Consider the following 72089-nt stretch of genomic DNA (forward strand, 5'->3'; position numbering starts at 1 on the left):
CCCCACCCCGTACATTACAGTGGCTGCAGTAGGTGAACTGAAGGAAGTAGTATTTCACCCAATTAATTTCACAGCATGAATATACGAAAGTGGGTCATGGTAGCTGAATAGTAATTCCGCATTCTCTTGATTTATTTTAATGAAAAAATAACATGAATTGAAATAGTTCAGCACTTCACAGTATGACCAGCATCCAAACATATTTTACAGGTCTTCTTTTATTAAAAATATGGATTAATCGCTCAAAAAGTAGCATTATCTTTCTGATATATGACAGTCCCACTTTGGAAAGACTGTGTGTGATGACTAATTATATTTTGATAAGCCATGTAACAAGTTGCTGTTTAAATAGTAAAAAAAAAAAAATATATCAGTAAAGATATTAAATTGATTCTTCTTGCTACTGTAACTGCTACAGAACATTTTTTCTGACACTACATCCGAACCTACATTATGATGCCTGTAGGCAAAGTCAGGACCCACTAAGGAGGAGGCAAGCTCCTTACAGTGGTGGGAAAATCAGACACAACAGACACAGACTGAAAGAAAAGAGGTCTGGACTGGATATAGGAAAAAAACTTTTCCCCCATGAGGACAGCCAAGCATTGAAGAAGGCTGCGCAGACAGGTTGTGCAAACTCAGTCTTTGGAGATTTCCAAGAAATGACTGGATACAGACACGAAAAGCCTGGTCTGACCTGGTGACGGACCCCGTTTTGAACAGGGGGCTGCACTAGTGACCTCCCAAGGCTGTTCCAACCTGAACTATTCTACAGTCCTGTAACTGTCCACATCGTCTATAACCTGCTTATATCATCAGGCTCCCATCTAGAGAATAATCTTGGTCTCCTTGCAAAAAACAACCCAGCTCTTGGGCACCCAGGAGGGCTGGCACACATGCACATACACACAACACACACCCTCCACTTTAACGGTACCTGACGCAACCATCATTTCCTCAAAAACATACATTGGACACCATGTTCTGGTTTATGTTACATATGTATTGAAGTACGTAGAACTGAACGTGGGCGGAAATACTTCCTATAAATGTCTTGTCATTTTATTGTGTTTTGATTCTTCTGGGGGGGAAGTGTGAATATTAAGATAAGATGAATAATGCATTAATTTATTTTGGAAGGAGAATTTCCTTTCATATGGTGACTTCACACTGATTCAGCAGACTGAAAGAATATGAGGATAAGACTTTTAAGCTGTATGATGGATAACACAAATATGACAATTCGCCCCCACCTTGAACCGACGTAGTTGGATAGCTTAGTCTACAGACTGGGATCAGCTATTCAACTGTGAGAAATGTGTCAGGATAGTATTAAGAGGAATCATAACAGAACACATTCAGAATTTTCAGATTGGCAATAAAATATATTTTTAAAACAACCACATAGATTACATATCCGTGAAAATTTTAGAAATAGGTATATAAAAGTAATTGATGGTATGGTCTCACATTTTTCACGCATCTCCTTTCCATATCCAAGTCTTTCCTGCTTTTAACTTAAGTGATCAATATCACTTCGTTACTACCTAGCACTTCACTGCTACCTTCTCTCTCAATCAATTTTTTAATACCCTTCCACTGTACTGTTCCACAGTGGGCAAGTGTCCAGACAAAAGGCATTTCTTTATTCTTTCCTGCCTTTTCCTTATCCCTCGCTGCATTTACAAGGAAGCAAGGATAAAGACCACTTTCTCCACTGATACATGCAATTACACCTGGCAGCTCCCAAATCCTGAAATAATTTCATTCTACTCCTGCATTCTGTAAGAACAAAAAGCACTCATCCCATAGTTCTGTACCTTTTACAGTGAACTCTTTTCTGAATTTCGCTTGTGGTTTCAAAGTCTATCAGGATATTTTGACTTATATAATAGTGACTTCTATGATAAGCTCGAGAAACTGTGTTTGCAAACTTGACCTCACAACAGTGTCCCGCTGAGTCATGCTGTAAAACCCTGAGCTCTCTTGGAAATCAACCTTGATATAATCTCTAAGAAACTTAGCTGGGGGAAATGGAACCTCACATTTAGCGAGGGTCTCCATTGCAGACAGCATATTTCAACATGCCTGACGCTGCATACAGAGTTGTACTCATGCTCGATTCTTATTTTACTCATGTTCTGACCCACAAGTCTTCCTCATTGCTGACTTGGTTCCTTCAAAAATATAGCATATGAAGTCTAGGAAAAATTTTATTTGTTACATAGGATAGATTAAAAGAGGTTAGCTTGTTTATGAACTCCCAACACTTATTTACCACACTGCTGACTTTCAGAAGATTAACCCACCATGAAATCATTTTAATTCCAACATAATTTAACCTCTAGATGTGGAAAATCCTGGAAGACATCTATGACCCTGTATACTAGTGATTCTTTCAGTGATCTGAGAAAAGTGGATCTCTTTTAGCGATCTGCAAACACAATAATCAGAACAGTGATCTTGTGCATCTCTGACCAGTGTACTGGATCAATTCAATTTGTATTATTTCTGAGACCTGCATAAAGAAATTATGTACACTTTTCTCTGATCTCTGTCAAAAGTGATTTTTTGTTGTTAAAACAAGGCGATTTTTTATATAGTCAACGGGAGTTTTGTGTAATGCCTACACCTTGTGTTATATTTTTCAAATACAAGTTAATCTAAGCAACGAGCTCTTCAAAGAACAGAAAATGTATAAACCAGAGAAACTGAATATAAAAGGTTGCATCATTGCATGTGAAAAAGATCCATAAATTAAGAAGAAGCAGAAATTGTTCTTTTGGAGAAGATAATATAAAAGGTATCATTTTAAACTAGGATGGATGGGGCATTTCACATATTTGGGTACTCTTCTCCAATCAACATCTATCCTCCAAATGGAAAACCGCAAGCAGATGTTGTTTCATTGCCAATAAAAAATATGTGGTAATACATAGACTAGGTACTTTGACAATATTATCTGTTATATGTTCGTGTGCAGATACCACTTATCTTTCCTCTTAATCTGCCAAGAATCCTTGTTAAACTGCTTGTGAACTTCATGAAGAAAAGTAATTGTAGTTCAATATTATAAAAATTTGTTTCAAATTAAAATAAACTCCCTAAAATTCAAAATTTCAAGCAAAAGGAAATTTATTCTTTATCTTGTAGCATTCTAAATTAGAAGCACCCTAACGTATTCTCCTGCAAGGCTGCTATCAGACCGTTGTCTGTCTTTCTCTAGAATTTATTTGAAACTGCACTATACAGTCACCATAATTTGTCATTTCAACATGCCTGACGTTGCATACAGAGTTGTACTCATGCTCGATTCTTATTTTACTCATGTTCTGACCCACAAGTCTTCCTCATTGCTGACTTGGTTCCTTCAAAAATATAGCATATGAAGTCTAGGAAAATTTAAGATTTTTAAAAAAGGAAGTATTTTGAAATTATATCTGACTTTCTTGCAGCCAAGCAGTTTATCTATTTGTCCTAAGTAATAATCATTTGATAATGGGATGAGCTTCTCTATGCCAGACCCTGGTGCAAAATTCATAGGTCTTCTTTTACATAAAATATAGTAATATCCATAGAGCACCTTTTTTCTGCTTGAGCTGGCCTTATGTTACAGCTGTGTACATTCAACAAATATTAACCCCTAGTTCTTTATAATGTTTTTTAAAAAAACTTCTCTACTCCTCATCACAACAATAATTAAGAAAGTACACAAATTATTATTCTGAAGTCACATGAATTCAGATCAACTCACTAATAAAATTGTTTTATGAGGAATCCCTTTAGAAGCACACTTTCTTGCACACTTACCTGAATGTACGTTATTGCCTGAGCTAACTTCAGAGTTGCCTGAGCTAGCTGACTTCAGAGACATCTGAGAGAGACTCGCTGGCTCTCTGACATGTTTAAATTGCACTATGAGCACTAAAAAGTCTGCCTGAGTGGCACCTGGGAGGTTCATTCATGTCACCAGACATGTCACCCCACTGAGCTGAACCCTTTAGTTAATGTGCTTTTTCCTTTGTTTTTCTCTTAGAAAGTAAATGTATTATACCTGGGCCTCCTTTCTCCTTTTCTCTCGCCTTTGGGCTACAGCTCCAATTCTCATATTAGAGCTGCTCACTGGCCTCGAAATTGCCTCTTTAACAGCTAGTGTGTGCCACAAATGCTGCTGTGAGGATATAAGTTTTAGGACTTCCATCATTTATTCTCTCTCCCCTCTGTTATTGAATTTCTTTAATTAATTTCACAGATGTGTTTAGTAAATGCCTTTCAGCTATTTATCTACCAGTTCTCCCCTCCCCCAGCTAGCAATCCCCAAAATGCATGTATTGTGTGCTCTCTTTGCCCCTGCTAAATTCAGAGAGTAGGGCTTCACAGTATCAGTAATCTGCTCTTCCCTTCAATGTATGCTACATCAAAGATTTGGACACAGCTATTTCTAAGAACAGAAACCTCTTCTCTTTCAAAATCTACTCAGCCCATAATAAAAATTAAATATTACTTGATTGACTTTGTTTCTGTCTTATGCAGCGCCATTAAAAACAGCTTAGCAGAAGCAGTATTCAGTACCCCAAAACAAAAACTCAAACTCCAAAATCATTACAGAAAAATAACAATGCAGATAAAAATGGCAGGTTGACTGTAATTAAAACTGTCCATCTCCTTTTCATTATCAGCATGTAAACTGGGATCATTGCTCCCTAATTTAAATAAGTTTAAACTTTGCTGACTCAGTTGTGCAATACAATTTTCAGAAATCATTAAGTAATTTGGCACTTCTTATCCGTAGGTATGGATACTCATCGCTACAGCAAACAACTACACTGAATTACAGCCCTAACATGGAGATTACATCTGAACCATGCTGGGGCAATGACACCTGTATATGCAAATTAAAGATGCTTTTAATAATAGAGAAATGAAATCATTCATGCAGAAGTCTGCGTAATAAACAGTACCAAAACTAGAACAATAATAAAATGTATATTCTTACTCTGCTTGCAGCATTGAGTGATAAATACATCTATAACTCACAAAGTATGTAAAAATGCAGGAGCAATAAAACACTAACATCAACATGTTGAGTCATTAATCAGAAGATAAGATCAATTTATGACTAGCAATTAATTGTAAAGGATTGTGACCACTCTTGGTCCCACGGTAATTGCAGGGGTAAGTCCCTGAATATTTTTTAGACTCCAAAGGATACCAAATACCTATAAAAACAAGTATGGAAAATATCAGATTTCTAAATTCTATTTCACTTCAGTAAGCCACTCTGGATTTTTCAAATATCACATTTGATATTTCATGTGATAAATCAAGAGCAATTTAAAGAAGATCTAAACATCTTCAAGTCTGGTTGGGAGTGTAGGAGAAAATTTTAAAAAGCATGGCATCATTAAGCAATGCTGTTGGAGTAAAATACCTATACATAAAATTATGCACATGCTATCTGCATGTCCTATAAATTAGGGAATTGGGATATGCTTACGAAGTTGAATATGAAGGTTTACTTTCATGTTTATGAACTAACATTTGAATTTCAAGCAGCATGCAAAACTAGGTAATTCCTGTGTATTCTTTCTCAATTTAAATTTAAATTGGTTCAATTAAACAGTTTTAAAGCAGTTGTTACTTCTAATTATTGTAAACCTCATTTTTTCATACCTGTTTTTGAAGTCCTTCCCTGAAGCAGCAGTTTTGATATAACCAAGCACACGCAAACCTATATTTACGCATATTTTTTACAACCTTAACACACTACTGTGATTAAAAAAATCCTGCAGCACAAACCAGAATTTAAAATGTCACTTGAAAATGAAAGATTCTGATTATCTTTTCTAACCACCATATAGGAAAAAAAAAATTACCTTTGCTAATGCATATAGTCTAAAAGCAAAGGTTGGTTCTTCTGCAGTGTTCTGTTCCCCTGCCCTCTGCCAAGGATGCTCTAACAAGCTGTGTATTGCACATGCACCACATTAAAACAATTCCTTAAAACAACACTGATTCTGAGAGAAACTATCATCTCCTGCTCTCCAGTCTTAGTTATAAAGATGCAATCAGTTGCGCAGGTGCCCTGTAAACTATGCATATTACTGATTTGGTTTACTTTGCAACACCACAAATAGTTATGCACAACTGAAGTTCATGCAGAAGCAAGTATATGGGACAAAAAAATGTTACAATATATGGAACCATACCCTCAGGAAGAGCTTAATTGCTTTGGTAGAAGCAATCAAAGTATGCAAGCTTGACTTGAAGAAGGTTGACTTTTCATACACATTTTTGTTTTACTTATTTATTACTATATTATAGTATTTTGTAACAGAAAATGCCAAGCAACTTTCAAAATAGATGTTGATTTCAAGTTCAAGAATAATTGATTATTTTATTGGCTTTCTGCAAAAATAGGAAATTCTACATGAGTTTTTGGTGGGGTTCCTTTATTTGAAGAGCAAATCATAAAGTGAAACTCAACATTTGGGAAAGTTTACAGAAAACCTTAATTTCTTCCCATTCTTTTCTTCTATATATGTAATACTGTAAAGTTTATTCACACAGTAGAACACCTCTTTCCGTGCATGGGCTGAACATTGGTCACAATACCTAGCTGCAATATTTAATTTTGTCATCATCTTTAAAAGTGTGAACCAACATTTTGCTTATTATTCAAGGCAAAGCCTGGTAGTAAATTACTTCTTCTGATGGTTCCTATGTTGTTCCCTTAAACTACATCCTTAAGCAGTTATTTATTTATATGTATTTATTATTATTATTTTTAATCCCAAGAGGAGAAAAGTAATCACAAAAAGAAATAGTTTGCAATTTAATCAAACACTCTTTCATTACATACACATTCTGGGATAAAAATAGAGTAAGGCAATTCTGAATTGTCCTCAAAGCCTGACGGCTGAAGAAGCTCAGGGATCTGAGGAGTGTGAAAAAATTGCTATATCCATACTAGAGCAAGTGATGTCAAGGCTGCTTCACAATGTTGTTCTATTTCTCACATAGCATACATGCTTCCTGTCTCAATAGAAAATGAGAATACAGTTATTAGCCTGAAGAGTGGAGCTGCATTATTTGTTAAGAAGGCTTATAAGTATCTAGATGAGAAAAGAAAAAAAGAAGAAAAAAAGCAAGCCCTCAATACTTTTGATCCAATATCAGATCCTCACCAGGTATCATTATTGGTTCCTTCTTTAGTCACTGGAGAGGCACGGGTAGCCAAGGAGTCATTCGGCCCAGTTCAGCCTTGGCTGCAGCAGGGCCCAACCTCAGGTGTCTCCACTTAACATAAGCTGCAATGAATCCAGACCCTCGCAACTACACCCGAATTCATTTTCTTGGGCTTTACATGGTTGAGCTTTTATATTTCCTGAGACTGGTTAGCTTTCAGGCACCGTGCCTGAGGTTCAAGCTCTAGGCATAACTCTTTTTCCCCTCCTGAGACCTGAGATGCTCTGGCCCAGCTGCTGAAGCTTGTGACTCACACTTCAAGCTTTTGGGCAGGCTCACTCCGGAATCCCTTCCAAGCGCATGCAAGGATGCTGAAGACTTCATAAAGGCTTTCAAAATCCCTCATTTCTGACAGCACAATGTCCAGACAATGTCATGAAATATGTGTTCCCATAGCCTCGCTTACTTTTGAACATACTAAGGAATGCCTAATACTTCCCCTCTTCATGCTACAGCTACAAACCTTCTGCATCATTGGGAGCTGCTGTCAGAATAGGTTGGGAAAAGTACGTTTTCTATAATGTATCATCCTGAGGCCTCTCATCAGCTTGACAATGGAAAAAGTTTCACATTTAAAAACTGATGAAGACTTCTATGTTGCACGTAAATTTTTTTTAGTGGGTCTAGCAGTCCATTCTCAGCCTGTCCTGCACTTCAGGCAAGCACCAAGCACCTTTATCCTAGGCTTTGGTTTTCCTGGAAAGAAAACATGAACATGTGGACTACAAGGCAGCCACAGTACAGTTTGTCTTGATCCCTGATTTGGATAATTATAGGTGGGACAGGTGCAAGTTAAACAACAGCACATCCACCGTTTAGTCTAGAGGCAGCCCAGCTGTCAGAAGAGAATTAACAGACACAAAGATGGGATTTATCTGACCGAAAGCATATCCACACTTTTTAGTAAAGGGAGAGAACAGGGAACTACGGAGGACAACCCCCAAAATGCACCTAGGACACATCAACTATACTCTGAATTGCCTCTCTTTATTGAGTATAAAGTATGAGTGCCTAAGTGATCAGCTCAGATGTAAGTATCTACATCAGGTATAGGCATCGCTGATGCTAATTAGGTGGTAAAGAACAAAATGTCAGCACAGAGATGGAAAATCTGCCTATTTGATGAGTCCAGGCAACATGATGCAACCTTGCACAGTGCTATAAAACACAGTAAGAGAATATCTATATAAAGCAAACTAGGATTTCTTGTGTCAAGATGTTGTTAAAAATATTATTTATTTTGTTTGCAAATATTTGTGTATTTAAATTTGTTGATAAAAGTTACAGTGCTGTTAGGCTTCTGTTTCTGAACAGTTACATCCAGAGTTCTGCATACAGCAGTACTTAAACTTAATTATTGGTAAACCCCTATTGATTCTGCCCCCAAAATCCTGTAAACAAAACAAAACACACAAAGAAATCAAGCCTATGAATCAGTAGATATGCTAGAATATAAAAGAGTGTAAAAGAATTTTCAATTGTATTATCTTAACATCATCACAGTACACTATACTCTCAAAAGTATCTGAACTTCATACCTATAAAATATAATCTTCTCCATGTAAGGTAATATTTCTTCCACTATACAGATGGAAAGAACTGGGGACTACCATCTGCAATATCCAGAGTTTCCACCAATACTGTACAGATAAACTGAGACATGCTAAGTCTGATTTTTTAAGCATATTTTACACCTTAATGATCTTTTGTGGTGAAAAATGTGATTATGTTTAATTCTAACGGTGAATGCTTAGGCCTGCTGGAAGCCAAGTTAGACAACTCATGAAATGAGCTGTGGACTACTAATGTCCACCTGTTGGCAGCATGTTTGAAGACTCGTGCGCAACAGCACTGAAGAAACCTGTGGCAGATGCATGGAAGGACACCAGTTCTCTGTGGCTGCGCATTAAACGAGACAGGCAACATAAAACCAGCAGTTCTTTACAATACCACCCTGACCACAATTCAGAAGCGCTATGCGCTCAAGATGGGGGCTATTATAAAAAAAGATGTTGTTCCATAAGGGATAAATCTAACAAAGCACGGCCGCCTCTTCTCTTACATTCTCCTACCATGATAATCCCAGATCTTTATGACGTAACCTCTGAAATCCTTTCAGCAGTGGATTCATTTCTCCTCCAGTTCCTCTACACGCTTCTGCATTTCTTTTCCCTTTCTTCTTCCTTCTCTGCCCTCCATGCCCCCTGGTTATATACCCAAACCCCTACACGTACCGGGTTCATTCTGAGCCACACCATGTGCTGATGAGCAATAGATGCTTGCGGATACCAGACTGCATCTTTCTCTACATAGCCCAATTCTTGCAGGAATTTCACATCTCTCTGGATTCTCTTTTGTTACATCCCAAGAAACAGGTCAATGGATTCTAAGACTAGCGAAGGAAGGGGGATTAAAAAAAATGAAAGAGTGGCTGAAGTTAACATGCAGACATACACTACTATCAGATAAGCTAAATCACATTAAAAAGACAACAATACTACATGTGCAAGAGCAGTTCTAGTATACCACAGAATGTACAGAACACAGTAGCACATTTGCAACAATAGTTTTGACAGTATGGACATAGAGCTGCTAGCATGAAATGCCATCTCATGTTATACAAAATAGGTTGATAATATGAAGCAAACAGGCTATGAGCGTGGATGTCCTCAACTGACAGAAGAAAATATTCATTCATTTATCTTAAATACTGGTGATGAATTTTTGATAAAATAACAACTGAATTTTGTGGCTCTAATGTTCTCTTTTTATAATTCATTGTTTGGCATTTCTTTGGCTAACCCTCTTTCCACCCTTCATTGTGAGGAACTACACAGCCTCAGAATCACCGTATGCAGCCCAGGGGTGCTTCCCAATGCCCAAACAGCACCTGGTAGGTCCCCAGAGTCATCCCAGTATGAATGGCAACACAGCAACTCCTTCTTTTGAGGAGTTTCACTCTACATAACCTTGTAGTTGGAAGGAGGTCGAGAGAAAGATCTCCTCATATGATATAACAGAAAACCACAAGGCAGTGAAGGAAGAGACCCAGACTCCTCACATTTGTTTTCAGCTTCTTAGCACTGCTGCATCTACAGCAACAGTCATTCTGCACCACTGCCTCTCTGTTCTCCTTCCTCTTCTTATCCCACTCTGTTTTTCCACCTATCAGGTTAAATTCCACAGCATAATCTTTTTATTTTCCTAATTCCTTAATGCAAACATCCTCTGACTCTTTCCACACATTGTTTTCACCTCACTGGTTCTTCAGTTCGGTAGGTCTCTCCTGAAAAGTTATTTGGGACCACCCTAAGAGAACAAAGGATTTGGTAATCTTCCTCATCACTTTACCAAAGTCCAACTGCTATTCTTCAGGAGCAATGATCACAGGGAAAGTCTTCTTCATTCTTCCTAATGTAAGAACACTGAAAGATTGCTTTGCAAATTCCATCAATATGTCAAACAACATCAGACGCTGAATATGAGATTTCATGGGCTTATGCAACTGCAGCACATTTGAAGAAGAGCTGACAAAAAGATGTCAGGCAAGTCCTATTTCCAATATCAATTCTTTCTCCAAAATGTTAACTATATAACAATAAGAGCACAAGAGGGTCCTTTTATCTGATCTTTTCTTGAAAAAAAAAAACAAAAACCCAAAACACAAACCCACCATAAACTATTTCTCCTATATTACACAAACATATGAATTTGGTTCACCTGGAAAATCGCAATCCAAATTATTAAGCTAGTCAAAAGGTAGGTCCTAATAATGGGAACTATTAATCATATAGTCAATTTCTTTGCTTTATCACTACCGAAAATTGAAATAAGCTTTCCAAGTGATGGAGAGCTTTTCTATATGATTGGAACTGAACAGGAAAAAATGAAATTAAAAGATAATTGCAGAAGTATAAAAATTTCATGGTAGCCCTGCCTATTTTAGCTGCTTACATAAATAGGCTAAAAAAAAGTTAATCCTTCTGTACACAAAAGTAAGATTAAAGCAAACACAGAGAAACATCAATGAGGTAGGAATGAAGAATTCTGCAGAGAAAAGGGTGCAAACCAGTCGTCTACAGCTGGGGAATGAAACATTATGTACTTCTAGGAGACTGAATGAAGACAGATATTGAAGATTAAAATGGGAAGTAAGACAGTCTTCAACAGAAGATGACTCTGATCACTTAACTATTCACTTTGACAGAAGTCAATTCATTAACAAGTTTTAAGGTGACTGCAAGCATCCTGTGGCTTTTAAATGGAATTTGTTACTTCGGCACTGCGGTGTTACAATATTGCTTATGCTTTGTTATTTACGTGAATACCTACCTATGCCATCAACTATCAGGATAAGTTTTTTATACAATTGGCCTAGAATGGAGCAGTTTTGCTCTAGTCCTTCCTTCGGTTTCAAGAATTGTGGAAAAATGTGCTTTTATGAATTGTAAATGTTATTACTGTAGCCATCCATATATATCACACATGCTTTTAGTCTTTTTTTGAAAAAAGGAGAAACAAGTTGGTTTACTTCTAGTATCAACATTTTGTCAGTCTTTCTGAATTAGCAAAATGGACTGTTCTGCAAATGCTGACCAAGGGATTTCACTTATTTCTTGCAAGGTGACTGTAACATAGATTGATTGCAATTTCTGCAGTAATAGAAAGGTTAAATATTTTGAACTAGAGCTCAAAGCCAGACTTGACACTGACTGAATAGCTTCATAAGCTACAACTGACCTCAGACCATCCTTTTTCTCACTGTACTTAATTCCTTTGAAATACTAGATGATTCAGACTTTCCTGCTAAAGCACGCACAACTTTTTCCTATCATGTTTAAAAAACCCTCTGCACAGCCTTTCAAAAACCATGGGAGACAAAACCCCTTAATAATGGAATATTTGTAAAAAAAACAAAAAAAAACACAAAAACCCAAACCAAACAGGAATTAGAAGCCAATTTCACTTACAAGCTATATTATAACTTTTAAAATGTCTACAATAGGATAAACCAGCATGAAGTCTCACAAGAAAAGCAGCACTATGAAATAAAGACAGCAGACAGTGAAGGAACAGCGGACTGCAACATAAAATTGAGGTCCCAGGCTAGCTTTAAATAAAGTAGCATGTCTACAATAGGATAAACCACCATGAAGTCTCACAAGAAAAGCAGCACTATGAAATAAAGACAGCAGACAGTGAAGGAACAGCGGACTGCAACGTAAAATTGAGGTCCCAGGCTAGCTTTAAACAAAGTAGCTCAGGTCCCAGAAGTAATCTAGCTGTGACACCAGGGGGCTCAATTCGGGTAATCTGTGTGAATGCCAGAATAAGCCAAATTTAACATTTTGACCTGTCTAGTAGAATTTTCAAGGACAGAGAAGTTTTGGAAAAGATCTATTTTAAAGAAATGGGAACTAAACTAGGTAGGAGTAATCATTGTCCTCTTCCTAGTCCTAAGTTTCATGCCTTTTAGTTCAGATTCAGATTTGTGCATATATTTTGAAAATTTAGGACACAGTACCATCAAACAGCAGTTGTGATCTATCAAATTGCCATGATTAAGTTATGAGACCAATCCAAACAACCTTGTTCAACCCAAATGCTAAAATAAAGTTAATGCATAAGAAGTTTTTTCTCCTGCAACAGCTCCACCTTAAAAACAGAAACCCTATATCAGAAGCATGCCATCAAAGTGCTAAAACTTAAAAAACAGATGTTAGCTTCTTTGTGTGAAGGTGGCTGAAGTAAACCTCAAGTCTGCAGTAAAGCTATTCACATATATATCAGATTCTAAACAAATTAAAACCTGAAAGATAAACTTGTGAGATAAGAAACTGATAAAAGCATATGAAATTGTAAAATATAGGAACTAAACTAACAGAAACAGAAAACAATGAGTCTAGGTACCAAAGAGGCAAATGAACATGTACGACCAAGAGATGATTGAGCTCCTACTTAACCATCTATAAACTGTTTCTCTATGTTCCTCAGTGGAAGATGTAGTTGTAAATATCCACAAGCTCTAATCTCTCTGCTAACTTCAATTCTGATTTAGTACAATGTTTAGTCCTGATTTTATAGCCAGATAAAATCCAGCTTACCAGCTACCATCCCTAAGCAAACATACTTAAGAGACATGGCAAAAGGAGATGGTGGAAAATTATTAACAGAAGTGGTCATGAGCACCACATCTTTCAAAACTGGGATCCCTGTCAAGTCTTACCGGCCAAAACAGCAAAGATTTGCACCTGTACATGTGCACCAAATTTCAAGTATTAAGCTATCCTAGTCATTTTAGAGTAACATGTTTAAAGCAAGACATGCTTAGACATTAAATAATTTCAAAAAACACAAGTGATCAATTCTGTGTTAGTTCAGTGCCATATTTTTGGGCAAGTGTTAGTGAATATAAGAAAGTATGTTTCCTGAAATGGTACTGTACCATGAATAGAACCTTTAATTTTACACCTATACATTGAAGTGCCAAGACGGACATAAAGTGAACTGGAAATTGTCTAATCTTACTGTGAGTAGGAAGTACTGTAAGTGAATAAAATCCTGAAGGGCATGGCTGATCCATTTTGCAAAGACAGGAGAGAGGAAGGAAGGGGAAAAAAGCATCCTTTTGTTGTGTACCATTAACTGCCTTTTTATTTTCATATATTAAAAGTGTGACCTTAGAGGTGTCAAATGTGTGTCAAAATGAAGTAGGCTTAAAAACCCAGTCGTTTATGATCTGATTTAAAAACAAGTTCTAAATAATATCATTAAATTTTACCCTTAGGGTATTGTTGAAAAGAAAAAAAAAAAAAAGACAAAGAAAAACCACACCCAAAATATAATTAAAGAAATGTCTAAACACGGAAACTTAACAGTAAATGGCTAACCAGATGTGCTTCACAGCACTTGTAAGGGTTCTTTTATCTTCACTGTAGCCTGTTAACAACGCCTTGAGCAAAACCTGTTTGTAAAGGATAGGCGTTTCTTTGTTTTCATACAAGAGAGGAAGGAGAGTTGACTGGTTTAGCAGTAGCACGCATCGAATATGTGGCACATTATTTTGACAATTAGTGTTCAACAATTAATGTAGGAAAAAATATTTAAATTGCATTAACAAAACCAGAAAGTCACTGAAAGTAATGGTACCTGCAGCCTTATACTCTATAATCTACCAAATCTAAAATATCAACTACTATGAATATGGGCCATATATAAGTTTCACTCTGGATCAGAATAATAGGTGCTAATTTTTTCTGACAGCAACTAGTCAGTTACACATTGCTGTACTGATAACACCATCATGGATATAGTAAAAATACTTACAATAACGTTACCGTCAACATAACTCAACAGTTGGGTTGAGAAAAATCCTTAAAATATAAGATTTGTTTCCCTTCACCAGTTCCACTTTAATGTTAAATTCAGATTAGACAAAAGACAGTAATTTCCCGTTTAGTTTGTGCAAAAAGAAGGTGGCAGTCTCTGACAAAAGGATATTTTTTTCTGCATATGCAGACAGAGGTGCATATAAATCACCCTTTGTCAAGGGAGGAATTGTGCAAATATGTTCAACACTTATTAAAATATTTAATAAAGCATCTCTAGACACTCTATTTCACAGCATCGAAAATAAATTAGCAAGCGTAGATACGCCTACAGTAAGCCCTTGAGTAGTCAAAAGTGTGAAAACACCCTTGTAAATTGTTAGATTCTTTCACCGATAGGACGGAAATTAGTTTTATAATTGATGTTAAAGACATGAAATTGTTTTGAAGCTCTAACAGATTCATCACCTAAATAAATATTAGATTCAATAGAGACACTGTTATTTTGTGCTCTACTTTTGTAACCAAATATTGTTCTCAGCATAATTGATGAATTATGTAAAGAAACATCTATTCTTGTTAATTTTAATACAGGTAGGACAGCTTCTGGTGAAAATTCTATTTATATTATCTACAAATATATACACAGCATTTATGCCAGTTTCTCCATTAACCATATGAAACATGAACTCTATAGAAGAATTCAAGCAAATGCATTCTTAGATTATTGTATGTAAATGCCTGTACAGTAACATTGCTATCAACTTTGGAGTGTCATAGAGCTATGTAAATCAGGAAAGCTTTTCAGTACAAATTTATAATGCCCATGATAGATATTCAAGACCTGATTATGTCATCCTCATAGTGTATTTTTGTCTCTAAGAAGTGCAGAGCTTTGAGTAAGAGTACTTGTGAAGCAAGAAATGAAGAGTTACCAGCAATTTTACCAATAAAGCTGCAGAATCTGGTCTACACAGTAACAAAATTCTTAGCAGCAGCCAATCAAGCCCATATCAGAAAAACCTGTTCCCTCCTAATTATATATACTCAGACCTTTTTATGTTACTGATTGTTGTCATCACTGAACTTTTTTCTTCTTGTTTATCTTTTCATATATATTAGTGGACAGCCTTCCCAAAACCTTACTTTTCAGATCAGTTTTGGTGAATGCTGTGTCACTGCATCCGAAACAAGTAGAGTATTTGTATGTTTTAAGGAAAATCACAGGCAGAGGCTTCCAAAGGGAATAAATAAATAAGGAAACACCTCTGGGATTACATCCTTGAAAAGTAAGAGAAAAGAAAGGGAAACAAAGCAAAGTGTGCCTTCTTACACACACAGAGAAATGGCTTATAAAGGCGCCTACCTGCAGGCACAATAATAGCAGCTGTAGTATCTAACCTCTATCAGTCATAATCTAGAACAGTGCCACTTTCTATTAACCAAGCAATAGAGGAACTAAAATTACTTATACTGGTCTACGCAAGTCACTCTGGTTGCTCCACTGCATTTTGATGACTTAATTAGGAAGATGGTGCAGCACATGTGGTTTTCCAGCCAGGTTCATCACAAAGGCCACATCATCAAAGCAGAAGAGTTGTGTCTTCTACAGCTAGATTAAAAATAGGGATTTCTTCATTAAGTGTCTTGCAGCTGACTGTGCCTCTTGGTTTGTCTCCATCTATTCAGACAATTAAATAAAGCGTCATGCTTTATTTATTTCTTTTAAAAGGCTAATAAAGAAGCCGTGAATTGAAGTACAGCTGGCAATCTTTATATTTATTAAGACCTCAGTGTACACAGTGACAATCTCTGGAAGCAAGGCACCTGCCAGGATTTCCCTCCCCCCACCCCCACCCCTTTTTAATATACGTCCTCTTTCCAGGCACAACAGCTCTACTTATAGGAATTAGAAACCTTCATCATCCTCCCAAGCAGGGAGAGAAGTTGAAAAAACAAAAATTATCAAAAAAAAAAAACAGACAAAAGAAAAAAAACACAAAAAGGAAAACCGAAAACCTAAGGTCACACCATAAATACAACAAATATGAAACAATCTGAGTACTTTGAAAATGTGTTGACGTCAATCAAAGTAAAAAAAAGATGGGCTGATGACAAAACTGTAAAAATCAGCTGGCATATATCTGACAGAGTCCGAACAAACGTAGTCACAATATTCCAAATGAAGAAAAAAACAGCTATGTATTTTTTTACTTCTCTCAGCAGGGATGGATGACTACATAAATTACATGATCATTATGTAGTTAAATTAACTGAAAACAGTATACAAGATTTACTACACAGTTTCAATTTTCTGATAACAAGAAATGATTCTGTCTTGTGTTATTAAGTAATCTAGTTTTTACAGTCATAATGTAAATTACACATGGTAGTATCATACCACAGAAACATCATAATGTTTCCTTGATAATAAACACATTGTATCATAACATACCATGATTTAGCATTAGTTCATGAATATCAGGATACAGGAATACAAATTAGTGGAAAATATTTAAAAATATTTTGCAAGGATGACATTTTCAGAGAAAGCTGAATACTCCATGGGGGAAGATGACTTTTCACTCTTAAGAGTTACTGGTAATTTTATGTCATTACATACTTACAAATGCGTATACACATGCATCCAAATACACAGCGGTCAAATTAGAGGATCTTGGCACTGCTTCCTCTCTACAACAGCTTAAAGCATAGCCTATGCACATTGCAGGGACAGGAGAGAAGGAGAAGGCTGTGTTTGTGTTCACGTCTGGCTCCAGAAGAGCACAGATACCAGTTTTTCTCTTTTTTAATTTTTATTTCATTTAGTCTGCCTAGAGCCCTCTCTTTGCAGGGGCTAGACAAAATGTGGATGGTGTTTGGTTTGGTTTTTCTCCCCACCCCCCGCCCTTCTTTTAGATCTGGATTGAAGAATATTTTCTGTCTGTTTCAAGTTAATTGGATGTGGATGACAGGAGCACATCTTTCCACATGTTCCTTGACCCCAGGAAGGTCTAAACTGCCTGTCTACTCGCTGAGATTTTGACCTTGAATACCACAACCTACAAGCTTCATGGCACTTAGAACTGGAAACAATATATTAAATCATCATTCCTTGCTACACATCACTTACAGATGCATTTGTCACAGTTATATTAAATTAGAATCACAAAAAAAAGAATTTATGGCCAAGACTGACATTTCATAAAGCCTGTGAAAACAAAATTACTGGAAAACATGTACCAAAAAACGTTATTTCTTGCCACTACAGTTTGTCAACAGAACAGTTCTTCCAAGACGATCCTTTCTACAGTAGAAGTTATACGATGGAAAGTTAAGAACATGACAGAGATGAATCTGTGGTCCTGGTTGGTAAGTTGAATTTGAGCTGGTAGTGTGCCCTTGACACAGGGAAGGACACCAGCACAGTGGGATGCCTTAGTGAGAGCACAGCCTGCAGGTCAAGGGGGGATTAATTCCCTCCAATTGTCATTCATGAGTCTGCACATGGAAGAGTGCATCTAGTTCTGGGCTACTCACACCAAGACAGACACAGAAAAAACAGCTGGGAGATCAGAGGAGACCCTCTGAGATAGTTAGGTGGCTGGAAGAGACTAAAGAAGGTGGTTTGATTTAACATACAGAAATCTACAGTAGCGGTCTAATTACAGTCTTCAACCACCTTACAGTTTTGCAGAAGTGAGAGGCAGATTTTCCTACAAATGCACAGTGAAAGGGCAAGATGCAAGGGTCACAAATTGCAATACAAAAAGTTCCAGTGGGCTCTAAATGGAAGTAAAAATTCACCTTGAGAGTGGTCCAAGTGGTTATGACATTTCCATCCCTGGAGGTGCTCAGAACACAGCTGGACACAGCCCAGTGTAACCTGGTTTAACTACGAGAATATCAATGCTTCGAGCAAAGGCAAAAAGTCAGACTAAATGACCTCCAAGTGCCTTCTAGACTAACGTTTTCCATGATTCTATGAGAGTTCCTACATCAGAGCTACGGACTTCCAGTCTTATATTTATACATATGTCTTTAATCAAAAATAGCTAAAGGTTATCTTCATTTGAGCTCAGATTCAAGGAAACAATAAATGGAATTTGCATGGAATTTTGGGACTTGCATTTAAAAATTTGACCCTGTTAAATCACGTCCTTCCGTCTTTAGAGTTAACATCCCTCTGGGACTCCAAGGTCTGTTGCTGAGAAGGTGTAGCTTTACATAAGTTTTGAGAGTTTTGGCTTCTATATTTTGTCTCATTTCCCCTGTGACCTACAAACTAGGCTTTCCTGTTCAGGTGCTCTGAAATGCTTACAGGCTCATCACAAAATAGTTATGAACATCACTTAAAACAAACGAAAATTTTAACAAACAGAACTTCCACCTTTTAAAAAGATGAGCTCAGCTGTTGGATCACTTGCTTAGAAAGGGTGAAAACTACCCTCAAGTACCTCCCAATTGAAGGAATTTAAATCCACATCCCCTGTTCTGAGGGGTGTCAAGGGAGTCTGGTCACTTCCTTAGCTAAGTGAGTCTTTGCTCTTCCTTTACAGCTTCACAATCAGGGTCTTACATGAAATTTGAGCATCCGAATCTCTTTGCCTCAGCCTGTGCCAAAAGACAGTCAATAGTTACACACTTTGGGTTGGGTTTGGCTGAACATTTCTTTTTTAAACATTATTCTCAGAAAAAAAACCCAACAAAACAGCACAACCAAAGCACCAGCTAAATTCTTCACCTGAACTAGTCAATATCCAGATCATAGATTTATTTGGGATATTTGATTGATTGTACTTAAAAAGTACAAATGAATGAGTGAGTACACATTATACAAGACATTGATCTTTATGAAGCAGCAAATGAAGATGTTTCAGTGCTAAGAACCATTTTTTCCAGGTAAATTCACAGGTTGCAGGGGAACCAGAAGAATATGGAATTTCTTGTCAGAATGTATCAATCACTCATATAAACCCAAAGTATCACATTCAGACAACAAATTCAGTAGTTTGACAAGCAGGTGATGAAGAAAACTACAAGTCTTGTTTTCACTAGTCAGCTTACAGAGTCCCGAGTACTGAATAGTTAACAGTGATTAAAAAACCAAGCAGCAAACAAAAAAACCCCACACCAATTTACTTATGCAACTGAACTATGATTAACTTGACAAGAACTGGGATGTAAGAGTTTTCAGTTGCCAGATACAATTGCTTACAGCTTAACATGTTAGAGGCAGTGAAAAAAGACAATTTGAATTTATGAAAGTTTCGTTATGATTAACAACTGTCTCCTGTTGAAAGAGGCAAACATGCTAGTATAGTGAATGTATTTCCTGTAGTGTTTCATTAGTAACCCAAGAAGCATTGGGGAAAAGGAAATTTAAAATATTCTTGTCTAGCCCAGAAGGGATCAGATCCTGGGCTGCTTCTCTTCAGGACTTCAGTAAGCTTTTATGATTATCAGAGACGGTTGTTTCATGGTGGTTTTGGGATTTTTTTTTGGACTTACACTAGCAAAACGTATTTCTCAGATGTACATTTTACTATGTATGGTTTATATATCCTACGCTTTATTATATATCTGCATCTCCTAAAGGAAACCTATTTCCTGGAGAAACAATGCGCTTCACAGATTTAAAAATAAAAAAAAAAAGTATCAGAAAAGCAAACTTTTTTTACTTGAAAATTATGGAAATTGTCAGGCTTGCTAATGCGACGTCAGTCTTTGCACAAGTACTGAGAAACAGTACTTGTAGACCATGGATGTCTCTATCAAAATTTCTCAAAAATCTGGGATCAAAAGAGGTTTTCTCCTCGTACTTCTCTCCCCAAGATCTACAGAAAATTCTGTTACAAAAAACTGTTAATAATCTGACAGGAACATTCAAAATTTGTCACTCCATGGTTTTACAAGGCTTTCTTCATCCAGATATCTTTGTAAAGCTCAAGGATCCCACATATTGGGCATCTATTCTAGTTTGGATGGAGGGCATTTCCATAATACTCGCTGATAAAGGACCCGACCCCAAACTCAACCAAATCCATGAGGAATGCTCCTACTGTCTTTATTAACAGGCTACAAATCTGAAAGCTTGTACTCACTTCTATTGATTTAAAAAAAAAAAAAAAAAGAAAGAATTCTCAGTCTAATTACTAAAATCTTTTGCTGCATGTTGGATTTATAGTTCTGTGATTTTTTGACAAGGTAACTTTAAAACTCTTCAATGACTTAACTAATGCTATATTATATTTAGATGCATATGTTTAGCTCTATGTTTTCAGTTAATGCCATGTTTTCTTCGACCAGTGCACTTTAAAATCAACTCTCAAGTCTTCCAGCTTTTAAATATGCAGAGCAACTGGAAAGAAAAATCCTATCTTTCCCAGATAATGTTCAACCCCTGATTAAATAAAGATGTGCCAAGGCAGAGATACTTTGTGCCTCGGGAGACAGCCATAGTGGAATTGCGAGTGTATTTTATATGTGAATTAGAGGTAAGATGTAATGACATGAGATGAAAGGCCCAGCCCTGATTTTAATAAAGGGGGGAGAGAGTACTTCCCTGTGGACCCCATATGCAAAAGACTGAGACTCAACAAGAATATATGAAAAGATTCAGCAAAAACTGCAGTAAATGTCTCGAAGTTCTAAGACCACCTAAATTAAAATTCATCACATTTTACTGGAGTTGAGAATTCCAGTTCTAAGGGTAAGCTTTAACACCCTTCTGATAGTTGTCATGTGAAATTAAAGCTATGTCATCAATAAGCTGGAACAATTTTTCAATTTTTAGGTAAGACAGAACTGGAGAGTTTGAAACCATAAAAATTAATTTTTAAAGGTTACTAATAACATGATCTAATAATAATTTCATTGAAACTGTTACTTTGAAAGCATGGGTTTTATTGAAATAAAATAACAATTTTGTAGTACTGCAATCACAGACGTTTTAGCTGCTTAGTGCTTTTAGCAGTCCTCAGAAAAAGCTGTTACTTATTGCTCTATTGATATTTTTAATGGATAGAGCAGAATTCCAAAGAACCACGATTTCTTTTTTTCCCTCCATTAAATGGAGGAAAAAGTTTGAGATTTTGCACAGCTCTTTCTTCCTGTGCATAAAAAAAATAAAATGAGAGACATGCCTTTGTAAGGAAAAGACATGAAAAGAGAAAAATGAATGGGATGAACTGCTTAAAGGAAAAAAAAAAATAATAATCCTGCTTTATTTGATCTTTTGTGATAATCGCACTCCTGGCACCCTGCCAGTAGAGGCTGAGCATGCTGATGTCTGGCCAAGCACAGTAATCTCTTGGTTCAAGTCTGAGGTCTGTGATGAAAATTACAAAGCAGGGGCAAAATCAAAATGCCACCTGTGATTTTATCCTGAAATTAATTTGATGGAAAACGTAATAAAATGCAAACAGCCTTTTTAGCAGAGTCTAAAAAAAACTGACTAAATTGAATCCAATGCAAGTGGATGGAGGTAGCCATCATGCAAAGATATTTGGATCTGCAGGCATTCCTTTTAAAAAGAGAGGTAGATGTCTGTGTGACAGGTAAATTACTTTGAAATTATGTTTGACGTCTGAGGTCAAACTTCTAAAACGATAATTTTAACTTACACCTTCCTTTATTCTGTAGTCTTTTTGCATCTCCTACATAATACGTTTGAAACCAACAAAGGCGGGGGGGGGGGGGGGGGGGGGGGGGGCGGGGGAGGAGAAAGAAATACGAATTCATGTCCTTAACTTCCTTTCCATGAACCTTATAGATCAACAAACCCTTGAAGGAAAGAAAAAAACCAACACCTTTTCCTTGTTCTTTTCATTCAGTAGTCTACATTTGAAGTAGTTGCCCACAGATATATGGAGAACAGTTGTATAGCCACAAAATTCTGCATACATGATGTACTCAACTTAGAAATCAAGCCAGTAGAGTCTTCTATGTTATTATTCAGATTCAAAGCAGAAAAAAAAAAAAACCACACCAGAAATCAGTATGTCACTTTTTTTTTTTATGGTCATCGAGTTTTCCTACATGCTACTACAAGGTTGTATGTTATTAGCAGTATTGATCAAAGTTAGTTTGGGTTTTCCCTAACAAATATCGAAGACAACTCAGAATGACTCAGAAGCTGTTTTTACAGATTTATTCTTCGAAAAACCCAACACAACACCACAGATTTTGTTTCCTGTATGTTACTGCAACAAAAGTGCACTGTTCACTGGATTGATACAGGTTACCTATTGGACCACCACCTTCTCTTTAAAGTTGGTTAGTATCTTGCCATATTTACACACACTTCCTACTCTTTGCACTAGTAAGGCTTGCCATATGCAAACATCAGGACAATCCCTGATCTCCAGGCCTTCACTGAAAACACCGCATTTCACCTATTTCACAGTTGCTGCTATTTTTCTTCTTCAGGAAGGTTCTCTATAGATTTCCTATTCTCTTTGATAGTCAAGTCTCTTCCTCCTGCATTCTGTATTTCTTCTCTCCACCAATACTGCTAATCAAAGGAATGCTTTAATAGCCACCTTAACCTTCTCGTACTTGTATTTTTAGGCCACTCTTTTTCTGTATTTTAATTTGCAATTGAAAAAAGCAACTCATTGCAACACAGACAACACAGTACATATTAAATTTTGTGTTTTATATATGCAGATATGCTCATAAATTTCTTACCTACACACACACACACACATTAATACATAGAGAGAGAACATCAGGAATATACATGCATATATTCACATGGACGACATAAAAAATGATCCGTAAAAACTTTTACAATTATATTTAAATAAAAGGTACCTACCTGGAATGAGCTGACCCAGTAACTGATTGCATCTGGAAAGGCTGAATACAGCTACTATGACGAGAAAAGGATAATGTTTCCATTTCATGATGCGTCCTTCCTTGCATTACACCAGCTCAGCAGCGCTAACGTAAATGTCACCTGCAATACACAACAGAAATAAAACAGACAAATTAATGATAAATTTAAGGTACTTCCAAATATTTTTGCCCCGTGCAGCTCTTTGAAGTATGCTGGTTTCAATAGTTTTAGCTATTAAAATAATGCTAAATTTTCTAGGAAATTGCAAACCACAAACAGAATATAAATGAACCCGAAGTGTTTTAAAGGGAGACATGAGGAACCCCATAGTGCACTTTTATATTTTAATGTGATGCTTGTTGCTTGGTCAATTTATTAAAGAATTTGCTCAGTTCAGCAATATAATTCAGTATAGATTTAATCCATTTCAGTTCAAGGACATACTGAAACACCTGCCTATGCTGAAAATGCTTCAACACTATTCAGTTTTCTATATAAGCAAGGTTTAAACTTTAGTTCACTTCTTATGACATGGTTTTTTGCTGAATGAGGATTAAGGATAATTTTGCCCAGTAATAACAGGAACAGTTACAGCAACTTTCTGGTGAGTTTCTGTATTCTTAAGACCAGAAAAATTTCATCTGACCGGTAGAATAATGGAATCTTATGAAGGAAAATATCTTTTTAATCAAAATGCGACTTTTAGACTCATTTTTCTGATCACTACAACTGTAGGTTGAAAATTATTTACAATTCCACCACTGCTGAAAAATAATCTCTGCCTATCCTACTCATTTCTTACACTTCAGATACGTTAGTGTTTAGTACAGACTTTGTCAGAACTCCTCAGGCCTTGCTTACAGCATACCGACGTGTGCAAAATGTCTTCCTGCTACAGGTTCAAAAAAATGTACAGTGTTTTTTAGTTAACCATAGGTTTCTAAAAACAGTAAGATGTTTTTCAAACAATCTAATTAAATATGCACAATCTGTAAATCAACAGGTTTAGAGTTTGGGGGTTTTCTCTTCTTCTTTGTTTTGCATTGTTTTTTTTAAAAAGGGCCTCTAACTCAATAGAAACCAAAATGCACGTGACTGCAATGTCCCATATATTGCACAGTATCTGGGATTCATGTTATGTTCTTGTCAACAAAAGAGACAGTATTTTAAGAGTCTGTCAAGTTACTAGATGTGCACAATTGCCTGACCCTAACCAACAATTAGAGACTGCTGAACACAACCGTAAATTTGAAGCAGGCTGACGCGTGAAGCTCTACTCTACAAATGAGTACATCAGACTTTGATAACATTACAACTGCACTTCTCATTTCTTTCTCCTCATACTCGTTCCCCGTGTAGTTAAGAATGTATACTCAAGAGATGAACAGTTTGGATTACGATTCCTGTATTAGCTAAATGCCAACAGACAGAATCTTAACAGTGAAAAAACTTACGGTGCCATCAGTCACTTCAAGTCTGCTGGGACAGAGATTTTTTAGCTGTAAACCTAATATATACTTGATGACTACAGATAGAAGAGTTGCATTGTTAGTGGGAGTATTCAGTATCATCTGATACTTGCGGATGTTAAAAAAAGTTAAATATGAGTAGATTCAATCACCTACACATGGTGCATTTTACATTTGCTTCTTGTGTTACACCTGCACTTCTATTATCTTAGTAACCAGAAATATTAATACTCCATTTCCTACAACTGCTATTACCTGAATCTGACAAAGTATTTCCTTTCATTTTTCTCACTTCAAGTGCACTGCACACAAAAACCCAGTTCCTTCCATTCCCATTCTTCTAATTTTCCCGATCACTTGTATGGCTGCTCTTCTGTTGCAAACAGCTTGACAGCTCTTAACGGCAGAGTTAACGGCAATTAATGGCCAAGGTGTTACACGCTGCTCTAAATGCTATTTGTAATATAACTACAAGACCAAAATGAGGATTTGTAACTTTGGGCCTTTAGAATATCGATCTCTTTCTCTGTACAGTAACGCAGGCTTGCTTTAGAAAACTATTTACCACTTTGGCTTCACATCCCCATAGCTTCCTCATCTTTGCTTTCTGTCTGAAAATACAAGATTGAATGTTGTTTCTAATGCAAAGCTGATGAGGCAGCCCATTGAATTTTATTCCCCAAAGAAAGAAAAGTAACTTATTCAGTTAAGGATTTACTTCATCATCATAATGTGAGGTCCTCACATAACATAAGTCAACATGAAAGACTAGTTTCATTATACACGTAACAAAATTATTCAAGGACTCTGATTTAATAAGAGCCTAAGTCTTCCAATCCAGCGGCAGGACACAGCTCCTACTGATCTCCACAGGTGTTAATATCACACATTCTGGAGGCAGAATATTATTTGTGAACCAGATTGTACTGGGTTTACATGGCAAGGTGCTGGTTGAGGTGGTACTGCAGGGTGAGCTCTTAGAGCAGAGGCCAGGGGTTGCCTGTGCCAGACACAAATGGCTCCAGCAGACCCTGTGCAGGGCAAAGCTGAGCCGGTCAGCCAGGCTGGTGGTGCCTCTGGGAAAGTCTGTGTAAGAAAGGGGGAAATGCCAGATAAGCAGAGGAACAGGGAAAAAGAAAAGAAAAAAAAAGGTCAAAACCAGGCGAGAGAACACCAAGGTGAAAGCAGAACAGGGAGAGGGCCATGCTGGAGCAGATATCCACACAGCAGCCCATGGAGGGGGGGCCCAGGCTGCAGCAGGTGGATGTGCCCTGAAGGAAGCTGCAGCCCATGGAGAGCCTGTGCCAGAGCACCTTTATCCTGAAGGACCACAGCCCAAGGGAAGTATCAACATTGGAGAAGCGGAAAAATGTCAGGAGGAAGAAGCAGAGGCAGAGAGGAGCTGTTATGGCCTGACCACAACCTTCCATTCTGCAACCCCCCGCACCACTCCGGGGGGGGTGGTGGGCAGAGGTAGAGGCGTTGGGAATGAATGAGTAAAGTTGAGCCTAGGAAAAACGGGGAGGGGAGGTAACTTTTTAATTCTTGCCTGTCTTTCTCACCATCCAAGTCTATTTTAATCAGCAATAAATTTTGCTCTTTAGCCAAGGTTAACCCACCACAACCATAAAGGTGGGGGTGGGGGGTCGGGAAGAGATAAATCCTGTGAACATACTTTGTGGCATTTGCCCTATCTTTGACAGCATCCCATGTATAAATCCAAAGTTTTTTCTTTTCCATGCCTCTCACTTCCTTTTACTTACTTGGTAGACTAAGGCTTCTCTGTAATCCCTTTGTATGAGACAGAGCCCCACAGGGAGCTCAGACCATGACTGCCTGGCTGTTAAAATGTTTTCTGCCCTCTAATTCTACATGTGGTTTATGTTTGAAATATGATATTTAATTCTAAAATCTGTAATCATTTCAGTGTTATGAAAAACATTATTCTTACAGAAAATTTCAGTGATGATGGCTTTAACGAAGCCAAATAAATTTAATATGAAAACAATTCTGAATAGAAGGTTAATCCACTATATTCAGAGTATAGCGCTTTCTTCTGAAATAGTAGCCCTGATCACAGAAAAGACAAAGTAGAAAAAGATGTCATCAGAATGGAAAATGGTTTTCAGATAGAAGTCGAGTTCAGCAGAAGAGAAATAAGAACTTTCTTATCATAGTCTATTGCCACATTCTTACAATTCAAGTACTACACTATTGTGGAAGAAACTCAAAGAAATGTATCACAACCCAAAGCATCCAGCTGGCAATTTAAAATGCTGCTTCCCTTAGAACACAGTAAAAGCCTGTGAAATATCTGCCACATATTCTTCTATTCATACACAAACTTCTCAGCGTCATAACACTTTTTTGATTATAATAACTGAGCTAACTGTTTCTGTGTTTGGTCTTTCTCTGCAATTAGTCCTTCAGTGTCTGAAATAGAAAACTAATATTGCAAATAAGGACTGACACTAATTAGATGTTGCCAGTGACAGAAGAAGGATGAACTTGCCATATAAACTTCAGCTGGCCTGAGACCTCACTTAACTCCGTATCAAATGACTGCAGATCTACACCAAAATGTGCAGGAAAAGATTCAGGTCCAATGTGTTGCCCCACAGTGCACAATGAAGATAAACACTGGTTCCTCTATGACATTATAATCATTAAATAATCAATGGCAAATTAAACTGCACAAACCCAGAGGGGAAAGAAGCACTATGGTAAATGCAGGGAAAGGGTCTAATCAATTATTTTCTTGCACTTCCCAAGTATAGTGCTATTTATTACTATAGCCAGTGCAGCATCCAGCAGCAGAAGCAAAGACAAGACAAAAACCAATGCTGGATTTATTTATCTATTCATTTATTTGTTTACAATTTGATTAATATTGTTGCTTCTTTCAGAAATAGTAACCAGCTTGGTAAGACTAAATTTGACAGTGTGTTGAGTCGTAAAAAAAGGACACAAAAGCCAGCTAATTAAGATTCTCACTTGTAAATATAACTTCCCTTTATAAAATCTATGCACTTTGGAAAATATTATGCTAAATAAAATTGTTTACCTACAGGATGAGACAGAATTTTGATTTGCCAGGTAACCAAACTAGAAAAATTTCACTGCAAGGAGAAAAAAAAAAATAGAAAAACCTTCCTTTTGAAGCAATGTTACCTCAATTTGAATGCAGAACATTTCCAAAGCTTGTCATGCATTGTTAGGCCTGCTGATATTGGATAGGCCTTCCCGTACCTTCAATCCTTTCCTTTACAAAGTCCTAATGTCCATCAGTTGGACACCCAGTTATCCAGTCATCTCTGTTTAGACTGACACTACTTCTGGATTTATTCTTCTTGTGCATTATAATCAGTAAAGTTATATACCATTGAAATTAAGAACATCCCTCTACTATGTTAAACATCCTGTCTTTGTTAAACTAAATTTGGGGTTCCAGGAGGATGGGAAAGGAAGCACTGCCATATATTGCCTCAACTGTTTCCACTTAAGAGCAAGAATGACAATGGGTTGATGAACTAGGGGGAAAAAATTCAGGCCAGCTCCCTTTCTGTTATAAAGTAAATCAACTCTACTAAGATCAAAGTAGCTAAAAAAAAAAAAAAAAAAAAAAAAAAAAAAGCTATTTAAACTAAAGTAGTTATCAGTATAAAGTATCTATGGACCTGGACTGTGATCCTTTCAGTGACAGTTTCAGCAGGCATTCATGAAGCTCCCCTTATTTAATCTTTTAGTATTCCAGAACATTTGGTTTTTTAGAACCAACTGTTTGTTAGGTCAGTTGTAACAATTCTGATGCAAGACATATTATTTACTTATTTTAAGCTGTGGTTTGTTTTGGTTTCTTTTTGATGCAGTGAGAAAACCAAGAGTAAAATAATAATATTAGTAATAGATTGAATATGCTCAATTTATATTTCTAGGCTGGCAGGTAGCAAACTTATATGTAAAACTATCTCACCTAGATGTTAACTGACGTGATTCTCTGTATAGCATACTTATTGCCCAAGCAGTACCATAGGAATAGTTCACCCAATATAACTCAAAGAAAAAAAGAAAAAAAGCTTTGGCCACATTCATCCACTTGTACTGAAAGACTGCAGCAGAAACCCAAACAGCAGTATCAGCCTGACAGACGGGCAAGCGGCATCAGCTGTAGCCTAAACCCTAAATACCCTCTACTATGCTGCCTACACATGACAGCTCGGCATGAGGAGCCAAACTTAGGGCAAAAGAAACATTTTTTTTGCCACCAGTCTCAGTCTCATAAACAATCTCTATGACAAGTTCTGCTAATTGCTTCATGTGGCTATATATATAGCCTGGCTGTATACACTGAAATTAATTTTGAATAAGGGACAACTTTAACAAAGACATTTTCCTCAGGGAGGAGTACATAAGTGAGACAGCGAGCGACAGAACATGATTCTCGTGTAAAGGAAGCAATACATTCATAATGCAATTAACGTGCAATGCAAGGTATGAAGTGGAGTGTAAAGAGAAATAAAAAAAAAAAAAAAACCAAACAAAAAACCTAAACAAACAACAAAAAGCCAACCCTAACACCATTAACTGTAACACAATGATTTCCAAAAGTGCTGTGAACTGGGGGCACTGGAGAAAGCTGACAGGCTCCCGCCCCTGCCGGTGCACCAGACTGCTGGTGTCTCTCTCTCGGAGCCAAATGAGGTTGCTGAGCCCTCGCTGCTCCCTGCTGTCCCTGCCTGCTGTCCCTGGAGCCACACGGAGACACCGCCTGAGCATGCAGGACTGCGGGCAGGGAAACCAAAGCCCACCTGGAGGTCAGGCTGGTGAGGCATATGAAGGACAGCAAAGAGGGACTTCTACAAGTAGATCAGCAGCAAAAGAAAGACCAGGGAAAATGAGGTGGGTGACCTTGGGACAAAGGGCATGAAAAAGGCTGAGGTATTTGATGCTTTATCTCAGTTTTTGTTGGAAAGACCAGCCTTCAGGAATCCCAGGCCTCTGAAACCAGAGAGGCAGTCTGGACTAAGGAAGGCTTGCCCTCAGTGGGGGAGGATCAGGTTAGGGAGCACTTAAAGTACCCAGACACATACACCATGTATGTACACATACAGACACATACAAGGGGAGCTGGCCAACGTCACTGCAAGGCCACTCTGACTAGCTTTGACTATCAGGAGAGGTTCCTGAGGACTGGGAGAAAGCGTCACCCATATCTTCAGGATGAAGGATCCAGAGAAGGGCAGCTCTGTCAGCTTCATCTCTATCCCTGAGAAGGTGATGTACGAACCTATTCTGGAGAACATCTCCACAGGCGTGGAAGGACAAGAAGATGACTGGAAGTAGCCACCATGGTTTATGAAGAGGAAACCTTGTTTATCCAACCTGAAAGCCTTCTATGATGAGATGACTGGCTTAGTGAATAAGGGGAGATCAGTGGATGTTGTTTATCTCTACTTTAAGTGGCCTTTGACACTGTCTTCCATAAGACCCTTTAAGGAACTGATTAAGTAAAACCTAGAGAAGCAAAAGGTGAAGTGGACTAAAAACTCACTGAACTGCCAAGGCTTAAAAGATTGTTATCAGTGTCACAGAGTCCAGCTGGGGAGCAGTCCTTTGTGGTATGCCCCAGAGGTTGCTACTGGGTCCAATACTGTTTAACATCTTTACTAGTGACCTGGACAGTGAGACTGAACACACCCTCAGCAAGTTTGCAGTTTACACGAAACTCAGAGGAGTGACTGATACACCAGGTGGTTGTGCCACTATCCAGAGGGATGTCTGCAGGCTGGGCAGTCTCATGAAGTTCAAAGGAATATCCCCAGTTCTGCACCTGGTGAAGAATAAACCAAGGCACCAGTACACCCCAGAGGACAAGTGGCTGGAAAACAGCTCTGCCAAGAAGGACCCGGGGTTCCTGCTGGACAAGAAGTTGAGTCAGCAAGGTGTCCTTGCAGTGAAGAAGGCCAAAGGTATCCTGGGCTGCTCTGGGAAGAATGCTGATGGCAGATGGAGGGAGGTGGTCCTTCCCCTCTCCTCAGCACTGGTGAGGCTGCACCTGGAGGGCTGGGTTCAGTGTTGGGCTCCCCAGTACAAGACCGAGCGTGCAGCAAATTCAGCAAAGGGGCACAAAGATGATTTAGGGGTGGTAGTATCCATCATGTGGGGAAGAGACTGGGACTGTTCAGTGAGGAGTAGAGAAGGCTCAGGCAGATCTGATCCATGTGGATAAATACCTACTGGGAGGCAATGAAAATGAGGGAGTCAGGCTTTTGTTACCGGTGTCCAATGACAGGGCAAAAGGCACAAACCGAAACACAGGGAATTCCACTTAAAGATAAGAAAAAAACCTTTCTAATGTAAGGGTGATTGGACAGTGGAATAGATAGCCCTGATAAACGTGGAGGCTCCATCCTCATATGCTAAAGCTGACAAGACACAGTCCTGGGTAACCTGCCCTGGCTGACCCTGCTCTGAGTAGGGCACTGGACTAAAAGATCTCCTCCCTGCCTCAGCTGTGCGCGACACCAAAATCAGCAATCCATATACTGTTTCAGGAAATACAGTATTATAAAGTATTTAGCACAGAATGAGGGAAAGCTACCTCTCACAGAAAACTACTTACAAAATGCTGGAAAGCTGTAGTGTTAGAGTGACTAGAAAGCCAGCAGCATCAAATGGTCCTGGAATAGAGGCTGGTTGGATGGAAACAGTATGCTGGCTTGTCTTTTAGGGCTTAAAAGATTTTAAATAAATAAATAATAATAATAAAAAAGATAGAAATACTAGGAAAATCACTTACCCTGTGAAAAGTCCTAAACGCACAGTCAAACATGGAAAGTTGAAGAGGTTCGTGATGACATTTTTGGAGGAATAACCTTATGATCCCACAGGTAAGCAGAACATACAGACAGGCTAACGCTTAAATATGCTATGCAACATCGTAAGCCATTGCCTGTCATCACAGTGCTTGTGTTCATGCTGATTATTCCCCTGGAAAGCAAAAATCAATTCTAACTTGCAAACTATTATTTTGCACAGACCTGCTATTGCAAGTTTTGTTCAGTCACTCTCAGGGGAGCAATCAGGGGCCGAAGGTAATTGGTATCAGTCACCAGTGGATTCATTGGACAAAACCTTCCTCAAATCCAGAAGGTGACATCATTCTGTTAATTAGCTTATTTTTTATTATTTTTTTTCCCCATTGAAACTGCTGATATAGCTAAAAGCTGTGAGAAGAGAGGGGAGAAGTGAAGATATTTATGTCATAACTCTCAAGAAGCCATACAAGACAGTCAGAAGGAAAGATCTGAAGGCCTCAGCTAAAAGCTTTCCAGTGCAGGACACTCTCCGTGTGTGGGCACATGCACAAGCGCTTGGGCAACAGGAATAGGAATGTAGCTTTAGAGACATTTCTAATCTACTAAAATTTACTTGTGCTTCACGCCTAGAGGACAGTGACACTTTGGGTCTTTCTTCCCAGTTGTAGCCAGGCTGCCTGGCAGCATTCTCACAGGTAGAACACCAAATTTCTCTATAAAGAAGCCTGCCAAAGGAGCAGAACTACAGTCTCCAGGAGCTTCAGCTCACTCACTCCACATAACTCTAAAACACAAGACTTTCAAAACATCTGTTTGGGACTGTTTGGTGTTGGTTTGGTTTGGGGTTTTTTAAATGCAATTTCATATTTTTCAAAATTGTATCACCGTTAATCAACCTGGGCCTCCATTTTTGGGGACCATCTCTTAACAAGAGCAAGCAAGGAAATGTGAAGCAAAACCTATAGTAACAGCATTATGGAAAACCCTATGGGAAAATTAATTGAATTCAGAGCTGGATTTGGATGTGGCACTATAGACAAAATGAGGTATAAAGCAGGGAGGGGAAGGAAAAAACCCTGACAATTCTTGGTTAGTAGCTGGATCGCTGACTAAGGCAGGATGTCTGCAAAGAACTTGCACATAGTCATTAGAATAGAAATTGTAACAAAATTCATAGATTATCTATGAGGTTACTATCATTTAAATGTCTTGCCCTGTTTTAGTGAGATGATTCTTTTCTGACTGTGTCTCAACAACATGAGTTTGGAAACCAAACTTCAACATGATTCTGAAGCCAAATCACAAGACTGCCAAGCATCAGATACTAGTCTATGCCTACTCAGAAGAAAGCAACATGTATGATATAAAATTTTCTCATTGTTTCTCAAGTCTGGAAAACAGCATGACAAAAGTAAAAAGGAAATTCCCCTTTAGAGATGCTTCTACTTGTGAATGTCAGGAAGAAATAATAATAATAAAAAAAGTGGTACTCTACTCCTATTATATCAGATCCTTAATTCTTGCATCACTTATGTGCAAAAGGAGTTTATACAAATGAAAGGTGGAAGTATCTTCTGTTCAGACATAAATAGGTTCCTTCAAAAAGGTTTAAACTTGTTAAAAGCAATGCTGTCTCTCTGAAATAGTAAGAATATGCTTGCACTCTAATCTAAATTTATGACAAATTGAGTAACAGTGGAATGAGTTCTGTGTTTTCCAATAGACAAATTGTAAGAGCTGGCTAAATTTAAAAAGTTTTGCTTTTTGAAAATACAACCAAGCAATGATCTAAAAAATCAAGAACCATCTCATATCTTACATAACCAACGTATTATCTCTTTTTGCCCTTTGGCATATCAAATCAATGACTCGTGTCTCAACTACTAAGTCTTTCGAGGGAATGTCTGGATAAAACTGAATACTGTATCTGTTGCAGATTTCCCAATACGAAATACCATGTTTCTCAATTTCTAGAGCAACATACTCATCACTTTTTGAATATGCAAAAGGATATCATTAGTAATGCCTTGATGTAATTAGTAATTTCTTGACGCATAAGAAAAATTGTCAATGTTCAAACGCTATTAAGTAGTGTAAGTTTGAAGAAGTAAAGTATTTGCCGTCAAAAGGACTTCCAGTCAGTCACATGGAAGAGAAACATTAGATAGAAAGAAAATCCAGTGCCTGAAAGGTTAAAAAAAAAAATAATCCTTTGAATGTATTTTGACTCCTCTCTTATACCTGATCTAAAAAAGCAAGGGTTTTTCAAAGGCATTTAGCTTTAAACATTAGCAGTATCTTTGAATGTCCTCAGCAGTAGCAGAAAAGAGGGATTCAATTTTCAAAGATAATTGTGTCAGATAACTGTCTCATCCCTTTTCAGAAACAATCTGATAAATACCTAATTACCAGCCAAGTGATTTCAGAGCCACACAGCTGGGTCTGAGAAAAGGCTACAGGGAATGACAAGGTCCCCTAAAGCCATCGAGAGCAAGAGGCGGTTGGTTTGTGAATTACTTCATTTATTCAGCTGATAAAATGCATAGAAAGTCTCCAGAGAAAACAAAATATTCATAAAATGTTGAAATAGTAAACAGAATCAATATTTAACCAGAGAAGTAAAACGTTTTCAAATAAAACAGGACTGCATACTGCAGAACAATTACATTCCAAAATCCACAGCAGTAAATATTTGAGCCTTTAACACCACTCATTCATCCAGAAAGCATTTGTACACTACTCAGTCTAACCTCGTCTTGTGTTGATATATAATGCTGTATAATAAGAAATTGGCTTTACGGTATTTTATATTGCATTCTTGATGCAAACTTAGAGCAGCCTGATCTTAAACAATTATAGTTTTAATTGTCAAAAAGGAAAGAATTTATAAATTGTCAGCAGTGTTGAAGAACTACCTCAGCCTTCTTGGAAAAAACTGGTAATCCAGCAATTCTTTCTAAAAATACAGAGTAATTTCACTTTAAAGTTATCTTCACCAGTTAAAAGAAACCCACAGGTATATGTAGCATCTCAGATTTCAGTGAATCTTTTTAAACTATAAATTGTAAAAGCCAATCCTGTAATCTTGCTGAATTCCTTGTGCTTGGCGAATTGTTGGCCCCTACTACACATCCTAAATGTTAATGGAGTGGGGAGCATAAAGTATCAACATAATGATGCAGAGTTCAGAATCACAGATGGGAAGCAGAAGATCACTGATAATGCTTCAACAATACTAAATTGACCAAGCTATATATTCCTCAGGCTTTACGAAATACAGCTTTGCTTTGTGAAAAATGCAGCAGATTTGGGGTGGTAATCTCAAAAGTACACATTTCTGACCAAACCCTGCTCCTAGATTGGAGCATATTGATCGGAATTTTGCAAATGCAATGAAATAGGGATGAAATCTATACAATTCTGTAAATCCCACTCACATAATTTAAAAATAAGGACACAAAGAATGTTACACATACATAGCAGAGAGAGGAGTCAACAGCTGTTGAGTCTAAATCTTTGTCCCCCCATTGCAAACTAAGCTGGTTGCCTTTACTCTGGCACGGAACGATAGTGATCATGTAACCAAGAACAGAGGGACAGTTTTAAAACTTCTTTTCAGCTTCTCAGCTAGCAAGTGACAGCATTTCTGTATGTGTCATTATTTACCTTGCACATAAACATGAATTAAAGCTGGCTGAGAAGAGCTGACGTTCTGCCAGCATTTAGGTTCCAGCAGTCAGGTGTACATACTCAGTGGGGAAGGCAGGAAGAAGTCCTGGGGTTTTGCTTGTCTGAAGATTAAGATTTGACTTCAGATCACAGCTTTGGTGTAACCAGTGTTGTGAAAGCATGTTTAAATATGGCAGTAAAATTCCCAGATAAATTCTCTCCAGCTACAATGTAGCAAAAAGAGACCTGAATGCTAGTCACCCGATGCAAAGAAAAGCCCAGACTCCCGTGCATGGTGAAAGCTTTATGTTCATCTAGCCTCCAAGATTCTTAGACTTCTGTCTATCACGACAGAGGCAGTAAATGCCCCTCATAAATTTAGAACTCTGTGAAATAAAAAGGGAACACTAGACAATGTCTCAGAGCACAAAGCAAAACAGGGGATGCTTCCCACTGCAAAGCTATGAAACAATAAGCATTTTGGGACTGCAGCCTCTGGAGGCAAAAGGCTTGCCAGAATTGTTTTCCTCCTGAGATTCAACTTTGAGGGAAAGAAAAACAGCTTGGCTTTTGCCCTTAATAAGAACGAGAGCAATTAGAAAGGATTTGCAGATCCTACCCCACCAAAAAGCCTTCTCAGAGACAGAAATTCACATCAGGATGCAAAGAATATTCAGCTCTGCCCTACAGCACATTCATCCTTCTGGGGTCACCAGTAAAGGTGAAGCTTAAACAATATAAAGACTTTCAACCTTGTCCGCTTCTTGGTTAAATAGACTTGTTTGAAATGCTAACTCCTTGGGGGAAAGGAAGAAGATGCCAGCTTTCATGAAGCTACTGGAAGAGTGGCAGAATCCCTTTGAAACCGAGACTGATCTGATAAGGTCGTTATGGTTGTTAATAGCAACTTACTCCTCTGCTTCCTTGGAGGGGGCTGTGCCATTCAGCTGCAGTTTGGGGCAGGGAGCAGCCAAGCCATCACTGCAGGGGGATGTTTGGGACTGGCTGTGCCTCTGGAATGCCCCATCCTGTCCATATCCCAGCAGGCATAAGAGTTTCTCCTGCAAGCAAGAGGAGTACTATTGCCTCCTATCCTTTCTGGGACCAAAGGTAGCAGCTTTTTTGCTACATTTCATTCTTAAAGCAGACTTTGCCGCCTCAGCGTTGATTTTGCTCCCACTAGCTTTTAAACCAGGAGTCCAGCACGAAGAGAAACACAACGATTTAAAGTAATTGCATTTCTACAGCTCCTGAGACTGTAAATCTTAGGGTCAAAGGCAAAAATCATGTCGCCACTCCCAGCCCCAAGAGGGATGCAGGGAGGACATAACCCTTACCCTGTCCACCTGGCTAACCGGCCCACGCAGAACCGTGCACCAGCTCCAGGGCAGCAAGGTGCAGGAGAGTGCAGTGGTGGGCCTTAAAGTATAGGAGAGAGAATGAAAAAGGAGACCTGGGATTAATCCAGAGAGAACGCTTAGTGGGTGCAGGACGTAAATCTTCCAGAACCCAAGCCCTTCTGGTCCTGCTATTTGTTTCAGCCTCCTGTGAGAATAGCCAATGGCGCTGGGGGAACCACAGACTACAGGCAAGCACAATTCTGTAAACCTTGATAATCTCTCCCATATGTTTCATGAAAGGGATTGATTTAGTCTATGTGCTATCCACAACCTGTGAAAATTTGAGGTACCATCAGCAAGCTCCTCCCAGAGCATGATGAGCTCCTGTTCCTCCAAGTAGGAGGGAAGAAAGAATCTGAGGCAAGACCTGACAACTCATTTTTAATCTATCTATGGAACTGAAGTCTCAGACTAAATGTATTTTAAAACTGTACTAAACTTTATCAAGAGAAGGATATGCAAAAGAAGAGTTCCTCTAAACCTAAACACTAATTTGAAAATGTAGATCACTCCTAAAAAGAATATTGTCCCCTCCCCATCCACCTGCTCCTTCCTCCTTGGTTTCTCCTTTTAAGGAAATCCCTTGCAGCATATTTTTAACCATTTCACCAGTTCTGGAATATAATTTAAGGTCTGAAGTTATCTATTATAGAGCTAACAGTAGCAGAGAACTCAACTGATAGATTGAATATTTTGAGCCTGGAAAACTTCCTATGCGATGATGTTCCCAAACCATTAATCCCGTCTATTAGAAACAGAGAAGCTTTTAGTGTCCATTAGTAAATGAAGTACAGTAAACAAGAGTGAGCATTCTAAGTTTTGTTTCCATTTTAAGTTTTGTTTTCCATTATAGAAAAATAATAAGGCTATAGCTCCTAAAAATGTCCTGACCAGGAAAGCATAACAGATACGGAAAAGAGAACAAGGGTTTTATGTCTCAGAAAGGCTATCCTAACTTAGAAATTCTGATGCAAAATTCAAAACATGAAACCCCCACATGTGTTTCAATAACAAATACTAGGGTTTCTGCAACCCAGGCAGCACAGTAAACCAAAGCCTGGCAATAATTTTCATTTGTATTTTCTCCTATTAATGCAATGAACTTTCCTGAGAGAACATTCAGATCAAACAAAAGGGATTTTGTTTTGTCAGAACATCTAATATACTAAAAGTTCAGATTAACTGGCTAGTATTTTGACAGGTCCCCAGTCTCTAGTACGGATCCTCACACATTTTGTAACTGTCAGATGCACAATCAGATGCTCATACATGTATCACAGTCCTTGTAACTACAACAGACACCAGCTATAAACATATTTTAAAAGTTATGGATGTGCCTGACATAACTAGTGTGACCTTTCCTAATAGAGGAACTGCTGTATAATCACTCTCAGGTGGGCAAGAAAATAAAACATCTTGTATCACTGAATTCAGTCACATCAGCAGGAATTTGAAAACGCGGACTAAACTGCTATCTCCTAAACCTTCAGAGACTGACACTTAAATATTCCTGAGCCAGACAGAGACGACTGGAGATTTATAGAGGTGGACAACTGATTTCCTAGCAATAAACCATAATGACCAAACTAACTTGTAATGGATGACTAATTAGGCAGGGGTAGGGGGAAAAAAAAAAAAAAAAAAAAAAAAAAAAAGGCTGAATTCACAGGAATTGTGTATTCACGACAATACTCAGCTGCATTTCTGCATATTTCATTTCAACCGTTCCCTCAATCTGGGACTACTAGCAGACTAGCTACCATCCAGACATTGTGACAGTGTAACATTAACAAGGCTAAGAGCGATTCAAGAGAAACGGTTCTGTCTTTGACTTTAGAAAAAGGTTTTATTTTCTTTCACTGAAGCAGCTGCCTCTTTGGAAATACCTGAAATAAAGTGGCATTCATTTTTTAACAAGCCCTATACTATCAGAAATAAGACACCAGTGGAGCAAGACACCATCATATACTTTCTCTCTGAACTGGAAACCGAAACAAATAGTTTTAATGAGACGTTAAAGAATATTACGCATATCTGGCTTGTGCTACTGGCACTTCTGAAAGGCAATAGTGTTTTCTCTAGGACTCATAAGGCAGCATTAACTTAGCTTATTGAAAGGAAGACACTGTAAAAGACTGACTCAAGATACTACTACCTCACTTACCCCTTTCTAAAATAATAATTTAGTTCTAATATTGCCATTACGTTCCCTTTCCACCCCCGTCCTTTCCCCTCCTTTCCTTTCAGATAAGTCTGGAGACTTCGATCCACAAGATGGGTTCTTGGCAGCACTCTAACACCACAACCAGTGAGAAGAAAGCAGTGGATTAGATGTTCATATGGCTGCAATGTACATTTACTCACATTTCGAGCATGTGATTTATCATATAGTGAGATGAACTACTCAGTATAATTTAAGAAGTTCATAACATGCCTCAAAGTCACATTCCTTGCACACATTAAACTGCTCTTCTCCAGATCTTTTCATGTTAGTGAGAGGGAAGTAAATTCATTGTAAATCCTTGCTCTCATCTGTGCCAACCCGAATCACAACGCACTTCCCATTCATTTCCTGAAAAATGAATACTTAATTTGTTTTCAATCTGCCTTGGAGATGTCCATTATGTACAGGCAGACAAAAAGCAGATTTGTTGGGTAACACAAAAAGCATGCTCTATAGAGTAAAAAATGTCCCTAAACTTTTTAACTGGAAAAAAGTAACAGCTAATAATATTTTCGCAGGGAAACAAGTATGCACTAGCATACTTGTATGTTCTTATAGTATAAGACCATACCTTGCACAGCAAGCACTAAAATCAAAACCTCTAACAATATATGATCATAATTCATAAACTAGTAATTAATACCAATAAAGCCTCTTTTGCATAACCACAAAGTAATTCAAGAATTTCAGTATCTGAAACAAAATATTTTAATTATTACTTGATACTCTTCCCATTTCTTTTGTGTCACCCTGTGTGCACACTTTTGCTAATATCTCTCATGGACACCAGCATCCTAACACTTGGGCAAACTTTGCTTACTGAGCCATTACTGAGGTCATTGCTGTGGGATGATCTGTTTGTAAGCACAAAATCTACAACCATCCTGGTCATTGCACAACAGTTTATACCTTTTATTTCTAAATAGTTCCTTCCAAGTACAAGTGTAAAAATTAAAATAATGCTGATAATGCTGTTTTTCCCTCTCAGTTGAGACGATGCTGCTATGAGAAACTGTTTCTCGGTTCCTCAAGGTGTCTTCTAGTCCCACACAGACTCTGCTTATGCAAAGCCCTTGAACAGCTCAAGAGTCATGAACTGAAGTGCTGGCAGATGACAAATAAAAATCACATTTCCATAAAATGAACACTATCCCTTCCAGCATTTAAACTTCTTGCCTGAAATTGCCTTTGATGAAACAAGGAAGTTAAACTTTAAAAAGTCAAGGAGAAAGAGCATGCTAATGTGTGCTGTTAGGCAGTGGACCAACAAAGATGGACAGTGGGACATGCTGTAGTGTATGTTTTGGAAGACAGCACCTTCATCAGTACTCTGGGAAAAAAATTACCTTTATGAATGTCTACAGAAAATAACTGCTCCCCTCGCATGGTACAATCAGCTTAAAAATATTCTCACAGATAATACAAAATAATTCACAACTGACAATTTGTTGACGTTCTTCAAAGCAATAAATGCTGCTCTACCACTGCAGGCAAGGAAAATTAAGAAAAATACAAATGTAGTGCATGAATAGAAATTACAGGAGTTTTGATTACAGTGAAAAATAAGAAAATCCAAAGCTTCTGAAAAGCAGTTTGAAAACCAACAGTCCTTGGTAAGAAAAACGCTGTTCTTAAAATGGCATTCAGCAAATCAAATCCCTCTGCAAAAAAAACCTTCCTGTTTAAATATTTTAGCAAGTTACTGCACTAATCTAAAATAGCATCGATCACATTTATGTAAAAATTACATAATTACAACTACATCTTCACAGTTTTTAAGCAGGTTTACTCTGTACTTGGCAAAGCATTTAAGTTTTCTATAATATAGAATACATCATATAGAAAACATACGTCTGAAATGGAACAAACTGAATTGTATGCTCAGTGTAACACAGCAGATTCAGAACACAATATCAGAAGAAGAGAAATAAGAAAATAGTGCAGGAATGACACAATAGTTTCACTGCTCTTCCATTTAGTGCAACCTGTCAGTCTAAGTCTAAACCACTAAATTTCACATATGAAAGTCAATCTGATCTGCTGGGCAAACATTCAGGCAATTCGTTTTAATGGATTGCTGTCTTGACTCAAACATAAATCAAACCCAGTGTTATAATAATAGTAGATATGAGAAGAACTTCTTCTGGTAGCAGATCTATCTTCAAGTCATTAAACCTGCAATAAACGCACCCTTTATTAAAAATACCTAGTCATCATCAATGGCTTTTGGGTTTGGTTTTTTGGGGGTTTTCCTTTCTTTTTGGCGATTCTCATACAGGCTTACTAAAACTGTTTACTAAACAATACATACTAAACAGCTTTATTGACAAATCACAGATTAATCTCTTCACTCCTGAACTTTCTTCTTCAGCTTAATCTCCTGCCTCAGCTACCTCTCCGATACCTCACCTAGGTGGCATGCCGTTTGCTTAACATGGACAAAACTGACCTCTTTGTCTTCAACCCCAACCACTGCATCACCAGCATCCCCCCTGTCACTCAAGCCTGTAATAAAAATGTCACTTGTTTCATCTCTCCCTAGCCTTCCTAATCCAGATCATAAATAAATCTTTCTGCTGCTTCTTCTACACATTAAAGATAATTTTCTTCCTTTTTTGCCTGCACAGCTAAACGCTCACTTAAGCTCTTGGTTCTCATTTTGATTCATTTATTCTCAAACTCCATTACATCGTATCAACCATTCCCTTTCAGCCCATTCTAAATGCAGTTTTTAGTTTTATCTCCATTTAGGTTTTATCACAATGGGTCAAAATTCCAAAAGCATAAAACAGCCTAAAACCCAAAGATCCTTGAATCCATTTAAGATTCTAAATGGATATGGGTCATTTTTGTAAGCACTCATGCAGCTAAAGATGCAGATTATTATTAGACACATGAACATCTACAATAGCTTCTCTCTCTGACAATGGCACATCAGCCCCTAGGTATCATGGAAATTGGACAATTTTACCCACTCACCCACTCTTGTAAACCTTTTGCCACCTTCTTGTGTTTCATGCGGCAATTTTTTCATATAATTTCTTAACTCTGTCCTTTTTTGCCTCCTCTTCTCTCTTAGCATTCTGAATTCTACTTTGTCTGCTACCATCTATTTTATCTGTAGCTTTGCCAATTCCTCCCATAAATGTCTAAAATTTCATTTCACTTCATGCCTTTGGCATAAAACATCCTCTGTGAACTTTGTTCTTAACGGTACAGCAAACTCTAAGAAGCAGTTCACTAATGACAGCTAAATTTAAGATGCTTGATGCTACAATAGTAACAAAGCAATTAACTATTCCTACAAAGCATGTGTGTGTGTGTATAAACAACATATATCTGATTGCATATTGTCACTTTTCTTACAATGATTTTATGTTCCAATCTGTGTCATCTGTGTGTCTTACAATGAGATTGAGTCTTCATTGGGAAAAAGAAATAATTTCTCAATATACATATTAAACCCATAACTCTAAGAATTCAGGCACAGAGGCAATGTAGAAAATTATCAAACACCTAATACCACAATTTTAAAGCCAACCATACATAAATATATACAATATTTCATTCTTTCCGGATTATTTCTGCCTTGCACTCCTCTTTCTCATCTATCACAGTATAGTTTTGTTGATTTAACTGTCTCAAATCTAAGCTTTGAAGAGTATATGAAAAAAAAAAAGAAAGGGCTAAACTAGAGAAAAATGTTTTTGTGCTGTCCGCCAGAGACAATGTGTGTCTATCTTGTGGTGTACCCTAAGGCAGCAGTAAATTAACAGCCGTGATTCACAACTGATTCAAAGGGAACTACCTGTTGATACTGCATCAGCCTGTTCTGAAATAAACTTAATGCTCTTAATGTCACAGAGGGGAATTTATGGACTGGGAAAAACACCTGTCCCTGTGCCATTCTGAAACAGCAAGTGGTGAGAGGAGGAGCGGTCAGTGGGCCATGGCCCTCAGCCAGCATCCACCCACCTCGAAGCCAGGGCACACGGAAGCGTGAGAGGATTCCCGGCCTACAACAGTGTGGTTTAGAGGCTTTGTTAAATACGAAGTTTTGTCTTTAGAGTCCAAATGAACGCAAACCACGCATGACATCAAAATAACAAAATTTCTCCTCTGTTCAGTGGACTGGGCTGTCCTGTTCCCTATGTCCCTAAATAGCACCATTGCTAGGGCTCGTCTTCAACGTGTCAAAGTTTCCGTCCCTGTAAAAAAGACCATCCATCCACCTAGCTGTTTGTTCAGTTCTGGTGGTATAATTCCTGTAGGCATGCATCAAGCTAGCCACTTTCTTTTTTATTAGATAAGTTTTTCATTCAGCCTATGGTTTAGCTTCATAAATGCTATAGGGAGCATGAAGGACATAGCAAGAGTAAGCAGCCGTGACTATAGAAGAGGAAGGGAGGAATTGCCTCTGCTGGCATTTGTTCCAAACTAAATGACTATGTGACCATGGCTTTAGACCATGACCCAAAACACAACTTGATAACTTGTCAGAGATTCTTAATAGTAAATCTCTACATTCTGGATGGATTTTTAAGGTATATATGTGAAGGAGCACAGCACAACAAAACAAAAACCCCAGGGAGAAGGTATTCAACAGCCGTTGCAGGTAAGCTTTACACATAATGAAATCACTTAAGAAAAATTGCGGAGTTCTTTTCTATCCACTGCAGAAAATACATGTTATTTAATTTACATATTCATGTCACAGCTATTAAATAAACCAATATTTACTTATTTTAATCAAAATAGCAAAGCCTGTTATTTAATAAGCCCTGTTGTTTTTTTTCCTACTGGAGTATTTTTGATAAACACTACATATGACAACAAAAACTATCATATCTATTGTATAAAAAGAAGCCTTTGTTAAAGCCTATATAAAAGCATTCATAAAATACTTGGAATTTTTCCTTAAAAGAGGTACTAAAACTTCCCCCTTTAATTCATTAGCTTTCATTCAACTTTGATTGCTGCTATAAAATGCTATTTCTTTTTTATGATACCATGATCAGGTTTTTTGGCTTACCGTAAAGGAAGTGAACATCAATCATTTGTATTATTCTATCATGATCAGTGCTCAGAAGGGAATGCTCAAGTAATTTTATTAAATCATGCATTACCTACAGCCTGCAGTTAAAGAAAAACAAACCACTGAATCCAAAGCTCTAGTTATCAAAGAAATATGAATAGCCCTTTTCAATATGTATTATTAAGCATTCTGCACAAAAAACCTCTAGTACTGAAGCCAAAAACGACTGACATTAGATACGTTTAGGGATGAAGCACTAAGAAATTTCTGGCAGAAGTGTTAATTCAGCACATTTTCCATGATGGAATAAAATGGCCAGCACATGTATTAATCATCTGGTATTATCTTTTGTATAATGGCATGTACTTCTCTCCCTTTAATTGTTGCTAGCTGAAATGGCATTTGAGCTGAGTAGAGACTTGAGGATTAAAGTCACTACAATATACAACCAGAACCGCTTCGCTAGGTCTTCTGCTGAGTATATTTTGGCCATGACTCTCAAGGCTCCACTTCTCCTAAAAGTTACAGTCAAGAGACCCAGACAGTAAAGGACACTGAAATGACGGACAATAAGAAGCATACCCTAGTTTCTCATGAAAGAGTATTTGTGACCAATAAAATGCGTTTTCCTTATGTCTCATGGCAGAAGGAGTAACCATAAGCATGAGTAACAATAAGCATGATAACACTTCCACATGAGAGTATCACTACTGACAACTCACTCATAGTTCCTCATGCTCGACTTCATACTTTCTTACATCTGTCCAGAATTTTGGAGAGAACTTCCCTCACATTCCTCCCTTTATGTTTGAGTGAATGCAGTTCCCACCAATGCTCAGCCCTGGATAAGACTTACTCACTTTGTTCTGTAGCATAACAAAGAGCACAACAAATACTGCCAGTAACAACACTTATTTCTGCTGGGTTCCAAACTTTGGCTGCAAAAGTCTGTGGGAGTAATAGCATGGACTTTTCTGCACATTCCTTGGACATGCATTTCTGTTAAATTTAATCATCTTCTAGCTGTCAAAAGTTAAAATGGAGACACAGAAGTATGCCTCAACATTGAAAACATGTTATTGAAGAGACAGAAGGGGTTAAAAGCAGGGAAAAGAAAGGGGTTAGGCTATATCTCTAGACAAGCCCAAACAGTATAATTAAATGCATTTATCCTCTTGCCTGCAAAGAGGATAATTTTATGGAATTTATGAAAATGCCAGTTGGCTCGGAGTGGCTTGCATCCATACAGTTCTTTGCAACCTCTGCTTAGAGTTGTCTGGCTGCACTCGTGAGAGAAAATGCACATAGCATTCGAAGCAATCTGTGGCTCAGTACTTACACCACAGATACTCACCCATAGGCATCTTTAGTACATTTGCATAAAGGACATCTATAACTGCTCAACAACCCTGGCTTTTGTCCAAGGATGCTCATGCCATATCACCCAGGGGCCGGGGGTGATATGGTACCACGGAGTGAAGATGACCCAGGCCAAGGAGTGATGCAACCTGAACCACCAAGGCAGTAAGAGTGGTTAGGGGTGTACTGAATCCATGTGTCAGACCTGTACAGATCTGTAATACAAACTACAGTAACAGTGCAATAGGATTGATACATGTTGTCCCATTGTGCCAGATCTATTTGTTGTCCATAAGATATGTCAAATACTGAATCAGCCTCTACACTACGTTATTCTGGTTCTACACATCCTGAACTGAAAAGGGAACAAAGAAGGTGCTGAGTTTTGTTTTAACATGGGTATTTTGATAATGAAATGAAGACCTACGAGCAACATTTACCTTCCGAGAAGATTTTAAATGTTTTACAAATGATTTGAGACAAAATTCAAGTAACAAGGATAGCCCTTGTGAGCTGATGCCAGTTTGGTATTTTGAAACATTAGTGACCTGCAAGCCTAACAAGATTATATGATCCCTGAAGTTAAGAGTAGAACTGGGAACACAGACTCCAGCCCCTGAAAAACATGCTTTTTGGTTTGGTTTTTTTTTTTTTTTTTTGGGTGGGTTTTTTTTGGTTTTGTTTTTGGTTTTCCTTTGTGTTTTTGTGTGTGTATGTGTGGTTTTTTGGGGTTGGTGGGGGGAGAAGAGGCTGCAGCAATTCACTCTAGCAAAAAAAAAAAAAATAAAAAAAATCTAAAAGTTCCCTAGAAAAGGTAAGCCTGTTTTCCAGCTGTAGTTGGCATTGACAATACTAAATTTCTTGCAGACTCTGTCAGGAATCAATTTTTTTTTTTTCCCCTCACCATGTTCACATACACACTCCTCCCTTCCCTTCGTGAAACAGTTAATCCTTACTGAGACTGGATAACTGTCTGGTGGGAAGGGTAGCAAATGAAAACCAAATTACCAAAAATCTCGAAATATTTTTTAAGATTCTACAACTAGTCACAAAGCAAGCATAGCTGCATTTTAAAGATGCAACTCCAAAGACAGCATTGGTAAGAGCTTCTCTTACGTATTTGTATATTTATTTCTTAACTCTCCATAACTCAGTAAAGTGAAACAAAAATAAATAAATGAATATCATAAATAATCAGAAATTATTAAATACTTAATCTTTTGTAATGTTATCTCTTGGACATTTGTAGGGAAAGGTTCCAAGGCACGCCTCGCATCATCACTGGATCAGAATAGAAAAAAAATGCCGTTGTTCCAGGCCTGTGCAGATTTCCCTCTTATTTATTTGCTCAGAGTTCACCGTGTGTAAGGGTAAGATTGCCAGGCAGCTAAGAGCTGAGACAGTTAAGGGGCAAAAGTCCATGCATGCAACCGCAACTGTGCCACACTTCAGGGCTGGTGGGGATGTCCCGACCCAAGGGCTCCAGCCCACGCGGTTGCATTTACTCTTCCAGGGAGCACCACCCACTCACCTCTGCTGGGCTTTGTGTTGGTATATGCATTGCTGTGCTTAGCACAGGAATAAAATAAGACTCAAAAAAGTAGTTATAAAGATCTGGACCCCCTGTCCTCACAGAAAGACTTAGCCCACCCACCACTGTTGGACACAACCTTCTTGTGTTTTTCTTGAAGGAGTTTGAGACAGATGGACCTTCTCTCTTTCCCTGCCTCTGCCCTCCTCCAGTTTATTATGTGGGCATGGCAATATTTTGGCAAAACTGGTAGAGCCTTGCTAGTATAGTACTGGGCAGCAGAAATATGCAAACCTGTCTCTCCTGCCTACTGAATTATGAAAGTCTGCCTCAGGATTCAGTCAAGATCTTTATTTTAATATCCATGAAATAGAACAAAGTATCACTAATATGAACTTTGAAGTTAGTCCTGCCCTCAGCAGGAGGTTGAACTAGTGCCAAATACTGTCATTTAAACATACTTCATCTTATGTGTGTATATGTTCCAACTGCGAAGACATGGGAAAACAATCTCCCTTTATCCACAGGTGCAGCTCATTAATCCCAATTCTCCGCTTGTCACCTGACCAAAAAGAAGATATTTGCTATCATTTACATTTCAAGTTCTACTGTCCAAGAAACAAACAAACAAACAAAAAATCCATATGCTTTACCGTATCTGAAAAAGGATTATCATCTTCCTAGTCAGGCATTCTACATGATAGCATTAATACACATAATTCTGCTGAAGCCATTTATATCACTCCATATTGCTTTAACTGAGCTTGCCTAAAGATCTGGTACTGTACACACAATTCTTAAGTGATCTTAGACCTATAACCTATCACATAAATTTCAGTATTTTAATAGGGATAGTTGGAATTTGAAAAAACTTACAGTTAAGTTGAAACGCCACAGCCTATTGAGCTAAAAAAGTTGTTGAAATGCTTTTAGGAAATATAATCATCTTACTTTGAGCTTCCTTATTTTGACTTAGTTTAAATATGCAGTCATAAATTACTATTCTAGAGCTAGGATTGTATCCTGTATATATATGTATGGAGTTGTTGCTGCTTAGTTCATGGGAAAATAGCTAGGGAGTACGAGGACTGTTTCATATTTGTTCCTTAAAGAATAAGTATACTAATGAGTTGAAAAATTAACATCTTAAGCATAGGAGAGAGACAGCTTCCACAAAGGGTCTGAGATGCTAGAAAGCTGTAGTAATTGTAGTCTCATCACTTGTCATATTACTAAAAATAACTATTGTCACATAGAAATTATTTTTACTGTAATATCAGTAGATCTTGTTTTATAGTATGGCTCTCTTGCTAGATGGCCAATAGGTCACAGATCTAGGAATGTCCCTGCATCCATTTAGAATATCTGTACATAAAGTTCATGCATCATGCCTCAGTAAAAGGCAAATCTTTCAACCTGCTCTTATTTCTCTTTTTAATCATGTTTTACAAAAGCCAACAAAACAGCACCAGCAGCAACACCACCACCACCCAAAACCCCTAAACAAAACCACACAGCACCACAAAAAAATACCACAACACTCCACCTGTATGGACTGAATACAAATATCCACAAAATATGCTGGATCTCCCTCTTTATCAGTTTGCATTTATACAGCTATTTATACTTTCATTTGCATCTCTCTGTTCCCAATAGTAACTTCGGCACTAGAGAGTTTTCTATTAAAGGCAAACAGCACTGATTGATTGCTGCCTGGCTTCCCCCACCGCTCTCCATTCCAAGCCATTCACAATGGGCTCATTGCTTCCTTCCATCACCTTAGCCTGAATGCCTGAAGCAATGTATCCGTATCTAAGCTTCAGATCAGATTTTCAAGGAGCAAAGGACCTAATTAAATCAACTGGAAACGGAGTTTAATCAATAGCAAGCTATAAACTCACATCTTTGTTTTATCTGTAAGTACATAAATTAGAAAAGTTGAATGCAGGAAAATAGATTGAGAGAAGCACTATCCAATCTACACTACCCAATGCTGCCATTAAATTACCCCTCAAACTGTTAAGAATAGATTGAATTTCAATCAGGAAATGCAATATTCATTGTGTGCTTTAATTGAGGCAGGTGAAAACCGTATTTATTTTTTTTTTTTCATTTTTCAGCTTTTCAGCCTGCAATTTCTGCTCTTTTAACAAACCTTTCCTTCAACTATTCAAGGTACAAAATTCTTTTCAATTTCCAGTATATCCTAGACGGTAGTTTTAGCTGCATACTGCATTCTCTGCCTTTGCCCATTCAGTCTGGAATGCAACATAATAGATACACATTCTTCTCAAATATGCCTTCATTATTCACAGTTTTCACCATTTTATTTATTTTTTTTTTTTAAATACTGTGTGTGCTGTGTTATCTTAATGAGCTCCACAGCACATTGGCTTTTCTGTACTGTTAGAAGGGTCTTTGACAATCCAAACAGCACTGATAACCAGAAGTACCACTTTCATTTCCTCTTTGCAGGAAAGTTGTCAGGTTTTCTCCTCTGTTCACACTGGCTTGCCATCTAAGCCTTTATAAGCCACAGGGTGCATTACTATTTTGCATAACATCATCTTTGTGGGCTTCTCTTCTACACTACACAGAGCTGAACGAGTGGGCACCCATTACAATGCCACACTTACGTACACCCCTGTTCAACACTGTGCCATACTGAACCTCAGGCATGTTTGGTCTCAAACAATTTCTTAAAGAATGCATTTTTTAAAGTACAGAGTCCATTTTGCTTATAGGTTTATACAGAGGGCATAACACAACACCGAATTTCCAGTCTGTCCCTCTGTACCTGTTTTGCTCATTTCAATTTGATTGCAAAGAACCAGACATCCATCCTTCTCAAACATGCCTTCTTTTATCTTTGTGCTGATACCTTCATATGCAAAATAAAGACAGGATTCTGAATTTCTAAAACACCACACAGCATTTATCAAAAGAACTCTCTATCCTGGATCTGCAACTGGCTTTCCACACACATATATGCAGATTAACTTCTTGGTATTTCTCCTATCTTGCTTTGTGTAATCAGAATTATCCACAAACCCCATGTGAACAGATACATCTGAATGTAGTTTTCACTTTTGTTAAAAAAAAAATGTTAAACTGGCATGGAAATGGCAGTAAAAATACACCTTAATAGGTGAATATTACCTATGAATAGAAACATTTTTTTTTCCCCAGTCATAGCTGTCTATACCAAAATTAATAAATTGGACTCCTTTTCTCCCCCCCCCCCCCCGTTTCCTTCAAAATAAGATTTATGCAATCATATGCCATATACTCTGAATCCAAGACGATAACAAGTATTGAATCTGTTCATAAGCTGCAACCAGATTTGAGAGGTGGAGTCTCAGAAATGAACTGCATTTCCACCTGGTGGAACAGGGCACCCCAACAGAGATCCCCACTCGTGTTTTTACTGAAGGGCAGCCAGCAGCAGGAGCAACCCTCGAACACCCCCCCTGCACAAGCCAGCCAGGTAACAAAAACATCTGAGCTCAGGGCAACCCCTGACTCCCTCGTGCTGTCGGAAGGGCAGGCAGGGAAGGCTGGGAGACTAAAAATATTTTGGAGGGATGAGGCTACATTTGGAGGTGGAGTTGTCATGACTGAGCTGCGACAGGAGAAATAAATTCTAAAAGACCATGCTTGATTTCCCTGCAAAAAACCCTAAAGAACATATTTGCCAAGGAAAAAAGGCAAGTAAAGTAACGTTACCCAAGTTACAGTAAAATACAATTCAGTAATTCCATCGGTTGGCTATATATCACAGACTATGTGATGGTGCATGGCAGGAACCAAGATTGGATCTTGAAAATGTAATCAACAGTAAAAACAGAGACACTTTAAATAAGCAGTTTTAAAATCAGGGTTTGTTTGTCAGCTTTGTCTCTCATCTTCAGGTAGAAGTGCCTGTGGAAAGGAGACTCTCTGCTACTTACTGATCATCAGCTATTTTCATTTTGGGTCGGTCCTGTGTGCCACTAACCCATTGTAAGAAACTAATTCTTACATACCTACACTGAAAACCTAGCTTGTGTATTCAGTTTGAAAGCTGCAATTATTTTTTCGGTAAGTAATTCTCTAGTCTCTTGATCCAGACAGTAACGGAGAACCTTCCAAGCACATCCCTAAAAACCAAGTATAACTAAACAGCCAAAGTGTTAAATCCAGAGAAAAAGGTGTTTGAGGAGCAGAGTTAGTCTAAAATTCTCATTATATTCAGACAAACATACTACTTTGAAATGAGTATTTCATGATGGTAGTTCAAAAAAATGCCAAAACAGATTATGACTGTTCACATTTATATAAACGTAGTTGCTAGTTTAGAAACGTGGTTAATGAAAGGTGGTGCATAGCTAAATTCAGTCTGGTTTATGGTTGCTAATTTCTGTGTTCTGTTAATCTAGTGGCTGCATTTTTTTCTTTTAATGAAGTTGTTTGTGTCTGTTGTTAACTACTGTTAAATGACCAGCTTTCTACCACATCTGGCTTCTAACTACACATGAACAGCAGCTGCTCAGATGTGCTCTACCACTTGAGACAGGAGATGTTCTTGTCCCTTGCAAACATATCAGCCCTATGCATCATTTATGTTTGCTAACAGCCAAAAACTCTTCAAAATTACATTTCCCTATTCCTAGCAGCTGGGTTGGGTTTGCATTAACCTGATGAGCCTTTACAAGATGCACCAAAGTGCAAAATGAATCTACGAGGATGAAAATGTAACTCCTCCTGGAGTGCCACTCTGAACCTGAGCAGGCACCGAGCGCTTAGGAGGCCTGTGGAGGTCAAAAGGATGTGCAGGTGCCTGGCAGTGCCAATAACAAGGCTTGTGGCTGTGGGTCATTAAGAAACTGCGCAAGTAGACTAATTTGAAACAAATCTGAAGCCTTAAAATAAATCTTAGCCCATTTAATATCTATGATTGCTGTGGTTTGAGGAATGGAACAGACACACTCAAGCTCCCAAATCCTTCAAATAAGACAAATGACAAAGACGACATGAACAGGTGACCTTGTATTTTAAAAACTAATCCTGCCTAAAGAAGTTTTAATTTTATATTTCCAAATCAAAGACCAGAAAATGGACCAGAACTGTAACACTGATGACACACATGGAATTAGTTCCTTGGTTTGTTTTTCCCTGTTCAGGGTAATATTTGACTCTGATATTTATGCAGAACTCTGTTGTTCATTATGAAAAAATGAAAAAAAGAAAATTATCTATGCAGCATACTAGTATTTTCTCACAGCCCAGACTTATCTTGCTGAGGGTTTTTTTTGTTGTTCTTGGTTTGGTTTGGTTTTTGTCTGTTTGTGTTTGGGGTTTTTTTTAAATCTTCCAGAATCTAGTCCAAGGATTTTTTTGTGCCTTCAAATAAGTTCTGACATTTTCTGCCTATTAAAATCAAAGCTTGTAAATCCTAATGTAGTTGTTCTTCTATGGCCAACTAATACATATAATATAGACACACATTTATTTTACTATTTGAAACAATGCAAAGTAAAAATGCAGTAACTTGTTACTATGATCACTGTATTTATACAATTACTACAGCTATTTAAGAGTGGTGTTATTAACTTTCATGAGTACACACAAAGGTGTAACTTAAGAATTTCAGAAGGTACAGCTTAGAATAGATACCATCACCTCAGGGTTATGAATTCTAAGGAAGGGGTTTTTTTCCAAAATGTTTAATTCTTTAATCAATTTTTCTTTAATCAATTTGGAATTACTGCATTTACTCATTAAGAGCTTCCAGTAAAGCTTATTTAAAGAAAGGGTCTGTGTTTTCTGATGCTGAGCATCTTCGCTATCCTCAATCAATTATGCACGGAACTCAACCTGCAAATGGCAGGGGTAGGTGGTACCTCTCCCTGTCTCACAGGGGCTTTCAAATATCCTTCAACTTTGTCCTAGAGAACATTATTTTAAGAGTGGGAGAATTCAAGTGTTCTTTACTTTCAGGCTTCTAATATTCCACTTCAGTGTCTGTAAGGTTAAAACGAATGATTAATAACCCTGTGCAAATTATGATTGTCTGTAGGATGTCAACATTTGGAGATCTAGATGCCAGGGCAACTACATAGTGATGATTTTTCCATTTCTCACAGATTATAGAACAGCTGTCAGATGGTAGCTACTCAAGCTAACTATTAAGCTAGTCTGCATTTGAACTGATGACCTAGGAGTGAAATATTCTCTCTCTCAAATATTCTCTCTCTCATGATATTTCCTTCATTAACAAGACCCCTGAGCCTTTTGCTTTCCACTGGTTTTTGGGTTTGGTCAGAGGGTCTTGTTTGGGCGGTTTTTTGTTTGTATGGGTTTTTTGGGAGGGGTTGGTTGTTTTTTTTTAAGTCAATAGCATGTGTTTTCTTGATTATTCAGTAAGATAGCACCAGCTGGTGCATCTCTTTCAGACACCCATGACCAGGGACATAACAATTGCTGGCTACCTAGATACTTAATGACAACATGGAAAATTTAAAAGGCAATAAAAAGTATTTGCATTCTACCACATAGCTGAGATATATATGGTAAATAATTTTAAAACTAAAAGTCAAAATGAAGACAAGATTCTAAAGCATAATGCTACATTTTATGGGTACACACTTGCACCACACACACCTGGAGTTTGCTAGTGCTGAGACTGGACAAGAAAAAGTTGAGTTCATCCTGACAGAAAAGCAGTAAGTCCAAAGAAATTGTATATCAATGTATCTGCCAAAATGTCATGGTGAATGAACTCCTCCTCCTACAAGTATCACATGTTTTCTTGCTTTCCAAGTCCTGTAACATTAATAACAAACTGATACCTCTTAAAGACGCAACTCACTCCTGCAGGATTTTACTGAACATACCCTGAGGCAATGGATGTTGTAGAACTATAAAAATCACAGAAGGATATACTAGAAAGTGGGAAAAAAAACCCACAACAAGCCCCACCATCAAAAGACAGGAAACTGTCAAAGTGACTATATATTTATACACTAGAGAGGCAGAAAACTAGAAACAATATAAAAGAGGAATAGGTAGTAACCACTTAATCCTCAAAGCAATGAAAAGTGGATGACAGCCAAATATCGAGGAGCAAGACACATGAAAATACACTACTATTAAAAAAAAAAAAAAAAAAAAGAGAGAGAGAAAGAGAGGAAAAAAAAGGAAAAGAAAAGATATCTAGCATTTAGCAGCCCCAAATCACAACTATGTTTTCATGCCTTCCTTCTTAACATAATGGACAAGTAGGAAAGCGGTAACGTGAAAATGGAAAACTTTCACAGCAGTTAGCTGTATTTAAAAGACAGCATAGCTAGTTCCATAGATATACAAGACTAAACAGGCATTAACAGAAGAATAGTAGCACAATAATCAGTTAGAAGTTCTAAAACATACTTCTGCCGAATTGTTTTACAAAATCAACTGAAATAAAGAACCAGTTAGCGGCCTCTGTTATTTTTATAATCAGTTGTTGTTTTTTTTTTTAAAAGAAGACTAAAAAGTTCATAACCAACATATAACTACATATATAACTATATACTCACATGATTCAGCAAAAGGTCTGTCCCAAGGCACACAAACCAGCCATGTTTTTCAGTAAACTAGGCAATTAAAATTAAATCTGGTTTCTCTTACTAGTGAAGCTTCTATCTTATGTTTTAATGCTTAATTAAAATGGGAATTCTAAAGTGCTTGGATGCTTCTGCAAGCTAGGGGTTAAATTACTCTCTCCTCTGCTTGAACCATAACCAAAAAGCATTTTATGAGTGCAATAATGCACTTCAATAAAAGGAGCTCACAATGGATACTCACTTTTCTCTGGGGAATAAAGAAAACTTGTATTCTCTTTCTGCCTCACAACACATTGGCAGTCTAAGGTATCCTTTGTAGTCACACAGCTTGCCGTATATTACTGGGTGTATTTCACTGATATAGATGCAGGAAGCAGCTAAGTATAGCCCCTCACCTAAACTATAACTATTTTAATCTCCCAAACTGTTACCCTCCTTACTCGTGCAGAAACCAAGTTATACTATTTCTTAACTCTGAGTTTCCATTTCAGTTTTGGGAGGAAAAAATGGTGAAATAATCATAGAAATGGACCATAAAGTTACACCCCATATATTTAAATTTTCATATTGATACTACAATAGCAATTCTATTACCATAATAATAGGTATATGAATATAAATAAATGCTTCACTTCATTTGTGTCAGCATTTGCAGAAAATAATATGACAGAGAGCAGGGCTCCAGGGATTCATTTGACATTATTGAACAACCTCTTAGCCTAGGATATACCTTTAGCTGCCCTGCTACAGACAGATTACAGAAAGAAAGATCTACTGCTGGCTTTTGAATTAAAGTCTCAGAGACCGATCTGTGCAACACAAAGAATTCACTAATGGGAATGCAAATAGCGTCACCTTTATAAAACAATACAAAAAAGCCAGGAAATCCTACAAATCCAGCACCCTGATAAACTCTTCCTTAAGGATGTTTCTCAAGAAGAAAGAGCCCTCGTGAAGACTCCTCCTGTATATGCCTCGAGCCCCTAGAGCAACGGCTAAGATTCCTGATATAAAATTTAGATTAAAATTTTGTCATTCCATTTTAAAATTGAAATACGAGAGAGGGTTTTAGCTTCAGAGGACATAAAACTTAACAGTAACAAAATGTACCCTAAACCAGAAGAGTTTCGAGTGCTACATTACTGTATACAACTCTCAGACCTCATTTCTAAAAACTTAATAGCAACCTGCACGCGGAAAGACTGCCAAACTAATTTTAAACAACTATTTTTAATGCAAGTGTACCACATATTATACATCCCGTTTAAAACTTCAAGGAATTCGGGATACTCTGCCACAAAAGGATTTCCAGCATTGTAGTTGGGGGAACATCCTATACTGGCATGAGGAACGATGCTTCAGAAAAGAGCTTGTTACCACTTTAAACTGCAGAAGGAAAAGAAGGGGTGTGGGGTGCAATAAAACATCTCACTGGGGCTCCTTTAAGGATGCACTCCTGCTGGTCCTGTGCAGATTGGATAGCACCTCATACCAGGAGAAAAGTCAGGAAGGTCAGAGTTGTTATTGATAGCAGTAGGCTACTACAGTAAAGACTTAGAAGGGCATTAAAGATGGTTTCAACACTAGCCTTTAGGTTATTCTGCAAAAGAAGGGTCAGTCTAATTTCCACATGCAGTCACTTGGAGACAGAATCAGCCCTGCAGTTCACAAGTTGGGTTTCTTTTTTTGTTCGTTTGTGGGGGATTTATTTTGAAGTGAAATGTAGCCAGTTATCTGCTTTCTGTATTTGTGTCTCATGCACATATGAATGTAAAAAAAACCCCAATTTTCATAATGTCACACTGGGGGGCTGCAGGGAGGAATTTAGATTTTTACAATATTAACATCCTGGCCCATAAATGTGTTTAAAATGAGCATGAAAGGAGCCATCCCCAAAAATTTATGGATCGCATGGCATGCCTGCGGCCTTCTAGCTAGAACCACAACACAAAGGTTCTCTGCAAACCTCCCCTAAGTGAATGAAGTTACAGCAGATTCACAGCTCTGAATGGACTCTTTTTATTTTTTACTTTTAAAAATTATTACTAACTTGATATGAAGAATTCATTTAAAGTCATAATGTAAGAGCTGAGCTTTTACATTGTTCCATCGCTGATCTTTAATAGATTTTTCAGTTGTGAATCAATTGGGGATGAGTTTGGTAAGGAATAAAGAGCAGACTAGGAAGCTACATGACTGTGAAAAATAGCAATACAGGATAGGCACCTGTGAATATATTAGGCCTGACCTCAAACAGGTGGAAATCCACAATGCTTTTGTTTTACACCAGCTGAGAATCTGACCTATTGAGTTTAAGGTGACATTTCCCATCAATCTTTTATTTATTTCACATCCATTGACAGTTTTCAATGTATTGTACAAACCAACGTGAACTACATCTATTAGCTGCTGTATTCAAGAGTCAGCATGCTGACACTAAAAAAAAACCCCGATAAAGTTCCACTCTTTCTTCCCTTTTTTTCCCCTTCTTGTATCATTCATGATTGTCTTTCAGAGCTTGGTAATTCTTGTTTCTGGCACCATTCAGGCTACCTTATCTTTTTCAGTAAATAAAGCAACTGAAAATTGAAGTGGAGAGAGCAGAAAGAACGTTAAAGGATAAATTGAAGATGATCTAAAGTGGTGAAAAGAAAATTACACATACTGCAATGAAACTGCTTGTGACAGGTTGCTTCAGTAGTTTTGTATCATGTGCTAGAAGCCTGCCCTGCACATCAGAGCAGAGGGGCTGAGATGCACTGCCAGACCAGTTCTCACCTGAGGTCCATCCTTTGTACAGGTGATGGGAGGATGGTGGGAGGCTTAGCCCCTGCCTGCAGTGTTCCTACTCAGGCAGTCAGGCTGGAGTAGAGTTTGTAGTCCCTCAGAAAAGCAAAAGACAAGCAGGAAATGAACTGCATTTTGGTTTTACTTTTATTTCCCAGGAGCATTGCAGATACTGCCTTTTATTTGAGGTAAATAATGAAATAACTATCTCATATGCAGAGAGATCTCGTATGTGGAATACAGCAGTACAGAAAGAAGAGAGTAACAAGGAAAAGAGCGCAGGATAAGAAAAATGGGAACTTCTGATGAAGAATAGAATTAACATAGTAAGAGAAACAGTCAGCTTCTGCAGTAGGTACAACCAGTACCCATTTAGTCGACAACCAATTCAAACTAAACTGACTGGGCAGCACATGGCTTTGCAGCAGCACAGTGCTGCATACTGGGAGACTGAAGCTGACATCTTAGAGAAATCCTTGGAATCGAAAGCATTCTTACTAACAAACTAGTAACAAAGAGCAAAAGAACCAGTAGGTAATCCTTGCATGATGCCACTGGAGATGACTACATGCAGTTAGTTTGACAGCGCACCTACATTTTGATGCACTTAAGGCTGCAGAATACGAAAATACTGCAGAATGCGGTGGAGGGAAGCAGGATATTTCGGCAGCTGTGAAGGAAGCAGTTTGGATATAGCATTTTGGAGGCAGTAACAAATAATACACAGTAGCTGACTGATCACTGAGAATGCACTCTCATGTAAAGAGGAGTCTCGGCTAGTAAGCAAAGCTGATCAGAGGATAAAACAAATCTCACTTTGCTATAGCTCTTGGACTTCCAACATCTGTTAGAAATAAATCAACACCACTTTCTGATGAAGCTTACCCTCTTGTCCTCAATAGCACTCAAAATACGGTCTTGGGGTATAGGAAAATGAAGCACAAGTTCCTGCATCTTCCACATCCCAATCTGCGAGCTCCAGCCACAACTTTTCAGATTGCTGACATATTATAATTTTGTCATTCAAATTGAATCTATACATATCCTCAGTAATCACTTTAATTTCAATAAAATATATTGTATGAGTATTTTTATTGAAGCAGATTCCTCTTCCTAAAAGCATTAATTCATTTCAGTTCGCAGCTGTATTTAATCACTCTTGAAAATGCTGTTTTCTTTCTACTAAAAACAAACAGCAACAAAAAAAACAACCCACAAGAAAAATAACACAAATGCTTATCAGTGCCTGCATCTTGGAAAAATAATTCCACAGGCATGAAATTTTCAAATAAGGCTACAGAGCCTGAAACTCCATCTCCTGCATTTCTTTGAGCAGAAGAGTGGCCTTTAACTAACCTTAATGTAAGTGTCTATAACCAATAAAGAAATACAGGTACCTCCAGGTATGTGACTCACCTTAAACACCTATTTTAGACAGAAGTCAACCTCTGGACATGCTCATTGCTTCCCTCTGGCTCTTTGGTCAAGCTGTTAAAGCTTACAGTGCAAGTCTAACCTGATGATGACTCACTGGGGATGGCAGAGTCCTTCCCACTGTGGACACCTGGTTAACATTTCGGTATGATTTAAAACTGGAAGGAAATAGAACTGTTCTTCCCAACACTTCTAATAGGTATATCTGACACGCAGCCTGCAAGGGAGTCCATCAGAAAACTGTTAAACCAGATTGTTTTCTCCTCCCTTCTCTGCATATCGAAGGGTTTGCTCATTCTCAGTCTTGGGAGATTGTCACTCATCTGTGACTTCACTCTCCATCTGTATTGCCGTATGCTGAGCGATAAGGTCCTATCAAAATCCTATCCGTAATTTTAACAAACTGTTATGTAGCAGCTTAGGCAAAAAGAGATAAGATTTAACAGCAGTATAAAAAGAATCTCCTAACCCCCCCTCCCAAATAACAACGTAACCACTCTACAAGTACATAAGCATAAAACTAATGTTATGTACAAATTCTGCTTGTTCCAAGCTCTTTGTTCTCAAACACCATGACTTTGGATTGGTTTAGGGCGTTTTTATCAAATTTAATGAAAAGCCTTCTCTCTTTATTATATATTCCTATACAGAGAAATAATAGGCTATAAGGTATTCTTTATAGTATCCAAACCCAGACAAAGAAACCTATGAAGTGTCTAAACTATTTCACAACAAAAGGGTTCTCTCTCTCTGTGTCTCGTTACTGTCTCACTTACCCTGGCATCCTAAATGATACAACAATATGGTGGCAAAATTTATGTTGATTCCAAGAACTCCAATGCCTCTAAAATTGCTGAGTCAATATCCTTTGCTCAGGATGCTACTTCTCATGGGTGATGAAGCAAAGAACACCTTAATCTGCACATGTCAAGGAAAGTAAAATTCATGTCAGCCCTCGCAAAACAAAAACTACTGGTGCAGAAGGTCACTAAACACTTCAGGCCAAATGCTGAACTAAGGACCTGATCCTGCAAACTTTTCCTTGACAACACAAAGTCAATGGAGAACATTCAGAACATATGAAAACTAGAGAGGATAAGCCCTTCCTCAGGGCCTTTTGTATGAACAGGGAGTATTATCCTGCAAACGTGTTGTTCCTCTGCATTTTTGAAATTCAGCTGCATATTAAAAACTGTTGGTTATTCCTCTATTAATCTAGGAAGAATTGTGCATGTATATAGGTAGTGGCACATCAGTCCAGCAAGGCATTTAACCACGTGCTCTACACCTATTTCTGCTCAGCAAACTTCTTCACATTAAAACTTCAAATTCTCTAGGTAATAAACAGCAATGGAAAAAGCCACCAGACACTAAAATGATGTGCTCAGGGTGATAATTTTGATGACTATACAAACAGTAATACTTGAAATCATATTGGCCCACACAGTCAACCAACAGCTATATAATTGCAAAATAAGAGGGGAGAAACAAGTAGAGAAAAAAAACACAAACAACCCCCCCTCCATACACCAGCTAGAATGTGTCAAACCAGGGGTTTCTCTACCTTAGTACCCCGTCTGAGCACATCAGTCAACGAGGACGACAAGGAACAAGGACAGTGCAGGTACACAGAGCTGCTTCTCCAGTGTGACTGCCTTGCTCCTAGCAGTTGCTGGCTGAGGAGGTTCCCAAGCCTGAGGTCATCTCCAATTTTTGGTATAGATTTTTCTTTTCCTGAATTTATTTAATCGATCTTTTAATCCATTTTGGCCATTGCAGCATTTGCATATGCCAATGTGGTCTGCATATTACAAGAAGCAATTCCTTTGCATGTCGTAAATGCAGTGCTTGGACAGAAATACCAGATTGCATGATATATGGTTATTTTGGCACTCCTTATAGACAGATAAACCTTTAGTTGCTGACTCCTGATGCCTGAAGGCTGGTATGGAGGGTGCAGGGAGAAGCTGGCACAGACAGGGCAGGGTGCTGCTCGGTGCAACCAGAGGCATTATGATGCCATTCCTGGCATTTTGTAAAGCTTCATGTGAGCAGCGTGAAACATCTACACTTCACATCTTTTCAAATGCGTTGTTCATCCACTTCTAACAAAAATCTAAAGTCTGCTCCCTTAGCAGATGGATCTAAAGGACAGTACGGTCAGTTTTTGTTAATCACCCTCCTGCTGCTTTCAATGTAAGGGAAGGCTGAAGAGCTTTACATAGATGTCGCCTCAGATCTATAAATGGAGATAGCAAAGCAGGTGTCCCTGCGCCACTCTGTACCCACAGCTGCAGACCAGTAAGCAAGAAAGCATTGGCATTGATTACATTATTTTTGGTTTTCCCATGGGAAGCAACTTCTTCCAAAAAGTATGCGGTCTGTGTTTGTTATCACAAGCTATAGCTCTCCAGATAGATGAAATACTAAAAAAAAAAAAGAAAGTAATTTTGCCTTCAATCTGTTTCCTTTCAGTATCCCGTTGAAACACAGTTTAACCACAATAAGAGAGACATGCTTAAAGGATCATAAAATTGGAGAAGAGGGAAAAATGGAAACTTCCCTGTATTACATAAGTTTAACATAAAGAAATGAAAAGAAAAAAAAACACAGAAAAGCAATGAAATTAAAACCACAGATGCAAATTTAAAATTAAGAAGCCACTTCCAAGTCTTCAGCTGCAGAGTTCAATAATCACCAAAAAGCTGGCTATAGGCTGCTCTATAGCAGGTGTGTATCCTGGTATTTCTATGGCAGGGTTTTCACTTTTCTGTTTTTCATATGATTTCAAACATGAGGGCTGGCTAATACAAAACAAAAATTGAGAGGGTAAAAAAAAATAAATAAATTACATGGACAGCACAAGTCAACAGGTTGTGGAGTTCTGTAACCAAAAATGCCACATAACATTGTTTGTGAAAAGTTTGCGTTCATATAATCAGAACTAACCTGAATTTGGAAAGAAAAAAACCTAAAAACTATTCTTGGTTTTAATACTTAAAATTGAGTAACTTGCATGAAAGTCTTAAATTGTTATGAAGCATGCTACTACACTTAAGTTCCAGTTTAAATATTTTCAGAAATGGTAAGCACAGATTTGTAAAGAAGCCTTACTAAGCTTCATGAACAGCGAGTAATGAACAGCAAGCCTGATTGTGTCTTCAGACCTGATTAAAATGAGTTAGTTTCTTTAATTAGAACCACAATACATCCTGCGATTTCAGGGTCATCAGGTAGAACACCAATTGGAGATATTCACTAAATTTTACTTTTTGTTCTTCAAGTAGCAGCACATTTGTACAGTACACAGGACAGATTTCAAAGGCACTGGAAGGGAGAAGGACTCCTCTCTTTTTGCAGGGATTTTCAGAAACAGTTGGTCCAGATTCCCTCCCAAATCCCTTTGTATGCAGATTATCACCCTTTCATTTGCATAAGGAAATCTTTCCTTCAAATCTCACAGTTCTCATGCACAGTAGCGACTCTGGGCTATACCTTTGATTACATTATAAATTAATATTTGTCCTCGGCTTCCAATCATTATGAAAGAGTATTTTGTCAAAAGGCGCGCCGTTGGCAACACTTGAGCATATTCATGAGGCTTAGCAGTGATTACGGTGCTCAGGCACACACAGCAGCAGAGCTTCTCTCTCCCCTGCTTTGTGCGCACTGCACCTTGCATCTTTCCTGGAGATTTTCCGTAGGCTCTAATAGCTCCCAGTAGGCTTCCCCACAGCAGACCTCCACACAGCTGGGAAGCTGACGTTGCTATGGAGCACCACTACCCTTACTGGATAAGGGTGCAAAACAGTGCATTACAGCTGACATGCAGCTATGGAAGGCATTAAGTGTCTTTACCGAGCTGTCACTTACAGCCCTGTGGGAGATCAGAGGCAAGTCACGGGTCTGGGAAAATAATATAGTGCATTAGCAATAACTGTGACAGAAAGCTGAAGGGGTTACACAGAATTAGTTATACCACATATGGTTGTACTTGGCAAAGGATGACTGAACTAATATTGACTATATTAAAGCATACGACTCTGCTTTAGCCTTTCAGAAACTTTAAGATATTGCTAGAGTGACAATCTGACAAGGAGATATGACCTCTATTAAATATATACATATATTAGACATTATAAGTATAAATAAAATAGACATATACGCATATATGTCAGTAAACTGTTTTTATTTATATGGGAGTATGAGCTAGACTCTCTTTTCAGACATACACATGCTGGTCTTAGTCACTGCCCTGGAAGTTTTGAATGCATACCCCAACAGCACAGCTTATGCCTCACAAGGGTATATAAGTAGGCTAAGTAGTGCTCTTAATTATTTTATATTTCTGACACTCAGTTCTACAACTTGGAAAAATTTCCATAGTCAGATACGATAAATTAGGCATCATTATAATCCATTAAGTGTCCCCTAATGCTGTCAACATCTTCAGCTCTTGAAAAGATTATTATATCTTATTATAAAATATGCTTACTCATACATATTTTTAACAACAGATTTGCATGAGTCAGGAAACACAGCCTTTGTTCTTTCTCCTCCAGATAACTCCTCCAGTGTTCAGGGGGACACTCTATCAACAGGCAGGTGGGCATAAAATACCCACCAGTTGTTGCTTGGTGTAAAAGCGAAGTCTGCTCTTGTATTAAAATATAATTCACAGACTTGTGTAACTCCTTCCAGTTAGAGGTCTCATATTCTTTTAACGTAAGTTTGCAAGTCTCTCACTAAATAAAACACTCCACTGGGATGCAAGTAAATACGCAGCAAACACATGTGAAATCCTGATCTTCATATGACATTCTGTGAATTTACTGACTTATATCATGACCTTAGGATCAAGGCCATTTGCGAGTTACAGTTACACTGCAGTACAGGTTACATTTACTTAACATACTAGATCCAGAGTTGTATCGGGTATGAATTCACTGGCTGGTAGTAATCATTACAGTGGCGCACACACACCTTGAGGTACACTACTACTGATCAAACCAAAATGCTGCCCATCTCCTGTCATTTCTGAGAGCAGCACTGTCCATATCAACTCACTAATGATTACTACTATAGATCACAATACAGTACAATATTAGCTTATCCCTTAAGGATTTTATTGTATTTTGGTAATATTTAGATGTTCCTCCTGGATCAGGACCTTTCCCACTGCAACACACGCAGAGGAACCAAGAGTTTTTATTTCCCAAAGATCCCAAGACCTTTTATTTTTTAAAAAAAGACTTGTTTAATTTCATTGTGGCTGGATATTATTTTCTGTCGTTATTCCACAGTGTGTTTCTTGAAAATGCCAAGCAATTCTTTGCTACAGCTTCTGACAAGAATCAAGGAGTTGAGGAGCTTATTTTAAACCTCAGTAAAGTGAGGAGATTTGCTTTTACATGAAATTGTTTCCATTTTATGGGTCAGCTGGATAAACTTTGCAGATCTATAGAAATGTAGCCCAGTTCCATCCACATTCTTCAACTATCAAGTCACACAACGGCGAGTTAAATTATATCTCTATTGTGAAAACAGCAAGTTAAATAAGACTGATTTAAAGCTATGATGAGCTTAATTTGTTCTTCAATTAAGTTATCCTAAGGACAAGCATATGCGGAAGTTTTAAATGAAAGAGTATTTCTAAGTAAATAAACTCAAACATGTAAGTTACGCTTGATCAGTAAAGCCTGATCCAAACACAGACAGTGGCCAAATCCTTAGCTGAAAATGAATTCTCAAGTTTAAATAAAAGCACAGCAGAGGAGAAATCATAAGGTATTACACATTTAATGGAGTATGAGGAAAGCAAGCTCTTCCCTTCTCTCTACTCCAAGAAAATGCACAGTTCCTTTCAGTGCCCTTACAGTGCTATTTATATTTTCCCCATTCTTTGACTGCATCCTCCTCCATAAAAAAAAAAAACAAAACAACCACAACCGTTAATGAAGCTGTGTGCGTACAATTCATGGAGTGCTGTGTTCCAAACGATGCAGAGTCACCTTGTCAACTATTACCTAAAATCAGTTAGCTTTGTTCAAAATGTAACAGAACAGCACTTCGATAATATAAATGCTTGATGCTTATACATACCAAATTCGCTTACAAAAAAGGAGAGTTTGGATTAACATTAGCTGTGAAGGTGCTGTTGGTTTGACACCATGATATCGATTCAGTATTCTACAGGGCAGTAAGACAGTAGCATCGGTGTAGTGAACAGGAATACTATTTCCATTAAAATAATTTTTGACAAATCAGTAATTTAAGTACATGCTTTGAAGTTGGTATGTATTGGACTATGAATAATGAATATTTGATATCTATTTTTAAAGGAACTTATTATTTCATACGGGTTTGGCATGAAACAAAAAGAACACATCTTTTGAGACTTTTAAACTGAGACTAAAATGTTTAGAGGAAGAAACCAAAAGTTAGACAGTTGTGAACTTTTCTCCTAAAGTAGCATTGTCTTTCTGTTAAATAAAAGAATTCAAGTTGTTGTGGTTTAACCCCAGCCAGCAATTAAGCACCACTCATTGAAACCAGTACAAAGTCCACTGCTACTAGCCAAACAGATTTTTGTTACATTTTAGGTTTTAATTGCAATGTACCTTTATTGTAGGATCTTCCAAAATAACTCAAACAGTGGTGAAAAAATGACAGATGCCCATTAGCATAACTGACTGCTCAAAAAATAACATTAATGCCTTATTACTTATAACATATTCACCCAAATGTTTCATTAACCTCGTAATGTAATATTAATGAGAAAGATAACTAAAATTTTCTGGACCCAGCAACTGCAAACTGCCAGCTAATCATTACATCCCAGCCCTCCTTTCACTTAGTTTCATCTGCCCAGGTTCCTCACAAATTCCCATTCACAGATCACAAAAGAACAATTTGGGTTACTTCAGGAATTAATTAGACATTTGTATGAAAGCCACTAGAACAACTGCTCCTCCTGCGAGTTCATAAAGCTGTTTAATTTGCTCTTGTATTTTCATTCAGAGAAGCTGGCAACACCACAATAAAACGCAGCATGCAGAGATAGCAAGCCAAATTTCTTACTTAATTGTTCACTTTCATTTACTATGCTCATTTAAAAGAAGCAAGCACTAACACCTTTTAACCTCAGCAGTGACACAGCTGGGGCACTCTTCACACATAATACGGAGTGACTTAGAATAATGCACCCCTTGTCAATCTGTAAAGGGTATTCAGGTTGAGATTTAAAGTCTGCACTTGCCTTAGCAAAAGGATGAAAACCCCTCTCTTGCACAGTTTAGCTTTTATTATGTTTATATCTTAGCAGCTAATTGCCTGAAGAAAGGAAGAGAAACGCTGAACAGGAAGTATTGATGTGTATTAAATGCTGCAGAATAATAAGACAGAATATTTACTGATTTCTTTTCTTTTTCTTAACATCTTAGCTTCTTCACTGAGGAGTTAAATAGCCATTCAAACGATGCTCTTTTGCCAAGGCTGTCTTTATAAAGCTTCTACTGAGCAGAAGTAATAGACAGACTCCTACATGGAACACAGGATAGATCAGATTTCTGCATTCAGCAGAGGTATTCTGCAAGAAACTTGGCCACAGAAATAATGTCACTAAAAAGTCAGTGTGCCCTGCAGGGACCTAATCGAGGGTGGAGATGAAGATAATCCTCCCTCTGAACAGCAGTCCTGGCTAACCATAGCTAAATGTCTGTTTTGTACTACTGCAGTATTTTTTCCTAGTCTCCAGCCGTGGAGTTGGAAAGCACAGGTGCATCCCTTTCACCTTAAACAGGAAAGCCTTTTAAGATTTTTCAAATTCACGATCTGCAAAGGAAAATGTAGCCACTCAGATTTACATGTGATGCGAAAACTGGCTCTCCAGCATACCAGCACTGATGTCCATCTGCCAGCATGGCAGTTAGCCCACACACAGGGTGGAACGCCAGTTTCAATAGGGCATAGGTGCCAATTAAATAGAAATTTAGAGTGATAGCCTGCAGAAGGCAGAAAATAGCGTATATTCTGCAAAGAGGCATTTCTGATGGTAAATAATGCCAAATGTTTTATTATAAGGGATCATTTATGTTTATGATAGCAGGCATTATGAGTCGGATCTAAATCCCATGAAAGTCATAGTAGCCCTCCAAACACCACAGAAATTATACATATGTAATATGTGTCAAAGCCTGTTCTTACTAACTTGAATAGCAAGACTATTTAATTCATCAGGAGAAGAACCAAGGCCTTAGAGAACACACTTTTTTTCCAATCTATTTACATGACAATGAAAACTCTTTATGCACAGAAAGTACTAATTACATGTGATTGACAAGGTAAAGAGAAAGACTGCAGTACTTACCCTTAAAAAACACACACAAAAGAGCTTGGCTAGTCATAACTTTGCCTTTCTCCTCCCCTGTGGCAAACAGGTTGCAATTAAATAACATTTATTCCAGCTACCTCCCAAACTATTTCTGAAATAAATACATTACCAAGATAAAGAAAATCTGTAAATTGGCATGTGTTCTTCAGAAAATATACTGTTCAAGGAATAATAATAATAACAATAATAAAGACTTTTTGAGGCATTATTGGTTATTGACAAAAAGAAGCCTCAAATTTCATTCCCATTTCCCTCCTCCTTTGTTCCACTACCTACCTTCCAACTTCTGCTACTTCAGCCTTTCAGGACACTTTCTCTGCTACAGAACATATTTCCTTGAAATAAAGCAAGATGGAATAAATGCACAACATAAAACCTGATGATTTCTGTGAACTGCAAGAAGTGAGAAGGGAAGAGTTGCGAAGGCAGGAGAAAGGCAGGCAGCAGCAGAGGACCAGCTGGTATCAAACAGGTCAGACCTCACAGCTGTGAAATCCAAATTAAATACTATTGGAAACTGCTGAGTATAGGTAGAAGAGAGACGGCAATGGGGCAGCTAGGTCAGAACCAGAGCAGCTATGGACTGTCAGTTACAGACTGACGTGCTGTACAGTGCCTGCCTTCAGCTCTGCTTCTGGAGCCCTGCAGAGCCAGAGCTGGAAAAGAAGCACATGGCACATGTAACAGGGTTTCTCCTTCCTAGGAATGTGGACATCACCACACCAGGCTTTCAGTGACACAACGATCCCTCCCAATGCAACCTGCTCTTCCTCACTTTTTCGCCGCTTGCAGCTTCATGCCTAACACCCTGCACGCCTGATTCACGTCTGTCATCCTCAGATGTTTACAAATGCTGCTGAAAGTTTGCAAGAGATATTGCTGTGTATATAAACAGGCGCTGCCACTTTAAATGGAAATATGTTGCAGAGGTATGCTGTAAGAGTATGGGAGTTGAACATCTTGGTATTAATACAGTTTTTATCGCTTGTTTCTGTGAGGTATGTCACACAACCAGCCTTCCCCTTCCCAAGCTTTACTTAAAACTGTGTCTGAACAGGGAAATAGCACTTCATTCCCAATGCCTTTGTTCTTCTGTTGAAATTACTAGCATTTCAAAGTGTCAAATTCAGCTAACAGGCAGATTTCTCCAACTACAACAGCATTTTTTTTTCTTCTCTTTTTTTTCTTTTTCACTAAGGAGGTGGGAGTAGATTTGTTATTCAGAGACAGAAAAGTAAGTAAAAACCCCAATCAAAATAAAAATAATTAATGCAATTTCTTCAGAGCACATTTGATAAAATGCTCAACATTAATTTTCATTAATTCATACTGGAGAGGTAGCTAGAGTCTGTGGTACAAGGAACTGCACTTTACAAGCATCTGCCCTGCACTAGTAAAGAGACACAAGAAGGATTTTCCGGAATCCTTGGCATCAAGTGCTTGTAATACCAAGCACCTGTAGGTGCAAGCTTGGATTGGGGTGCTTTTTCTACTCTAATTGTCTCTTAGAGAAGCCTTGAAGCATTAATTTCATATTTGGAAAAAAAAATAGAGCAATTTAATAACTCTGCATTCATTTTCCATTTTCTTTCTCTCCTAGAACAACCTTATCAACCTCCTTCCCACTCTGAAAAATGTTAACGGCCACACACTTTCTATATACTGTATAATACAATCTCATTTACTGAAAACAGTTTGGGGGAGAGTAGCTTCTGTAAGGTTTAGGGGTGAAGGAGTTGCATTCTGCCTGCGAATTCCTGCTAAAGACCTTGGTAAAGTCCCTTTAGCTGAGTTAATCACTGAGAAGCACAGGAGGAGGTATCGCTAACAACAATACAGAACCCAAGGTAATGAATGTTCCATGCAATTTTAAGCACAGAACAAAATTAATCATGCTCTAGACCACACAAGAGCTTCCCAAAAGAGAAACAAGAACAGCAGCTGTCAAACACTGGAGTACAAACCAATGACGGGTACAAAAACCAGCAACTGGTTAGTAACAAAGAACTATAAAGATACAATCCAGTCCTTCAGCGTAGCCTAAACAGCGTGTGTCTTCAAATTTGGTAGTGAATTGTAAAACCAATGGCCCATTATTGGAATTATCTTACAAGTAGGGCTAGCCTTGCATTCCTTGTAATATATAACAGACATGACTTAATAGATTTAAACTGCTATGACCTGAGATGGAAGAAAAACTGTGTTCTGATTTAATAGGATCCTAAATCATTAAAGCTAGTTAAACTATAATGACAGAAAATTTTAGCCGAATCCACAGAGCTAATACACAGCGCAGAGTACTGAATCTTACTAGAGGGTAAGTTTCTGCCTTTACCTTACCGAAATGTAACAAGTTTGGTGAATACACATCAATTTTAGCATTCCCATATTTATAAACCTACTCCCCATTCCCCCCCCCCCCCCCAAAAAAAAAACAAACACCAAAAAAACCCACTTTATATTGCGGGAAAGTATTTTCTTATATCAAGAACCCTTAGCATTGTGTACGCTGCCTTTAGCAGAGCTCCAGCAAGAAGACCCCCTTCCTGCCATGTGACAGGGTGGGAGCACAGATTCCCTGGTAAAGGCTCGCAGGGCTTTCCCTAGAGTTTAAGGAACATCTGCCATGCTTTTCCGTAAGTAGATGAGTTAAGAGGGGAATATTAAACGGTATAAAATCAGAGTGCCCTAAATCGGCTGCCTTGAGAACAGACAAAGGGTGATCTCTCCAAAAACATCTAAAGCATGCCAACAGATAATAACAACAACAATAGTAGTAGTAGTAGTAGCAGCAGCAGTAATAATAATCATCATCATCATCATCATCATCATACAGAGACAGGTTAAAGATAATAATGATTCTTTTTATGTATTAAAGCAATAGAGCCTTTTCTCATCACAAATGAGTAAACTATGATCTCTTAAAACTAATTTGGACAGAAAACTTCATGTGCTGAATGATCCCCAGCCTCAGAGATCTCCAATCTCAGTGTTCGAACTAAAATGGAGCCTTGTTACTTGAAGGGCTACAATCAGAGAAAGATGTTATTGAAGCAACAGACAGACCCATAGATTGTGAGACAAATTTCATGATCTCTCTGGATGTAAGACTCCGAGATAAAGGGTATTTCACAAATTGACTCCAGGTAGTCTAACCCCATAGCCTTACCCCTAGCTTCACAGACTATGCTGGATCACCCTCTTGCCATCCTCATTTCTGACTGCATGGCAGCCTGACAGCCCTGTCACCTCTGGTACGGTCTGCAGAAGTGTCAGATAGCTACAGACAAATGCATTAACACTAGCATAATGACTTGCTTGTGCCTGTAGGTCGCAAGTTGAAGAAAATCACACTAGGAATTTGGGAAGAGCTGCTGTGCAGTACCAGGGCATTTCTGAATGCCAGCTGCAATGCAAGCCCTTAAAACCAAGCCCTGCACAGACAAAAATAAACACAGTCTTTGACTGCTTAAAACCCCACCTTCTAAAATACTGTATTTTCTCAGAGAAACCTGAAATAAGTACAGTCTTTCCGAAAACTCAGCCTTATCACCACTTCTTGCGGCCCCTGCTACCCAGCCACTGTAGTATGAAGACGAGACTTATTTATACAAAGTCTCCCTACTGCTGAAGTGCCACCTGAAGAGTCTTTTTTCCACCCATTTAACAATCCCTTAAAGAAAACTGCCTAAGCAGATACCCATCCTGACTCAGGTGAGGCTTGTGCAATGGGTTCACGGTTCCCTTGCTCCTCTCCCCTGCCCTGGGCAGGCGATATACTGCCTTATATATAGAGATATAACTGCACTGAGCTGGGGCTGTTGCCTGCATCCTGCCCACTCCTTTAACTCCTAACCGTAGATACTCTTCTTCACAGCTCTAAAAAGCAAGTAACTCTAGGCATGCCTGTGGTGGTTGCCCCCATCTTGCATCGTTGTTATCTAAGCCAAAGGAAAAAAGTTAACTGAGGATCAAGCACTTCACCTTTTGCAGGAAAAGAGATGCCCTTCAGGCTGTAACTCCCAAAACTCATTCTTCGTACCAGAGATCAGGGAGTAAATTAATCAGCTGTTTCCTACTTTGTGAGTCATCACATCATTTTAGAAGGACACAGTGAGCACAAGCAGCTCTCAGAAAGAAGGCGCTAGCCTGGCTGAACCAGATCCAAACCTTGCCAGGGAAATTCCTATTGTTCCCTAAGCTATAAAGAGGAAAATATTCAATCAGGTTATTCATGGTACTGAAAAGAAAAAAAAAAAAGAAGGAGGGGGGGGAGAAAGTATTTTTTGCAATTAGAAGGAAAGAAGTTTTACCAACAGGCCACATAATGGATCATTAACCAAAACATCCATATTCAGAAGCCCAGCAGATTTACTGAGGCACTGTACAGATCGTACAGATCATTAGCACTAGAGATAATAGCCATTGATTAAAAACTGACACATTGATCATTTGTTCTGGCTTTTGATTTGCCTAAGGCTTCCACCCAGTTTCTTACAGTCTCTTACAGCATTTTATCCCCTAGATCATGAAAATTTTAGTTTCAGCTTCATGAACACACATCCTTAGTCCATCTATTTATGGTATTTATGCAGCATGTCCGTTGATAGGTTCCTGCCCATATAATTTAGTCATAAAATCTTGCCAGGCCCATGACATGATTTGCTTCAAATTATTAAACCACTTTGTTCATTATTTATTATTGCAATATTGTTTGCCCTGTAGAAGCTAAGGTTATGTTAGCATTTCCATTACAAACACAGATACATCAAGGGATTTAAAACTTGATTGTAAAAATCTTGCTTTAGGCTGGGACTTGCAGACAAGGTTTCAGCTGACAGCACGGGTTGCTTTTTTTTTTTAAAAACACAACCACACCATTTTGTACTGAAAATAAAAACAAAATCCATCTCCTACCAATTTGGCTAAAGCAATATGGAAGAAAATGATTATATTTGCTATCAAAT

The sequence above is a fragment of the Falco rusticolus genome, chromosome 2 (genome assembly GCF_015220075.1).
Source record: "Falco rusticolus isolate bFalRus1 chromosome 2, bFalRus1.pri, whole genome shotgun sequence".
In the NCBI taxonomy this organism is placed as follows: Eukaryota; Metazoa; Chordata; class Aves; order Falconiformes; family Falconidae; genus Falco; species Falco rusticolus.